The sequence below is a fragment of the Erythrolamprus reginae genome, unplaced genomic scaffold (genome assembly GCF_031021105.1).
Source record: "Erythrolamprus reginae isolate rEryReg1 unplaced genomic scaffold, rEryReg1.hap1 scaffold_198, whole genome shotgun sequence".
Taxonomy (NCBI): Eukaryota; Metazoa; Chordata; class Lepidosauria; order Squamata; family Dipsadidae; genus Erythrolamprus; species Erythrolamprus reginae.
In genome coordinates this window covers 538-72626 of record NW_027248575.1, presented here as the reverse complement: position 1 = coordinate 72626, position 72089 = coordinate 538, and the positions used below count along the sequence as shown (strand labels likewise).

The window sequence follows — 72089 nt, the reverse complement described above, 5'->3', positions numbered from 1 at the left end:
ATAGTATATTAAAGTCACTCATAGAGAACTCATTTACAAAAATTGCTCATGTTATTATTAGATCATCATGAATAGAAACAAGAAAATTCTTTTTTCTCCTCACTTTAATCTTCTTTGTCTCCACCAGCTGACTGAGTCTCAAGCCAACCCTGATCCAAAAACAGAGGCAAATGATAGTTACCCATCACCTTGACATTTTAATGAGTTATGAGAAAGTGTGATGGAGATAATTCTCCACTGGAGTTAAGAGTCACAAATGCACCATTATTTGTAAAAAGAGAAATTTTTATCTGGCTGCTAAAGAGGTTTCAAAATAATTCCATCATTTTAATAGAACTATCATAAAAGGAGGAAGATGTTTTTAATGTGAGAAACATTTACCAATTATTTTTTAAAAACTCATTTGTTTCCATAAGGATCAAGAATTGTGTATCAATCAGCAATTATAAAACATATGGAACTGGGCTGTGCAGGGGCCACTACAATCTTTTCAACCACTACTTTAGACAAAAGTTAGCATTCAAGTGATGAACTCAAGTTTGGATGGAGAGAGGAAAATAATCTGGAGTTGTTACGGTTTTTATTCCGTCCCATCTTTGGATTTCAGTGACTTCCACCAAATAAGACAAAGAGAGAGAAGCTTTGTTAATCCGGACCACTCAGGAAATTAGACAATTCTCCCTCAATATAGGAGTAAGTGAAATAAAAAGAAAAGAAGGAAAGTGGGAGGATTGCAAACATTCATTTGAGTTGAAAGGGACCTTGCAGATCTTCTAGTCCAACCCCCTACTCAAGCAGGAGACCCTACACCCCCTGAGCCATATGGCAATCCAATCTCTTCTTGAATGTGTTGAGTGTTGGGGCGTTCCCAACCTCCACTGGCAGGCTGTTCCACTGGTTGATCGCTCTGACCGTCATATCCAGGTTCAATTTTTCTGCAAGTTCAAATCCCAGTGAGGGTATGGCTAATTGATGAGGCCACAACAAGGCTGAAATAGCTCTAGTCTCCCTTCATTTTCAAATTCAACAAAACTATGTTACACATACAGAATATAGTTTGTCGGCTATGAAAAAAAAATAATTAACTGCCTTGGAAATGGCCCTGGGTTGGGCCAAGAGGGAAAAAGAAACATTAAACTCCTTCCATATTTGGAAATACCAGGGTGATATTTTCTACAGGGAAAAAACCCATAAATGTGGGGTGGCGTTTGCTTTTTATTTTTCTTCTGTCAAAGTCTAAATTTTCTGGTTTTTTAAAATATATTTTTAACTATTCCTTCATTTTCTCGGATCCTTTTCTCCTCATTCTGGGCTGCATCTGAGTAGGGTTCCCTAATAAAAGCAGATTTTGCACTCAAATCCTCCAGCCTGATGGAGAAGAGGCTGAATGAGCCATGTCAAAGGGGGGGGGCAGTATCAAATAAAGGGCAAAATCCAGAGCTTTGGGGGTGATGAGAAAGAGGCAAAACCTCCCAGAATTGCAGAGGGAGGTCCAGGGGCTTAAGCCCCTTCCCCAGAAAAAGCTGCATTGAAGAGGGTCACCAGAGCTGGGCTCTCTGAGGGGGGGTCAAAGGGACCCCCATCCTCCTCAGGGTCACGGAGGGTCCCCTCCAGGGTGAGGCTGGCTGCCTTTTCCTCCAGGACAACCTCGGATCCCCCTTGGAAGATCCAGCCCTGCATGGCTTCTCCCCAACAGGAGCCTCTCCTGGAAAGACATGGAGCCCAAAGGAAGCAGGAGAAACCCCAATTTTTGCGTTCCCCCAACACTCAACCCTGGGACCCATAAACCAGGTTAGACTCTTCCCAGGAATGCCCCGGATTCCCTCCTCCTTCCTGGCCCTCCTGGTCCTTCTCTATGGGTCTGGGCTTGGCTTTCCCCTGATTGCCCCATGCGTGGATAGAAAGGGCCCTGCAACATAAGATCAGCTTTCTATCTCCACCAAAATGCTCCTGAGCTCCCTTTCTCCCATCCCTTCCTCACATGGGGGGAGAGGCAGCCAGGATTTCTCCACCTATTTTCACCTGGTGTTCTCCCTCCCCCAACTTTTCACTGTGTTTGTCTGTATGTTTGTGTGAAAGAGAGAAAGAAATATTTTTTTCTAAACTCTACAAAGTTCTGTTAACTAGTTTTTCACTAAAGTTGCATCAGCCCTTTTACGTAGAGCCTTTGAGCTTTAATTTTCAAAATAAAGTTAAATACATGTTGGCTTTAACTCAGCAGGCAGCTATTTCAGATCTGTGAGATGCTCTGGAATTAACTGGCCCCTGGGATTTTGTCTTCATGCCCACAAATCTCAGATTTATTTTTTTCTTCAGCCGCAGTTGCCCTGTATTCTCTCCAGAGTCAGTTTCAAGCATGGAGCTCCCAAACCTCTCAATTCTAGATGACCGATTTAATTCCATCTCTGCCCCAGCCATTATGAGCCATACTGGGATTATTTCCCTTTCACTTCTCTCCAGAGAATTCCCCAAAGTTGAATTATCCAGGGATCTCTCCTGAGAGGGAGAATTATTATCAAAGTTTCAGCTCTGCTCTTGGGCTGAATCCTCCAGGGGAGACTTTGAGCAGAGAAATATGGAGTTTGGGGACTGGCAGAGTCTGTGCTCTTGCATGTACGTCTCTCTCCTTTCCAGGTGAAGCTGTGTTTCAATCAGGAAAGCAACTGGATCATATCCCACCTTTTGAAAATCCTCTGAATTCTTCTTTAGGAACAGGAAGGAGATTGATTGAATCACCCCATGGATGATGGACCTCCTGCTTCAGGTTGTGGTGCTGCTTTTGTCCCATCCAGTCTCTGGGAAGATGAGAAGGAAATGCCTGATGAGTTTGGAGCACCAGGATGGAAAACAACCACAGACCCTTTACAGCCCAGGAGACCATCTCATTGGTGTAGTCCTCTCTGGAAGTGAAATATTGCATGTAAAGTTGCTTTTCAACCTGGCTCCTTCTCTTCCTGATCAGTAAGTCATTCAGGGTGATGGAGCTGTACTCCCTCTGTTCTAACACTCTCATTATTTTATGTTTTTTCCTCATTTATTCCTATATTGTGAATATGTCTAATTTCCTGAATGATTTTGATTTCCAAGGCTTCTCATTTTTGTCTGATTTTGTGAAAGAGACTCAAAAAGTCATTGGAGAAAAAGCTGAAAGGGCTGCAGATTATTTTCTTCTCTCTGTTCAATCATTAATTTATCATTTGATTTGAAGTAATTGGGGAATCAGTTGTAGTTGCTGTACCTCAGCCGATTTCCATATTTGTGTAACTGATCATTGCTTTTGGTTCACTAGGCATGTGAAAGATTATACACTGCTCAAAATAAATAAATAAAGAGGACACTTAAACAACAGAATAAAGCTCCAAGTCAATTAAACTTCTGTGAAATCAAACTGTCCACTTAGGAAGCAACACTGATTGTGTTGCTTTTCACATGCTGTTGTCAGCACATTCAACTTTGTACAGAACAAAGTGTTCAATGAGGATATTTCATTCATTCAGATCTAGAATGTGTTCTTTGACTGTTCCCTTTATTTTTTGAGTAGTATATATTAAAAGAAGTATTTGTTGTTGCTGTTGATTATAATAACATATTTTTTACAATAGGGATATTTATGGTTTTTTATATGGCTTAAAATTAATTTTCAACATTCAACTGATCAACAAGAATTCCCAGTTAATGCACAATCTCACACTTGGCTACAATATCCATGATGACTATATGAGCACTTTCCACACTTCAGATGCCTTGCTGGACATTCTCTCCACTGGAGAAGCCAATGTCCCCAACTACGGCTGTGGAAGGAAGGACAACCTTCTGGCTCTTCTTGATATAGCTGACAAGGAAATCTCCATCCAGATGTCAACAATAGGAGGTACCTACAAAGTCCCACAGGTTTGTTTGTGCTTTTCTCCATCTGGTAAAAGTAAGTGGTGGGTGATGGTGGGTGAGCTATAGATGCAATCATGTCTTCTCCATCGAATTCAAGAGCTGCTTTTCTCCATATTAGCAAAATGTCAATGTTCTACCCCATTATGTTCATGTTGAGATTAATCATAAAAGGCCTGAGATGCAGGCAATACCTTCGCTGGAGAAGACATTCTACCAACTATTTAACTGTTCAAAAAATATCCCTAGTTATTGGGACCTCTCTTGGCATCTTCATTTTAGAAGACAAGACCTGCCCCTATCCACTCAGATTGAAGTTGGCAATACTGTAGTTTATTTTATTATTTATTTATTATTTGGATTTGTATGCCGCCCCTCTCCGAAGACTCTGGGCGGCCTCACAACAAGTGAAACAAATCATAAATAATGCAATTAATTAAAATATTTACAGATTTAAAAAAACCCATAAACTAACAGACACACACACAAGCATACCATGTATAAATTAAACATGCCCAGGGGGAGATGTTTCAATTCCCCCATGCCTGACGGCAAAGGTGGGTTTTAAGGAGTTTACGGAAGGCAAGGAGAGTAGGGGCAGTTCTAATCTCCGGGGGGAGTTGGTTCCAGAGAGCCGGTGCCGCCACAGAGAAGGCTCTTCCCCTGGGGCCCGCCAACCGACATTGTTTAGTTGACGGGACCTGGAGAAGGCCCACTCTGTGGGACCTAATCGGTCGCTGGGATTCGTGCGGCAGGAGGCGGTCTTGGAGATATTCTTGCATTTTATGTAACTAAAATATGGAATAAAAAGGACTCTAGCAATTATAGACCAAATGGACTAGCAGATATTGTGGCTAAAATTTATGCCATGATCCTCTTAGTTAAACTTGAGAAAAATGCATTCCTTGTAGAAGAACCAGAAGGTTTTAAGTAGAGTTAAAAGCTAAGTTTATTTTGATAAGAAACAATGCATAAGTTAATGATCATATATTGGCTCAACTTGGTCGTGAAATATCTAATCTATATCAGTGAGGAAAAACAAGGTTTACAGGCTTTCTAGATGTTAATGCAACATTTGACTCAATGAACAGAGAAATAGGATGGAGGAAATGGATTGCCCTCCAAATGGAGCTCAGCCTGTTGGCCCTGATTGAAGCCCTTGTTTGAGAGGGAGGTTTGGGCTCAATGGGGCCACGAGAAGAAAGATCTATGCTTACCAAGCAGGGAAAGGAAAGATACATATTTGAACCCTTGTTATTCAGTATAGATATGAATGACTTACTAGGACTAATGCAGGATAAAAAAACAGATAATAAATAAATGTTATTTCATTTACTAAATTAGTGGACCAGTGAAAGGCAGTGCACATAGTATACAACATTTGGATTTCAGAAAGGCTTTGACAAGGTAAACCACAACCTATTTCTCGGTAAGCTAAAACTATGTGAGATATGCAGCCTGATGCCCAGGTGGAGTCAGCCTGTGGTCCTCAATGGAACTACGTCTACATGGAGGGAAACCAGCAGTGGGGGACCCCCAGGTTCCATTTTAGGCCCAGGACTCTTAACATCTTCATGAATGATTTGGATTAGAGGAGAAATGGGGAAATCATCAAATCTGAAGACAACACTAAAGTGGCAGGAATAGCCGGCACCCCAGAAGATAAGGTGAAGATCCAGATGGATCTAGATAGACCTGAACCCTAACAAGATGAAATTCAATGTAGGGAAATGTAAGGTTTTACACTTAGGCTGGAGAAACCAAATGTACACTTACATATTAGGTGAAATCTGCCTCAATTGTAGTAACTGTGAGAGGGATCTTGGAGTCTTAGTGGACAATCACTTAAAAATGGACCGACAATGTTTGGCACCAGTCAAAAAAGCCAAAAACATTTGCATCAACAGATGGATAAAATCATGTGAAGTAATAGTATAGCTTTATAATGCCTTGGCAAGACCACACTTGGAATACTGCATCCAATTTTGATCACAATATTATTTTAAAAATGTAGAGACTAAGATGATTAAAAATCTAGAGACTAAAACATATGAAGAACAGTTGGAGGAATTGGGTATGTCTAGTTGAATGAAAAGGACTGAGGGGGTGACTGAGAGGAAAATGTAAAGACGGTTTCTTTTGCGTAAAATAGGGAACCAAAGTGTCTTTTATACTCAAATGACCTTCCCTCTGTACCATTATAAAACCATGCATGTGAAGCAGTATTATGAACACATATTGTATTTTTAGCTCATTGTGTGAAAAACAGGATATGAAACTGGGGCTAGTCCCTAAGTAAGAGGAAAAAACACATTAAGAACATATGTCATTGCTCACGTCATGAGTTATGGGAGTGTTTGGTATACTGGGAGTCATGTATGAATTGTCAATTTGGTATAAAAATGGAGGTGTGAAGATGTCAATTGCCTTCTTTAGAGGTGATTCTCTACCTGAGTTGGCCTCTCCTTCATTAATGAGATAGTAAACGTCTGTTCCTGTTCACCTGGCTCCTGTGTCATTATTTTTCCTTTTCTCACAGTGACCTAATAACTGTGCAATTTTTCAGGGGCTGCCACAAAGAAGAGGGGATATGAGTTAACCTATTTTCCAAAAAAAGGGAAAACAAGACAAGAAACAATGGATTGAACCTAATCATGGAGAGAAACAACCTAGAACTAACGAGAACTTTCCTGACACAATTAATCAGTGGAATAACTTGTCCCCAGAAGTTGTGCATGCTCCAACACTGGAGATTTTTAAAAAGAGACCAAACAGCTACTTATCTGGAAGAGTATACGGTCCCCTGATTGAGGAGGAGGTTAGACTAGAAGATCTCCAAGGTCCCTTCCAATTCTTTTATTCTGTTTTAAGTTCTGTTGTACGTACACATGTTTAGCATGCTAAATACCTATTGGAACTCACTAATTTACACTAACAAAATGATATTACCATAATTACACATTGGACTGTATACTCTGTGAACAAGACTTGGATTCTTTTGTCATAATAATTATCTGATAATTAATCAATCCAGTTCAAAAGTTACGGTCATAGTTCCATCTAAGATGCGCAGTGGGCTGGAGCGCACTAATGATGCCTGGCGCATGCTTTTCTATGGCTGCTCAGAGAGGAGGATGATGGAGGCCCCCCCTTGCCCCCGCCTGCCCGCCACCACCACCACCACCACCAGGTCTTTGCCGGGACCGGCAAAGTGGCGTTTCACTCTTCCTCCTCCGCCTCCTGCTCAGCAGCAGGTCTTTGAAATAACATCAAGCCTGCGCCAAGGGAAACGGCGCATTTTTCAAATGCGCTACTTTCCCGGGCAGCCAGCTTCACCTCCTCCCCTGCCGCCGCACTGGGGGCTGCCCCCTGCCACCAGGTCCCCTCGCTGCAGGGGGGCGGGGTTGACGGTAATGTTACCTTTAAGCTGCCGAAGAGGAAGAAGATCCGGATTGAGCGTGAGGGGGGAAATGACGGAGGGGAGAGGGGGTGGGGAGACCTGCGATGGCCAGCAAAGCTGCTGACAGCAACCACCTGATCACTGTGAAGGAGTTTCAAAAGCCTCCTGAGGGGGTTTAAAGCAGGGCCTGGAAGATTGAAATGGAGAATCCGGCAGTCAAAAGAGATGCGAGCTGTCCACTGTCAGTGCTGAGACAATGGGAGGAGTTGTGAAACTTCGGAGAGAGGGGTGGGGGTTGGAGAGGGAGGACGAAGCTTCGGAGAGGGAGGATGAAAAGGCGGGAGGGGCTGGAGCCGAATGCCTGGCAGCATGTCTCCTCCCCACTCCGTTTCCCGGGTCCCCCCCCCCCGTTTTGGAGCAAATGGAGTTTGCTCTGGGATGATCCTTCCTGCAAGGAGAGAATGAGAGAGAGGGAAAAGAGAGAAGTGGAGAGGGAGGGAGGGAGGGAGGGAGGAAGGAAGGAGAAATGGAGGGAGGAAGGAGGAAGAATGAAATGAATGGAGGGAAAGAGGGTGGAAGGACCTTTGGGGAGGGGGGGTAATTTTTTTCTCTCTCAACATACATTCAAACAATACAATGTACCATCTAATTTTCCATGAATAAAATGCAGTATTTTCTTAGTAACTAATATCAATCATCCCAAAAGTTGCAAAATTTTCTTTTTCTAATTTTGTCATTCAGTTACATACATTTTCTTTTAGTTAAAGTCCCTCCTTAATGTTCTTTCAAAAAGCACAATATCAATTATATTTCTAACTTATTAACCAGTATGCCAAAGTGCTAAATTCAATTCCATTTATGCATTAATCCAAATCAGTATCACCTACTGCATATCTTATTATAATCAATACTTCTAACTTTGTTAAAACAGATCAGCAATTCCTAAATTTATATATCTAAATAGAAAAATAGAAGTTAAAAAAAGAGCAAACAAAACAATACTCCAAGCTTAATCAACCCTTCTCAAACTTCAATTTCTTCAATCTGAGCAGAACTTTGAACCAAACCCTTTTCCTTTTTATTTTTTTGTATCCCCTTTTACTCCCCTTTTCCATTTTATTCTTTCTATTCTTCCTTCTAGAAAGAAAGGATTTTGTTAGAAAAATAAAGGGGTTATTGGATCAAACTTTGGACACTTGACAAGTTAGTTATGATGGTGGCCATGTCCCAGGGTTATGTGAACATCTTTTGGGATGTTCAAGCAGCTGCATGGATTCACTTAACGACTGTGGCAGGAAAGGTGGTAAAGTGAGGCAGAACTCACTTAATAACCGTCTTACTCAGGAGATAGAAACATTGGCCTCATTGGTTCATTTACTGATGGTTCAAAGTTGCAACGGCCCTGAAAAAAGTGACTTATGGCCCTTTTTAACACTTAGGACCTTCGCAGCAACCCGATGATCAGAGGATCAAAACTTTGCTGCTGTTTCATTTTTATGACCGTTGCTGTGTGTTCTGAGGTCACGTGACCCCCTTTTGTTTCTAACCGATCCACGCCCAGGCATGGAAATGTGCCGCTCAGACGTTATACTATTCTGCTCACACCGAAAACAAATTACAGGGAACACTGGTTACGGCCTTTGGGAAATGACATGGTAGCCACAGTTTGTCAGCCAATGGAGCGTGTAACACCTTTCCTTACCTGGGGTTGTTTTCTCTGAGACTGAATCTGGGACCCTCATCATCAAAGGAGCTCAGTTAGAGAAAAGGGTCTCCAGCTTCCTCTGCCCCAATTATCAAAGTATCAGAGGCCAAGATTTCCTCCCTGTTCTTACATCCATCTGATGTTTGGGGCTTCAGAGAGAAATCACTAGCAGAACCAACCCAATCACAGCCTCTGAGGAGCATCTTGGGGTGGGTAAAAGGACTCCAACTGCTGCCTTCACAGTTGTATTGGGATTTAAAGAGAAATCTTGGATTATACAACTGACAAATCATATTAGGAGCTGAGGTCTCCCAGTTTCTTGTATAACTGGAGAAGCTAAAAGGATTCCTCCAGAAAATATCTGGGATACAGAAACAGAAAGAGATGCACCGATCCTCAAAAATTATAATAGTCCCTTTATTGGAATATAATACTTCAGTCAGCATTTCAAAATGTTAATCTAATTGTGGTAAATTGTAAAGGTGGTACAGTAATATTATTCACAATGTTTATAGTTTTTTAAATTTATTCTTTTTCATTTTTATAATACAATCTTGCTAATATGTTGTCTTTAATATTTCAAACAATGTCTAACTACAAATTGGTCTAATACATTTATGAGAAGCAGGTTGGATTTATTAAAATCTAATACTTTGGATTTGATCTGACCCCAAATATGACACAGCATTTTCATTGCTTTTTCAGATCAAACATGAAATTGCTTCAGAGGCTCTGAGTGATAAAAGCAAATTCCCCTTTTTCCACCAGACACAACAGAAAGAAGGGATCCAGTACCCAGTCATTGTCCAATTGCTCCTCCATTTCAGATGGACCTTGATTGGCCTCTTTGCTTCAGACACAGAGAAGGGAGAGAATTTCATGAGGACTTTCCCTCCTGTGCTTGTCAGGAATGGAATTTGTGTGGTTCTATCACAACAATTCTCCACAACTGAACCTACAGCCTCCCTCAGGGATGCCCTCTCTAAGTGGAGACAAGTCAATGTCTTTGTTCACTTCATAGAAGAGGATTCCCTTTGGGACAGAATTCTTCTTTTCCATGAAACATTTCTGCACTTGCCGGGACTCATTGAAGAGAAAGTCTGGATCATCACAAATTTTATAGGGTATCCAAAGGACAATCGCAGGTTTCTCAAATACGTCCACAGTATTTTGAACTTTGCTTATCTGCCCAAAGAAAGGCCAAAAGATGAAGCCTTTGAACCCCTTTTCTTTCTGGAACCAAAGTTTCAAGATCTTTATTTTCTCTGTTCTCTTTCAAAGAAAGTCTTTTCTGTCAAAGGTCGTAGAAGATGCACCCAGAAAGCCCCACTGGAGGCCCGATGGAAAAGGAACAGAAGACAGATAAGAAATTACAATGAATATTACAGCCTCATGAAGACTCTGGCCCATGTCTTGAATGCCGCCTATTCCCCCAGATGGAGGAGGAGAAGGAAGGAGGGAGAAAAGAGGTCGGGGTCTCCAAGGCTGCAGCCATGACAGGTAGGGGGTCCTGATAGGGATCCATGAATCTTAGATCCTTTGGAGAAGGAATCCCGAGGAGAAGGAGGGGAACCAACTCAACAGATCTGCCCCATTGAATTACTCAGGGAATAATGGTTCCAAAGTAGTGTGTGTGTGTGTGTGTGTGTGTGTGTGTGTGTTTCCCAAGTATTTTACTACCACTCTGTGGCTGTGGCTTATTTTGTGGCTGTGGATTGATGGTCATGTGATTGGGTGGGAGTGGCTTACTAGTCATGTGACCAGGTGGCGGGGGTGGCTTTATGGTCATGTGATTCAGCAGGCGATGCTTGGTGATCATGTCATGGAACAATTAAAAATAATAGGATTTTTCTCTTTATCTCTTTCTTTTTCTTTCTTTCTTGTCTCTTTCTTCCTTGTTTCCTTCCTTCCTTTCTTCCTCCCTCCTTTCTTTCTTTACCTCCCTACCTCCCACCTATCCACCCAACCAACCTTCGTCTTCACTCCTTCCTCCCTCCCTCCTTCCTTTTTCTCTCTTTCTTTTCCTTTTTCTTACTTTCCATTCCTCCCACCCACCCACCCATCCAACTTCCTCCATCCATCCATCCTTCCTTCCTCCCTCCCTCTTGCTTCCCTCCTTCCTTCCATCCTTCCTCTCTCTCTCTCTCTTCTTTCTTTCTTTCCCTCACTCCCACATACCCCCCCAACTTTCCTGTTCCTTCCCTCCTTCCTTCCTTCCACCATCCCTCACTTCTTTCTTTCTTTCATTCCTTTTCTTTCTTTCTCTCTCTCTCCCTCCTTTCTTTTTTCTTTCTTTCTCCCCTCTCACTCCCACCCACCCAAACTTCCTCCTCAGTCCTTCCTCCCTCCATTCCTTTTATTATTATTATTATTTATTGGATTTGTATGCCGCCCCTCTCCCTCCCTCTTTCTTTCTTTCTTTCTTTCTTTCTTTCCCTCCTTCTTTCCCACCCACCCACCCACCCACCCAAACTTCCTCCTCAGTCCTTCCTTCCTCCTCTCTCTCTCTACCTCTCTTTCTTTCTTTCCCTCCCACACTCCCACCAACCGAACCACCCAAACCTCAATTCTTCCTCCCTCCCTCCTTTCTTTTTTCTTTCTTTTCCCCATCCCTCCCACTCAATCTTCCTTCTCACTTTCTTTCCTTGCTTCCTCCCTCCCTCTTCCTTCCTTCCTTCCTTCCTTTCATTCTTTCTCTTTCTCTTCCCCTCTCTTTCTTTCTCGCCATTCCTTCCACCCACCACGCAACTTCTCCTTCCATCCTTCCTTCCTCCCTCCCTCCTTCCCCCCTCCCTCCCTCCATCTCTCTTTCTCTCCCTCTGTTCCTTCCTTTCTTTCTCTTTCTCTCCCCCTCTCTTTATTTCTTTCCCTTCCTCCCACCCACCCACTCAACTTCTTCCTCCTTTCCTCCCTCCCTCCCTCTTTCCATTTTTTCTTTCTCTCCCCTCCTCTCTTTTTCTTTCTTCCAAACATGCACCTTCCCCCACCCCGGCCACTTTCTTTCCTTTGTTTGTTTGTTTTTGTTTGTTTGACTTTTATGCCGCCCCCCTCCAAGGACTCGTGGTGGCTGACAACATATAATAAAACAATACATAAAATTTCAGGACCAATTAATTAAACATATATAATCTAAAACTAAAAAGCCTAAAAAACCCAGTCATTCCCATTCAATCAGTTTCTCTCAGTCCATTCATCAGCCAGGGTGCAAGAATCGAATGGCCCCAGGCCTGGCGACATAGGTGAGTCTTGAGACTCTTGTGGAAGGCGAGGAGGGTGGGGACAGTACGAATCTCCAGGGGGAGCTGGTTCCAGAGGGCCGGGGCCCCCACAGAGAAGGCTCTTCCCCCAAGCCATGCCAACCGGCATTGTCTGGCTGACAGGACCCTGATATGACCAACTCTGTGGGACCTGACCGGTCGCTGGGATTCATGCCGGAGAAGGCGGTCGTGGGGGTATTCTGGCCCGATGCCATGTGGAGATATTGATATTTATCTGAAAGATATTGACAAACTGGAAGCATAGGGAGACACGGGGGGTGGGAGAGATCTGCTAAAATGACGGAAGAGGCTGGTGGGAATGTGTTACGAAAGCAGATCTATGTCGCGTGTCCAGGGCTTCTACCGTTCAGCGGGGGAGGCGGGGGATGAACAGGGGGCAGCAGCTCTCTCTGGTCCCCTCCCATTTTGTCAGAACCATGTGCCAGCCAGAGATGCTCCGAACGAGCTTCAGGAGGTGCTGGCCAGCCAGAAACGGCTTCCCAAACTGCTCCCCATCTTCCCCGCCATGCCTGCAACTTTTATCAGCCTGGAAAACTTTGTAGCTGTGTACAAAGATTGCCGGAGTGGTTCCCTCTCTCCCTTACTGGCCAGCAACTTCCGAAGCATCTCCGAGGTCAGCAGAGGCACCGCAAGCCCCCTGTGCCCTGTTTTGGGCCTAGCAAGTTTAAGTTTAAGTTTAAGTTTAATCAGATTTGTATGCCGCCCCTCTCCGCAGACTCGGGGCGGCTCACAGCAACAGCAATACAAGACAAATCCAATATTAAATTAATTTTAAGAACACCACAAGTTAAAAACCAATCATACACACTAGCATACCATACACAAATTTTATAAGCCTAGGGGGAAGGAACATGTCAATTCCCCCATGCCTGACGACAGAGGTGGGTTTTAAGGAGCTTACGAAAGGCTAGGAGGGTGGGGGCAACTCTGATATCTGGGGGGAGTTGATTCCAAAGGGTCGGGGCCGCCACAGAGAAGGCTCTTCCCCTGGGTCCCGCCAAACGACATTGTTTAGTTGACGGGACCCGGAGAAGGCCAACTCTGTGGGACCTAACTGGTCGCTGGGATTTGTGCGGCAGAAGGCGGTCCCGGAGATATTCTGGTCCGGTGCCATGAAGGGCTTTATAGGTCATAACCAACACTTTGAATTGTGACCGGAAACTGATCGGCAACCAATGCAGGCTGCGGAGTGTTGGTGTGACATGGGCAAATTTAGGAAAGCCCATGATAGCTCTCGCAGCTGCATTCTGCACGATCTGAAGTTTCCGAACACTCTTCAAAGGTAGCCCCATGTAGAGAGCGTTACAGTAGTCGAGCCTTGAGGTGATGAGGGCATGAGTGACTGTGAGCAGTGACTCCCGGTCCAAATAGGGCCGCAACTGGTGCACCAGACGAACCTGGGCAAACGCCCCCCTCGCCACAGCTGAAAGATGTTTCTCTAATGTGAGCTGTGGATCGAGGAGGACGCCCAAGTTGCGGACCCTCTCTGAGGGGGTTAGTGACTCCCCCCCCAGGGTGATGGATGGACAGATGGAATTGTCCTTGGGAGGCAAAACCCACAGCCACTCCGTCTTATCCGGGTTGAGTTTGAGTCTGTTGACACCCATCCAGACCCCAACAGCCTCCAAGCACCGGCACATCACTTCCACTGCTTCGCCGACTGGACAAGGGGTGGAGATGTAAAGCTGGGTATCATCTGCATACTGATGATACCTCACCCCATGCCCTTGGATGATCTCACCCAGCGGTTTCATGTAGATATTAAATAGTAGGGGGGAGAGGACCGACCCCTGAGGCACCCCACAAGGGAGTAACCTAGAGGTCGACCTCTGACCCCCCACTAACACCGACTGCGACCGGCCAGAGAGGTAGGAAGAGAACCACTGAAGGACAGTGCCTCCCACTCCCAACCCCTCCAGCCGGTGCAGAAGGATACCATGGTCGATGGTATCGAAAGCCGCTGAGAGGTCAAGAAGCACCAGGACAGAGGATAAACCCCTGTCCCGGGCCCGCCAGAGATCATCCATCAGCGCGACCAAAGCAGTTTCCGTGCTGTAGCCGGGCCTGAATCCTGACTGCTGAGGACCTAGATAATCGGCTTCTTCCAAGGACCGCTGGAGCTGGAGCGCCACCACCTTCTCAACAACCTTCCCCATAAAGGGAAGGTTGGAGACTGGTCGATAGTTGTTGAGAATGGCTGGGTCCAGGGAAGGCTTCTTGAGGAGGGGGCGCACAAGTGCCTCCTTGTAGGGATCCGGGAAGGACCCCCTCCCCAAAGAAGCGTTGACAATCTCCTGGACCCAGCTCCGTGTCACCTCCCTGCTGGCCGAAACCAGCCAGGAGGGACACGGATCCAGTAAACAGGTGGCGGAACTCACAGCTCCAATGGCCTTGTCCACTTCATCAGGTGTCACCAGATCAAACTCTTCCCAGACAGGTGGACAAGTACGTGCCCCAGTCACCTCAACTGACTCGTTGTCAGTCGACTCTGTATTCCAATTGGAGTAGAGGTCCGCTCGGATCCGAGCGATTTTATCAGCGAAAAACGTGTTAAAATCCTCGGCGCTACTCTGCAAGGGCTCCCCAACTCCCCCCTGATTAAGAAGGGAGCAGGTCACCCTAAACAGAGCGGCCGGGCGGGATTCCGCTGATGCAATCAAGGCGGAATGATACGCGCATCTTGCCGCCTTGAGCGCCACTTTGTAAGTCTTAACATGTGCTCTTACAAGTGTTCGATCGCATTCGGACTTACTCTTCCTCCATCGCTTCTCTAGACGTCTCTTCTGGCGTTTCAACTCCCGGAGCTCCTCGTTGAACCATGGAGCTCTACGGGGTCTAGTGCCGCGGAGAGGTCGCAACGGCGCAATTCGGTCAAGAGCCTCCGCTGCAGCCTTGTTCCAGGCCTCAGCCAGAGACTCTGCCGAACTGTGTACGAGTGTATCTGGAATAACCCCAAGCGCCTTCTGAAAGCCCTCTGGATCCATCAGGCGTCTGGGGCGGAACAGCTTAATCGGTTCCGCCTCCCTGCGGGGAAGGATTGGAGCCAGGAAGTCAAGCCGCAGTAGAAAATGGTCTGACCATGACACAGGCAACACTTCTAAGCCTCTTAGTCTCAGACCATTACTCAGTTGCTCAGAGAGGAATAACATGTCGGGTGCATGCCCCCCCTCATGAGTCGGACCCTGTACTACTTGGGTCAGGTCCATGGCTGTCATGGTGGCCATGAACTCCTGTGCCAGTCCAGAGGTTTCACCGAGCGACGGCAGGTTAAAGTCCCCCAAGACAATAAGTCTGGGGAACCCCACCGCCAACCCGGCTACCTCCTCGAGTAGCACAGGCAGGGCTTGTGACACGCAGCTGGGAGGCAGGTACGTGAGAAACAAGCCCACCTGGACCCCTAAGTCCAACTTCACCAGGAGGGACTCGCAGCCCGCAATCTCTGGAGCAACGAGTCTACGCAAGCCAAGGCTCTCCCTGGCTATAATAGCCACTCCTCCCCCCCTTCCCTGGGGTCGAGGCTGATGCCATATCTGAAACCCAGCTGGGCAAATTTCAGAGAGAGGGACTCCTCCCTCTGGGCCCAGCCAGGTTTCAGTAACACATGCCAGGTCGGCCTCCTCATCCAGGATCAGATCCCGGATGAGGAGAGCTTTATTTACCACCGACCTGGCATTGAGTAGCAGCAGCTTGAGCCCAGGGCCAGAATTACACTCATCACCAGCACCCAGGATTGGGTTCACAGAGCCGGAACAAGGGATCGTTATTACGCAACGATCTCTTGTTCCCCTGGAACGGCTAGCTCTGTGTCCCCCGCCATATCTGCCTCTCCCCAGCAGGACTGGAATATTCCGACCCTCTACCACCTCAGACATCGGTGCCTCCTCCCTTCCTGCCTCTCCTGTGTCAGGTAGGCTAATCAAATCATTCATACCATTTATTTCATCCATACCAAAGTTCCACCCAGCCCACCCATAACAATCATTCATTTCATACATGTCATCATACCCACCCCAATAATTCATTAGTTTAAAACCCCTTCTAAAAAATTAGCTAAAATATTAATTATTAAAAATTCAATATAGATTCAATTAAAAACAATATAAAAATCAATTACACTAAAATAGGATACTAATTAACACTACGTTATTCTCAAGATCTTAATAGAATAACATATAATTATTAAAAATCGTTAAAGTTATAAAGTGCTAAGTTGTAGAGTGCAAAAAATATAGGAAATAATTAAGATGATATTCCATCAGGTCAACAACACAGCACCAGTTCTAAAGAGTGAGTTCTGGAGAGAAAAGTTCAATGACCAAGGAGAAGTCCAAGTATATTGTTTTCTAGGATCTTGGGATCTTTGGTGCCAGCCACTGCCACTGGCTGGCACTCTCAGTTCTTTCTGTGGGTCCACAATCACTTTTCCTCCTCTGCTCCCAGTCTCCAGTCCCTCTACAGTCTTACATGGTTTTAGTACAGACTCCATGTGGGCTCAGTAAGATGAGTTTCAATCTCTGGCTCCGACTCGGTCTCCTCCTTCCTTGTAAGTCCACCTATTCCGATGGCCCCTCCGATGCCGGGCGCCCCCACCATCTGGCGCCACGGCTTCTCAGGACCATCCAGTTCAATGGGGAGGATCCGGCTGGCTTGCTCAGTTCCGATAATATTACAACCACTTAAAGTAGCAGCAGCAGCAAGCAGATGACTCAGCAAAAGAAACAGCGAACAACAGCCGATGGTAAGCAGGAAGTAGACAGGCAAAGCGGCAGCCGGCTCCAGTTCTCATCAGGGGGCCGCCATTATCCGAGCCCCAGCTGATTGCCTGGTGATATCTCCCTTGCGAAAAGAAAGCAGCCTGCAAAATGCTGCGGAGCAAGGGGGGGCATCAGAATCTCCCCAGATTATATAAGGGAGTGTCTTCCTCTGGGGCTCTGTCTTCTCACTGCTCTCTGTCCCTCCGAAATGAATAAGCAGCAAACAGAGGCAACAGACTGTGTGTCTCGAAGCCGCAGATGACAGGCGGCTCAGTCACGTCACAACGCCGCAGTCGCCATTTTCGGAGCCCAGCTGATCAAACTGCCAGGTCTGGGGTAAAAGAGGGGCGGAAAACAGCGCGGGGGGAGCAGGGGGCGAGCGTCCTCCTCGGCAGCAAATGCTCACCTCTCCAAAACTGCAAGTCCTGTATAGCATTAACCAGGGGTTCCTATATTATTTGATGTTATCTACCGTAGCCAGCGGAGCAGCAGTCCCACCCCTCCTCTCTGCTCCCCAACCGGACTGTGATGTGGCTCGGAAGATGTTGGGAGAGGCAAGCCTCCCTACATCCCCCCAGGGGCCAAAAGGGGTGCGGGAGACTCTGGGAGCAGGGGTGGGTGGTGACTTACCTTGCTACCAGTTTGCTTCCTCCTACAGAGTGTGGCAAAAAAAATAACAAAGCAAAAAACAGATGGCAGAGACATGTACAGTGGTACCTCATGATACGAACCCCTTGTCATACGAACCTGGGGTTCAGAAATTATTTCCTCTTATGAACTTTTTTCACCTTACAAACCTGCTGCCGCCGCTGGGATGCCCCACCTCCGGACTTCCGTTGCAAGTGAAGCACCCATTTTTGCGATCCTGGGATTCCCCTGAGGCTCCCCTCCATGGGAAATCCCACCTCCTGACTTCCGTGTTTTTGCGAAGCTGTAGGGAAATCCCGGGAGGGGAATCCCAAGATCGCAAAAGTGGGCGCTTCGCTGGCAACAGAAGTCCGGAGGTGGGGTTTCCCAGTGAGGGAAGCCTCAACGAAATCGCACCATTGCAAAAACACAGAAGTCCAGAGGTGGGGTTTCGAGGACTGGTTGGTCTTCCATGCCAGTTGGTGTCCTCTAATGGAGGTTCTTCAACAGACAGGACTTAAATGGAGCAGCTTTGCCATGTTTTATGGAACTCTTTCATGTATCCACACACATGAAAGCTACAAATATTGTTCAGCAACCAATTTGGTGGATGTACTTTATATATGGCAAGAACCAAAGCCGTGGGTGAATTCTCCTTCAGGCCTTACACTGTGGTTGCACTTGAAGTAGTGTTAGCCAACTTCAGCTGATTTTGAAAAAGCTAGGAGACATGGAGACATGTCCCCTACCCGCCCACCCACATTTAAAGGGCTACTTTTAAAAGCAGCCCCTCCCCTACTCACCCACCGGCAGCAACTGTGTCATCAGAAGGGCAGCTCAACCAGTGACAGAAGCACCACTGGAGTAGATACTGGCGGGAAGATAAGAATACCTCTGAGATGACCTTCTGCTGCACGAATCCCAGCCGCCGATTAGGTCCCAGAGTTGGCCTTCTCCGGGTCCTGTCGACTAAACAATGCCATTTGGCGGGACCCAGGGGGAGAGCCTTCTCTGTGGCGGCCCTGGCCCTCTGGAACCAACTTCCCCCAGAGATTAGGACTGCCCCCACTATCCTCGCCTTTCGTAAGTTATTAAAAACTCAGCTTTGCCGCCAGGCATGGGGAAACTAACACACACCCCAATTGTCAAGGCTGGTGTATGGTTTGATTGGTTGTGTGATTATTTTATTTTATTATAAGAATTTTAAATTGGATTTTAAAATTGGATTTGTACACTGTTTATGTTGTTGTGAGCCACCCCGAGTCCTCGGAGAGGGGCGGCATACAAATCTAATAAATTATTATAATTAATTATTATTATTATAAGGCCAATGGTGAGGGGTAGGGCAAGGGGCAGGGTTTCATTCCACCTCTCCTGCATGGAATACTTTGCATTGGTGGGCCATAACCAGCCCACGGGCCGTACTTTGAGGATCCCTCTATTGGAACATAGAAGTTGGAAGGGGCGTTGAAGGTCTTCTAGTCCAACCCCCTGCCTAGGCAGGATACCCTACACCATAGTTCCCTCTAAGCTGAGCAGTGAGCAATCGCTCACTTAAAAATCATCATCAACTCAGAGTTTTCCAAACCTGCCCAGAAGCCGAGAGGGAAAGAGTGAGAGGGAGAGAGAGAGGAAGACAGGAAGAGAGAGAAAGAGATAGAAAAAAGAGAGGAAGGAAAAGAGAAAGAAAAAGAATGGGAGTAAGGAATAGAGAAAGAAAATAAAAATCTAGTTTGAAACTAGCTCAACTATTTAAGTGGCATTTTGATATTGATAGAGTTGCCCTATTATGAGCTCACTGTTATAGACACACAGTACAGTATTTTATTTTGAAATTCTCTGAGGCAAAACAGGGTGGGTTTTTTGTTTGTATGTTTGTTTGTTTGTTTATTTGTTTATTTATTTTTTCTGTGCCGCCCAGTCCCGAAGCGACTGCCGCTCAGACACTATACTTTTCCGCCCACCCCCCACCCCCCAAAAAATTAGAGGGAACACTGGCCCTACACCAGACAGATGGTTATCCAACATCTTTAGAACTTCCAGTATAGACTATAAGATGCACCTGTGCATAAGACACACCAGGATTTCCAAGACGTAAATTTTTTAAAAAGTTTTTGCCCTCCCCCAGCTCCCAAGATCACTTTGAAGCCCTTCCAAACCCTTTACACAGCTGTTTTCACATGGAGCTGGCCTTAGGGAGGCCAAAAATGTACGGGACCGTCTCCTGCCACATACCTCCCAGAACCCAATTACAGCACACGGTCAGTCTCCTCCAGGTCCCATCAGCTAAACAATGAGGTTGGCGGGACCACAGGGCAGGGCCTTTTCTGTTGTGACCCTGACTTTATGGAATCAACTCCCCCCCCAAAAAAGGCTGTACGGTCCCCACCCTGCTGGCTTTTCATAAGGCCACAAACACCTGGCTATGCTGGCAGGCCTGGGGGCCCTAAGCCAACCACCAGCTTGTCCGTATATTTGAATTTGGTATGAATGACAAATACGTTTGTTATTGAAATGATAAATTTTTAAAGATAGTGGCAGTATTATTTAACCATATTTGGAGATCAGACAATTGTAGAAGAAAGACTCAATGTGGGATAAGAAACAATGTTTTCTGTATTTCAAATTCCTGGATGTTCCCATTCTAGTTTCATCCCTTTCTGGAGAAGAATCAATATTGGAATATTTCAGAGAGAATACTGTACTTGGACCAAAATGGAGAGATAAACGCAGATCTGGGCATTAAGCAGTACTTGGTTCTCCTAAAGAGGGATATCAAGTTGGAGATTCTGGCGTATTTTGAAAGGCAGAGACTTTCTATCAACCAAGATGCTCTTTCACGAATAAAGTTGCTTAATAAGGTAGGAGAAATGTTGCTGTCTTTTCTCCAATGCACTGCTAGGCCTGATTGGCTAGGGACTGAGACCAGGGGCGCATGTGTTTCACACACCCTCTTCAGCCTGATTGGCTAGGGACTGAGTTAGATTAGAATAATTATAGTTAGCTCCACCACATTGCTACCCCAATGTGATCCCTCGAGTTTCGCGATCTCGATCTTCGCGAAACGCTATATTGCGATTTAAAAAAAAATATTAATTTTTAAAAAAACCACTTCCGCGTTTGGTTTTGGGAGTCAGCTGGGAAGCGGCGCGGCTGTTTTAAAAGGTCACAGCCGGCCTGAGGGGCTTCCCAGCACCCCCCGAACCCCCAACCCGGGTTCGGGGGGGTGCTGGGAAGCCCCCCATGCCGGCTGCGCCCTTTTAAAACAGCCGCGCCGCTTCCCAGCTGAGTCCTGAAGCCAAACGCGGAAGTTCGAGAATGGGGCAGGAAAGAGTGCAGAAAAACGGAGGAAACCCATGGAGATCCAGGGGGGAGAATGGGGTAGGAAAGAGTGCAGAAAAACGGAGGAAACCCATGGAGATCCAGGGGAGGGAATGGGGCAGGAAAGAATGCAGAAAAACAGAGGAAATCCAGGGGGGAGAATGGGGTAGGAAAGAGTGCAGAAAAATGGAGGAAACCCATGGAGATCCAGAGGGGAGAACGGGGCAGGAAAGAGTGCAGAAAAACGGAGGAAACCCATGGAGATCCAGAGGGGAGAACGGGGCAGGAAAGAGTGCAGAAAAACGGAGGAAACCCATGGAGATCCAGGGGGGAGAACGGGACAGGAAAGAGTGCAGAAAAACGGAGGAAACCCATGGAGATTCAGAGGGGAGAACGGGGCAGGAAAGAGTGCAGAAAAACGGAGGAAACCCATGGAGATCCAGAGGGGAGAATGGGGCAGGAAAGAGTGCAGAAAAACGGAGGAAACCCATGGAGATCCAGAGGGGAGAATGGGGCAGGAAAGAGTGCAGAAAAACGGAGAAAACCCATGGAGATCCAGGGGGGAGAACGGGGCAGGACAGGGTGGAGAAAAACGGAGGAAACCCATGGAGATCCAGAGGGGAGAACGGGGCAGGAAAGAGTGCAGAAAAATGGGGGGAACCCATGGAGATCCAGGGGGAAAACGGGGCAGGAAAGAGTGCAGAAAAACAGAGGAAACCCATGGAGATCCAGGGGGGAGAATGGGACAGGAAAGAGTGCAGAAAAATGGAGGAAACCCATGGAGATCCAGGGGGGAGAATGGGGCAGGAAAGAGTGCAGAAAAACGGAGGAAAACCAAGGAGATCCAGAGGGGAGAATGGGGCAGGAAAGAGTGCAGAAAAACGGAGGAAACCCATGGAGATCCAGGGGGGAGAACGGGGCAGGAAAGAGTGCAGAAAAATGGAGGAAACCCATGGAGATCCAGAGGGGAGAACGGGGCAGGAAAGAGTGCAGAAAAACGGAGGAAACCCATGGAGATCCAGGGGGGAGAACGGGGCAGGAAAGAGTGCAGAAAAACGGAGGAAACCCATGGAGATCCAGAGGGGAAAACGGGGCAGGAAAGAGTGCAGAAAAACGGAGGAAACCCATGGAGATCCAGGGGGGAGAATGGGGTAGGAAAGAGTGCAGAAAAACGGAGGAAACCCCTGGAGATCCAGGGGGAAAACGGGGCAGGAAAGAGTGCAGAAAAATGGAGGAAACCCATGGAGATCCAGGGGGGAGAATGGGGCAGGAAAGAGTGCAGAAAAACGGAGGAAACCCATGGAGATCCAGGGGGGAGAATGGGGCAGGAAAGAGTGCAGAAAAACCGAGGAAACCCATGGAGATCCAGAGGGGAGAAAGGGGCAGGAAAGAGTGCAGAAAAACCGAGGAAACCCATGGAGATCCAGAGGGGAGAACGGGGCAGGAAAGAGTGCAGAAAAACGGAGGAAACCCATGGAGATCCAGGGGGGAGAATGGGGCAGGAAAGAGAGCAGAAAAACGGGGGAAACCCATGGCGAACTTTCGCGTTTGGCTTCAGGAGTCAGCTGGGAAGCCGCGCGGCTGTTTTAAAAGGTCGCCGCCGGCATGGGGGGCTTGCCAGCACCCCCCCGAACCCCCAACCCGGGTTTGGGGGGTGCTAGGAAGCCCCCCATGCCGGCGGCGACCTTTTAAAACAGCTGCGCGGCTTCCCAGTTGAGTCCTGAAGCCAAACGCGGAAGTTCGCCTTTGACGTTTGACTTCAGGACTCAGCTGGGAAGCCGCGCTGCTGTTTTAAAAGGTCGCCGCCGGTCTAGGGGGCTTGCCAGCACCCCCCCAAACCCCCAACCCGGGTTTGGGGGGTGCTAGGAAGCCCCCCATGCCGGCGGCGACCTTTTAAAACAGCCGCGCGGCTTCCCAGCTGAGTCCTGAAGCCAAACACGGAAGTGCGCCTTTGACGTTTGACTTCAGGACTCAGCTGGGAAGCCGCGCGGCTGTTTTAAAAGGTCGCCGCCGGCATGGGGGGCTTCCTAGCACCCCCCCCGAACCCGGGTGGCCGGGCGAGCAGCGAGCGAACGGCGGGTGGCCGGGCGAAGGGCGGGCGAGCGGCGAACGGTGGGCGAGCGGGTGCTGGGGGGGGCGGGGGCAGCCGACATCCAAAGCAATCTGTCGGCTTCCGCACTTTCGTCGCTCCCCACCTCCACCATCTGCGCATGCGCGGCCATTAAAAAAAAAAGTTCGCGCATGCGCAGATGGTGTTTTTACTTCCGGAACCCTACATCGCGAAAAATCGATTATCGCGAGGGGTCCTGGAACGGAACCCTCGCGATAATGGAGGGATCACTGTAGCTCAGTCTAAAAAACTCAGTCGTAGTGTAGGGACTAGAGTTTTTCTTCTCTCACTGTTACATGCTATATGTAATAAGTTAATACCTTTCTTTGTTTTTCTCTCTCTCCTTCCTATTATATCTGCAGGTTGAGGAACAGAAGACAGAAGATTTCAGGCCCCTGCCCTCCGAGAGTATAGCCTGCATGCTTTTTACCTCCTCAGGGCCCCTGCTCCCAGTGAGCATTGCCCAGAGGTTCAGGCCTTTCCCTGGCCAGGTCCCTGGCCTCCGTGGCCATATCCCTTTCAGCCGAGGTGAGAAACGGGGCCTACAACTCGTGGTGGGTCCCTGGCCTCCGTGGCCATACTGGCTCGCAGCACCACAAAGGGAGCTGGGCGCTTCAGCCCCCCCGACTGCACACCAGACCTCTTCAATGGTTCCTGCTACCCTTTCAGCGGAACCAAATCAGTCACTCCACATGTGCAGTGGGCATAACCAGGAATGTCAGGCTCTCCCTACCCTGGTGGCAATCGGCGGCATTGCTTCGAGGTACCCCCTTCCTGAATCAGAAGGAAGTTGTCATCACTATAGACGCGAGCCTTACAGGTTGGGGGGCACACATCCAGACACAGGTGGCCTAGGGACTATGGACATACCAGGACTTGACAAAGGTAAACATAAATTTTCTGGAGTTGAAGGCCGTGTTCCTAGCCCTTCAAGCCTTTCAATCACAGTGCCAGGGCAGGCATATTCTGATACTCACAGACAATGTGGCTACTCGATCCCACATAAACCATCAAGGTGGGACGAGATCGGACAGACTGATGAAGCAGGCAGAGACTCTAATGAACTGGGCGGAGAGAAACCTCCTCTCACTTCGAGCCGAGCACATCTCTGGAGTGGACAATATACAGGCAGACTGGTTCAGCAGATCAACCATTCATCCAGTGGAATGGCGCCTGAGTACGGAGACCTTCCAGCTCATTGTCAACAGATATGGAATGCCACTAGTAGACCTGTTTGCCACACCTCAAAACACGCAGCTGCCTCACTTTTACTCCCACTTCCCCTCACAGGGAGCCAAAGGGGTCAACACTCTGAGGTCACCATGGCCCACAGGTCTTCTGTACGCCTTCCCACCAATATCCCTCATCCCCAGGGTTATTGCCAAACTCATTTGGGAATAGGCAGAAGTTTTCTTCATTGCTCCGTATTGGCCTTGACAACCATGGTTCACAGTTCTTATGGACTTAGCAGTCTCTCCACCATGGCGCATCCTGAGTCAGCGAGTCTCTCTCAGCCAAAGGTCAGTGTTTCACCCAGACCCTCAATGGTGGAAACTAACCATCTGGCACTTGAGGGGGACTGAATGAGACAAGCATCACTACCAGAAAATGCAGTTCTAACCATCCAAGCGGCACGTAGACCATCAACTACGCGAATATATCAGGCCACTTGGGTGACCTTTTGTCAATTCTGTGCAGATATACAGGTAGATCGTCAATCCTCATCAGTAGGACCTCAGTTGCAATTTCTAGTCTGGACGCGACAAAGGTCTAGTGCCTAACACTTTGCATAGACAGGTGGCTACCATTTCCACCATTCTGAAGATAGACAACTGGAGGTCCATGTCCCACCATCCATGGGTTAGGGATTTCTTAAAAGGAGCTTCCAATTTATGACCGCCAGTAGTACACAGATTCCCAACATGGGATCTTCCATCGGTTTTAAAGGCATTGTCGGCACCACCATTTGAACCTTTACGACATGCCTCTTTAAGACTCTTATCGTTTAAAACAGCCTTTCTGGTAGTCGTAACATCAGCAGGAGGGTGTCAGAACTAGCAGCCCTCTCTGCCAGGTCAGATTTATGTGTATTTCACCCGAATAGGTTGGTATTAAGTGTTGACCCGACCTTTTTACCTAAAGTTAACACGCTACTTCATAGAGCGAAAGAACTTATCCTACCGGATTTTTGTTCACACGGCAAGCACCCTTTGGAACTGCGCTGGCATAAACTTGACGTGCGACGCACACTGAAGATATATATTCGACGGACGGCCTCGCACCATAAGAGGGAGGCCCTGTTTGTGTCATTTATGCCTTCTTCTATGGGCACTAAAGTGTCTCCAGCGACAATTAGCCATTGGGTGAGATCATGCATTGTGATTGCATACAAAACACAGTCTCTACAGGTGCCAGAGAACATTACCTCTCATTCTACAAGGAGCGCGGCAACATTGGCGGCGTGGTCATCACAGGCCCCCCCCAGAGGACATTTGTAGAGCGGCCACATGGACTACTCCAGATACGTTTATAAGACATTACAAACTGGACTCCTTTGGGTTCCCTGAAGCGGCCTTTGGCCGAAGAGTGCTGAAGAGGGTGTGTGAAACACATGCGCCCCTGGTCCAGCCTTTGCCCACCCTGTCATCATGATCTTGGGTATATCCCATGCTGGACTCTCTGTAGCAGTGCATTGGAGAAGGACCATTGAACTTACCTGAATGGTCTTCTCGAGGCACTGCGAGGAGTCCAAACCCAACCCGGCCTATAGGCCCAGGGGCTCAGTTGAAGTTTTTATTGTGGAGTTAATAAAGTTATATTGTTCGCACTACTCCTTCGTTTTTATTTACTGAGCTATTGGGGTAGCGATGGGGTGGAGCTAACTATAATTATTCTAATCTAACTCAGTCCCTAGCCAATCAGGCTGAAGTATTACCCATGTTGGACTCTCCTTGCAGTGCATCGAGAAGAGCGTTAGGTAAGTTCAATGGTCCTCTGTTTTCCAAAGCCTGTGGTCCCATTTCAAGTGGGGAAAGCCTAGTGTCACGTGGGTGGGTGGCCTTCCATGACAGTTAGTGTCATCTAATGGAGATTCTTCAACAGACAGGACCTAAGTGGAGCAGCTTTGCCATGTTTTATGGAAATCTTTCAAGATCTTACTGGTCAAAGGTTTCTTTCTTCATCACAGTTTTATTCTACATTTAAAAAACGTGAATGAAATAAGTTTCCTAAATCTTTTATAGTAAACTTTATTCTAAGTTTTAATATGAATATATCATCATACTTAAATCTATTTTCTACAATTCCATCCCTCCAGACTTTATTAAATAGAAAAGTACTTTATTGTAATGTTAAATTCCAAATGAAGAATCTGCCTGTTGTTATACCTCCTGCATCTGTTCAGAACAAGTCAGAGATTTTATATTCACCTCAGTGAAGACCAGAGGCTACTTGTCTCCATCCATTTCTACCTCCTTTTTTCCATGGATGGAGAGTCCTAACATATTCCCTAACACATTCTCTTTTTTCTGCTTAGTCCCTGCCTGAGTCCAAATGTGTGGAAAGTTGTCGTCCTGGATTTGTCAAGAGGGCTCGAGAAGGAGAGCCAGTTTGCTGCTACGACTGCGTCCCTTGTCCGGAGGGGACCTTCTCCACTCAGGAAGGTGGGTGACCCTGAGGAAAATGGGAGGCTTGGTGGAACTGGATCCATACAGAACCTTTTCATGAAAGTACAAGTTAAAAGGCAGATTGAAGGAAACCTCATTTTTATTTTTAACGTGCACAATTTCTTATTTAAAAAGAAGTAAAATCAAAAAGTGTTTGAAGGAGGGTTGGGGTAACTTTACTAACAGGAGAGTAAATATCTCTTACACTTTTTAGTTTAGATGTATGCTGCTAAGTTTACCTTTCTAGGAACATCTGAGATCTTTGAAACTTGATGAATTCTTTCAGGTCCACCTTCTGAAAGACCTGGGAATTCAGTGGATATTGGCCTCCCCTTGAAGATCACTGAGAAGGTTCACAATATGGTGTTGTGGAGAGTAATGGGAGGAATTCATTACACAAATATTCTGCCAGTCATATTGATCAATTGATCAATCAAATAGAGCTGGAAGGGACCTAGGAAGTCTTCTAGTCCAGCCCCCTGCTCAAACAGGAGAACCTATACCAGTGATGGTGAACTTTTTCAGCACCAAGTCTCCAAATCAGAACATACAGATGTACATGCTAGAGCATCGGAAACTCAAAGGCCAGCTGGCCAGCCTGCACATGCCTGTTTTGGCCATTTGGAGGGGTCATTTTCTGGCTGTTTTTATGGTCATTTTTGGTCTGGAAAATGGCCTGAAAACTGTCTTTCTTCTGGCTGTTTCCTGGACCATTTTTCAGGCCAATTTCAGTCTGTTTCCCAGTGCTCCAGTGCCTGGAAATCAGAAGATCAGCTGGCAATGGCACATGTCCCCACAGTGAGGGATTTGAGTGCCACCTCTGGCACCCATGCCATAGTTTACCATCATGGACCCAGGGATGGGCCACTGCCTGGACAGGGAGGAACGCAGTGTGGTAGCAAAAATGGAGCTCCATCCTTGAGCACCCAATTTGCACTGAAAAATGTTGAAAGAAAATGCAAGATAAGCCACACCCACAGTGTGGTAGTAAAATTTTGGTAGCCCTTCACTGCATGGACCTATACCATTTCATTCCAGTCTCTTCTTAAAAACCTCCAATAATGAAGAACCCCAAATCTCTGGAGGCCAGCTGTTCCACTGGTTAATTGTTCTCACTGTTCTCACCAAATCCTCATGGGGACTCAGGACTCAGGATATTTGCCGAAAAAGATGTTCGGATTCATTATTAACCTCTATTAAGGAAGGTTCATGTTGTGGTTGGCTCTGGGCCAGCTTCTGCAGCAGGGAATTTAGGTGTTGATTTAGGGGAATCCTTATTGGAGACCTGATTTCTTGCCAGCAGAATCAGACAGTGAAGTTGATTCACAGCAAGGGACAGACGGTGGGGGAGAGTAGTCAGACGGAGAGATGGGTGCACCCAGCCCACCAGTTAGTGCTCCAATTAGTGAGTCATCAGAATTAGAGGAAAGACCCCCTTGGGGATGCCCGTGTGCACAGGTTTATGACAAGAAGAGACCAGCTGCACAGACGTCTCAGAAGATAAGTGAGTACACCTGTTCAAGGGGCAATTATGTTAATGTGTTTTGTGATAAATTACGGGCATTGGGGTGTGTGTGTGTGGGCATTTATCCATTGGAGAAAGACCATTGCTACTGTCCGTATAATTCCAGGACTTCTACTGAACTTTGGACACTTCATAGTTAAATAACTCTTGAGGACTCATTGGCGTGGGTGGCTGTGGAGATTTACAGCTGCCTTAACTGCTCTTTTGTTTTGTCTTTTGCCGCATTCAAGGATTTTTTTCTGGGTAGGAGAAATTTGGCTCTTTCTAGAGTGTGTGCTCACAAAACTGTTTGATAAACTTACTTTCATTTCCTCTGTGTCTGTGCATGTTTTTGAATTTCATTCCAAACTCACTGGAGGCTAATTGCTAAGGGTATGGCATAACACTTCCTATGAAGATTCTACACATTACATAGAAAATAATTAACATCCTATGACTCCCCTCAACTTCATATACCTAGCTACATTTTTAAAAATATCATTCTTAGCTCTTTTGAATTGAATTGTTTAGAAAAATATCTTGGAAAAGGTTCCTGGAATTAGGTGTTGTCGAAAAACGGTATTTCTTGTAATGTTAAAAAAACAAAATATTAAGAAAATATTGCTTTTTATTTTTCAGATACTGAAAAATGCACCAAGTGTCCAGATGATAAATATCCTAATGAGCACAGAGTCCAATGTATCTCCAAAGTTATAACCTTCCTGTCTTATGAAGAATTTCTGGGCATCATCCTGGTCTCTTTTGCCCTACTGTTGTTCTTAATCACAGGTCTTGTTTTAATAATCTTCATTAAATATCGTGAAACTCCCATTGTCAAAGCCAACAATCAAGACCTCTCCTACATTCTCCTGGTCTCCCTCCTGCTTTGCTTTTTGTCTTCTTCTCTCTTCATTGGTCAACCAAGGAAAGCCACCTGCCTTCTCCGACAAACGGTTTTCAGCATCATCTTCTCAGTTGCCGTTTCTTCTCTCTTGGCCAAAACCATCACAGTGGTGCTGGCTTTTCTGGCCACAAAACCAGGAAACCAAATGAAGAGATGGTTGGGGAAGAGCTTGGCCAACTCCATCATCCTGTCTTGCTCCGCTGTCCAAATTATCATCTGTTCCATCTGGCTGGGAGTTTCTCCCCCCTTCCCTGACTCTGACCTCCACTCCCAGCATGGGGAGATCATCCTGCAATGCAATGAAGGGGCTGTTGTCATGTTCTACATCACCCTCAGCTACATGGGCTTCCTGGCTGCCGTCTGCTTCACGGTGGCTTTCCTGGCCAGAAATCTGCCTGGGGCCTTCAACGAAGCCAAGCTGATCACTTTCAGCATGCTGGTCTTCTGCAGTGTCTGGGTGACTTTTGTGCCCACCTACCTGAGCACCAAAGGGAAATACATGGTGGCTGTTCAGGTCTTCTCCATCCTGGCCTCCAGTGCTGGTCTGCTAGGCTGCATCTTCATCCCCAAGTGCTACATTATCCTTCTGAGGCCAGACCTGAACACAAAGGAGCATCTCACAGCCAAAACAAATGTAAAACCATGATATATTACACCACTGTCATATTGGAAAAATTGTTAATATGACTTTTGTTTGACTTCCATTTAGATAGTATGCAGAAAAGGAAATTGTTGCAGCTCCATCCCCTTTCAATAAATCTTGCTAAAGAGAGCTCTGTAAAATTCTGAGGAATTCAGCTGTTCAACAACAGCTACTGAATGTGAAAGCTCATACAAAATACTGTGGGCACTCTTTCCTACTGACAGCAGCTAAATGTGTTTGTGAGAGAGAATGAGTAGGAAGAGAGGTCAGGATGAAACTGATGGAATCAAGTACTGGCCTGATTGCCTGATCCTCTCCGTGAGAATGCCAGAATGATGTGAAATGCCATGTTTGATCGGTTCTCAACTTGGAAGGGAAATCTTCATCCCTCTTATATAATTCTTTCTTTTTAAAAAAGTTTTTTATTTTTATATAATCCTTTCTTGATTTCCTGATAAAACCTCCTTTGCAGAAAGTGTTCAGCAGAACCGCTGTTTGGGATTTCAATTTGGGATTATTATTTTTTGTTTCTGTACTTCGCAACAAAATAGAAAAAAATAAAGTAAATTTAACAAATAAAGTTTCTAATGAAATTTCCAGTGTGTTTTTTTCTTTCAAGCAGAGAAATAGCAACTTTCAGCCCCTTTAATTTTCCACTCTACAATTTCTGACTAAAGCATTTTATCTGCTCCTCTTCCAAGTTTGTCTTGTCTGTGAAGGGCTAGAGAAGATTTCCAGAGAAAAGGGACCTGGAGACTCTCCCCAGGAAGAGTTTGAATGGGTCCTGTCTAAAGGCAAAAGTTCAATGCTGCATAATATTCATCCAGGTCCAAGAAGGGGATGAATAAGGATGGGAACCAGTGTTGGGATTCAGGTAATTCAACAAACTGTTCTCTGCCCTAATAATTTCTTCCAACAACTGTTGTGAGTGGTCCACAACTGCAGAACAACCAGTTTGTCAAACTTTTTAGGGTGTCTCGTTTTCTTCTTAATGTGGAGGGAATGGAGGAGCCCATGCAAGGTAGAGCTGAGGAATTTGTTCAGTTTCTGGTGGATAAAGTCACCCAGATTCAGAGGGACCTGGACTCTGATGGGGCAATTCATAGAAGCCATGTACTCCTGAGCCGCACCCGAGGATTCACCGAGTGACAGTAAGTTGATGTCCTGCAGAACCATATGCCTGGGAAACTCCACTGCCAACCCAACTACCGCCTCTAGCAGCACAGTCAGGGTTGTTGTAACACAGCTGGGAGGCAAATACGTTAACAACAAACCCAACTGAAACCCTGAGTCCAACCTCAGGAGGAGAGATTCACACCCAACAATCTCTGGGGCAGAGATCCTGTGAGGGCTAAGATTCTTCTGGACAATAATTGCCACTCCTCCACCCCTTCCCTGGAGTCGCAGTTGATGCAATGCCTGAAACCCATCTGGGCACATCTCCAAGAGGGGAACAGCCTCCTCATGGCCCAGCTAGATCTCGGTTATACATGCCATGTCAGCTGCTTTCTCTAAGAGTAAATCTCGAACAAGAAGGGCCTTGTTGACCACAGACCTGGCACAGCAGCAACCTGAGGCCAGGGCCCTGACATCCTGTGTCACCAGCTATACAAGGCGAGTTTGATGAAAAACCAAAATCAGAGGGGCTGGAACAAGTAATTGCTCTAAGACAATGAGTCATAGTTCCCCGAGAGTAACCTACGCACTGGCTCTCACTGGCTCCTACCTCCTACCACTGGCTCCTACCTTTCCCAGTCATTATCATGATACTCCAGCTCTCCAGCATCCCAGAGATCTTCTCCCCACCTCAGTGACCCTCCTCTTCCCCAGCAGGCAAGGTATCCCATTCATATCAAGCTGGGGGTTGAACCTACGCCCCCACCTGCTTCTGTTTTCACACTCAGAAGGGGGGACTCCATTTGTTGCCCCCGACTCACCCAACCACTCCAGACCCACTCTCTCCATCCCCAATCCTCCACCCACAACACACCCCAATATAAAATCCTAACAATAAATTACAGAAAATAGAGATAGTAAAATTATCAGTTAAAAATTAATCAGTTATTGTGAGGTAATTAATTTATATTGTAAATGGTAGCAATGGGTAGAAAAAGGAGAACAGGGGTTGACAACAGCAACACTGGAGTCCCCCCTGGGGCCTGCCCTCCTCCCTCCTCCAGCTCTTCTTGCTTCCCCAAAGTTTGCCCCAGCAGTTTACTAGAGATCAGAGGTGTCCCCCCCCATGTCCTGGTCAAACGTAAGATGGCGATGAGGAAAAGCCACTTCGAGAGCCAAAATCACCAATGTCGAATTTGGTTGGGGGGGAGAAGAATGCAGACAGGGTCTGCCAGCAGCATAAAGTTCAACTCACCAAATATTTCTCCTCTTGTAATAGAATACCATACGAAACTAGACTTACAATCCTGGGCCTAGAAAGCTTAGAACTAAGACGCCTTAAACATGATCTAAGTATTGCCCACAAGATTATATGCTGCAATGTCCTGCCTGTCAACGACTGCTTCAGCTTCAACCACAACAACACAAGAGTACATAACAGATTCAAGCTCAATATTAACCGCTCCAAACTTGACTGTAAAAAATACGACTTTAGTAATAGAGTTGTTGAAGTGTGGACTCATTACCAGACTCCATAGTATCATCCCCTAACCCCCAAAATTTTACCCTTAGACTGTCCACGGTTGACCTCTCCAGATTCCTAAGAGGTCAGTAAGGTGCGTGCATAAGTGCCCAAAGTGCCTTCCAACCCCTGTCCTATAGTCTCTCCTATATCCCATATATCTTCTCTTCTATCCCTATATCTTTCTTCTATTCTCTCATTATTATATCCTACACTCTCTCTTCTATTCTTTCTCTAATTCTATTTCCTCGAAGATGTCCTCTGTTACCTTCATTATGTATTATTGTGTATTGGACAAAATAAATAAATAAAATAAATAAATAAATAAATAACACATTCCCAATATGTTCGATCTCAGTTCACTTCCCCCCAGAATGAACTGTTTGTAATTATCCCAAGCAAAATTCATCATCTCCTGGATCTTCAGCCAGTGGCCATAGGTGTTGGGCTCCTTGGTGCTGCCTCTCCTACCCCCCTAGCACCAGATGGTGGAGGTGCTGCTGGGACACCACGTAGGTAAAGCGAAAAGGGGAGTGCACCTGCTGCAAGGGGGGAGCCAAGGTGCCCTGCTCGGCGGGCAGGGGGCATGGTGGCTGGGTCTATCTGGAGGTTGGCTCTGAGTGCATGGCAGGCAGGAGGGGTTGGCAGGGTCTGGGAGGTGGTGAGACAGCAGTGGCAATGGGGCTGGCAGGCTGCCGCCGGTGGCGGTAACAGGCAGGTGGCAGGGCAGGCTGAATCCTGGGGCTGGGCTGCGGGGAGCTTCCAACTCGGCTCCGGCATCTGTTATTAGAGTTGAAACGGACCTTGCAGGTCATCAAGTCCAAACCCCTGCTCAAGTAGGAGACCCTACACCACCCCAGCCAGATGGCAGTCCAATTTCTTTTTGAATGTGTCAAGTGATGGGGCATTCACAACCTCCGCTGGCAGGCCATTCAACTGGTCGATTGCTCTCACTGTCAGAAAGGTCTTCCTTATTTCCAAGTTAAATCTCTCCTTAGTCAGTTTCCATCCATTGCTCCTGATCTGGTCCTCTGATAGCCCCTCCTCTGTGTAGCAACCATTCATATATCAGTGCACTGCTATCATGTCCCTCTGGCCCTCCTTTTTTGCTAGACTATCCATGCCCAGTTCCATCAACCTCTCTTTGTATGTCTTGGTTTCCAGTCCCCTTATCATTCTGGTTGCTCTTTTCTGTACTTTCTCTAGAGTTTCAATGTCCTTTTTGTAGTGGGGTGACCAAAATTGAATGCAGTGCTCTAGATGTGGTCTGACTAGGACATTATAGAGTGGTGTTAACACCTCCTTAGTCTTGGAGTGTATCCCCCTGTTGATGCAGCTTAAGACTGTGTTGGCTCTTTTAGTCGCCGCTGCACATTGCTGGATGATATTTTGTTGGTTATCCATCAAGACTCTGAGATCTCTCTCACGATCACTGCTATTAAGTCTGTTTTCTCCCAATTTGTATGTGTGTCTTAGGTTTTTCTTACCTGCTTTTTTCAACATTAAATTTCATTTTGTTCATTTGAGCCCACAGTACTAGTCTATCTTTATTAAATATATATGTTAAAAATGAAACAAAGATAAATATAAATATAATACATGACATATCAATCATATATGTTGTATTATGACAGAGATCTTTCTGTATTTTGAGCCTATCCTCTGGGGCACTGGCTATTCCTTTGGAGATGGGCGGCATACAAATCTAATAAATTATAATAATTATTATTATAATTATAATTATAATTATTATAATTATTATAATAATAATAATAATAATAATTATTATTATTATTATTATATAACATAATTATTATTATCCCTGCCAACCTGGTGTTATCTGCAAATTTGATTAATTCCCCCTCATGTAGGTCATTGATGAATATGTTGAACAGCACTAGGTCCAGGACTGAACCTTGAGATACTCTGCTGCCAACCACCTTCCATGTGGATACTGATCTGTTGAGGATATCTCGTTGGGTGTGGTTGGTCAGCCAACTGTTAATCCATCTACATGTGTTGTAGTCTCTCCCCCTTTTTTCCTATTTGTAGAGTAGTCTACTTTATCAAAAACTTTACTAAAGGCCAAGTATATTAGGTCTACTGCATTACACTGGTCTATTTAGTTGGTTATATTTAGTTGGTTATCCACCAAGACTCTGAGATCTCTCCCACATTCGCTGCTGTTAAGTGTGGTAACCTCCAGGAGCCTAGTATTACCATCCTTAATAATAATCAAAAATTAAATAAGTATGCCAAACAAAAAACCTAAAAACTCTACATACAAATGCTCCAAAATGGATGATACTAAAGATGATACATGCTATAAATATAACAAACCCACCAACGATACAGATGAACGCAATAAATGCCAACTATCCCTTAATTTTGCCCACAACATCTGCCTTGAAATTAATAAAAATGTAACCAAATTCCTTCCAAAAACTCCCACTTTTCTTCATTTCTGTACCTAAACAAAATGATTAAATTACCATGTCTTCTAAATTCCATAACCTCAAAACTACAATAACAACACAAAAAGAATACTTAGAAACAATCATATCATCTCAAAAAGAATAAATTAATTCTATGGAAGCATGTATTGAAGCACGCATACAAGCATGCTTTAAATCTTTGGACAATAAAATTTCAACACAATCAAATGGTAACTCAAACAATCATAATCTTATTCCAACTAATCAACAACCAATCATCTGCTCTACAATCACCACCCCCACGATATACTCAACTTCAACAATCACTACTTCATCAAAATACAAGCAATCCAAACAATATATTCTTACTTATCAAAGGAATCTTCGAATGAGAGAAGAAACGCAACAATGCCATTCTATTTGGTCTCGATGTCACAAATGGACCAGATATAGATAAGATTCGTAAGATTATTGCACCAAAATTACCAGCTGAGGACATCATTGAAGTATCTAGAGATGGCCTTGAATTTAAATACAGAGATGGCTCGATAGCACCTAAATTTTGTAGAGTCATCTGCAAAACTGAACTTAGCAAATGAATATTCATCAACACTATAAACTCTATTAACAGAAATGACTCCAATTCAAAAAACCTACGCTCAAGGCCCGACTCAATATTACAACGTATCAGATCTGGTAAACTCAGAGTTGATCTTAAAAAAACGCCAAGACCAAGGACAAACCGACCTTTACATCTATTACCGTGCTGGTTGCATCAAAACAAAGACCTTTATCCCACCAACCAACCCTGTAACAATCATCAACCAAAATCATCCAAACCTCCAATCCACCACCAACCAAGATCAACCAACCTTAAACCATATCCTCCAAACCAACATCACCCAAAACTATCCTAACATTCAATCCTCCTCAAACCTAAACCAACTCTCAACGAACCAAACTAGGTATGCACACACACCCTTACTTCCTCTATATCCTCCACTAATAATCTTAAATGCAAACTCATTAATTCAAGAAGCATAGTCAACAAAATAACTGAACTACTTCTGCTGAAAACTGCTAATCTCGACATCATATTTTTCTGTGAAACATAGCTAAACACATCCTTTGCTGACTGCATTATTTCAATCAGAGACTATCACATCTACAGATCTGATCGAGAAACCTGTAAAGGAGGTGGAGTTGCAATCTTCTATAAGAAATGTCTGAACCTAAAAAAAGTGCAAATTAAACATGAACTTTCAACTTCCTGAAACTATCATCTGTGAATTGACTTTAGATACCACAGTTCGCCTCCTTCTATGTTACAGAGCCCCTGATTATGGCATCTCACATGCAAACAAGCTAACCTCATTACTAACTTGGGCAGCCTCCTACCCACATCCTCTTATATTTCTTGGTGACCTAAACCTACCACATATAAATTGGACCCTAAACGAATGTACAGCTGAATCCATACATTCAACCCTTTATAATTCTATGACTGAGGTTAATATGAAATCTCTGACTCCTTTTAAGCAGGTGCAGGAGGTATAACAACCAGCAGATTCTTCATTTACTTCCTTCCTTTTGCTTTTGGAATTCAACATTACAAGAAACATAGATTAAATTAAAAAATAAACACAGATTTAAACTCTGTATAGGGACTTTTTTTAAAAGCCTGGGATGCTTCTGTGCAGAAGTGGTAGTAAAGGGTTTTAGAACCCGCTACTGAAATGGTTGCAAGCCTTAATTTATTAATTTTCTTACCCAAAAATCACTTGCACACATACAGACACACAATTAATTACAGAATAAACACAGAACACACACATACACAACTTACTGTGTCTGTATGAAGCAGCATGCAGGCTTCATCAAATTCTGCCAAATCCCAAGAAACCGGCCACCAAGAGTCCCTGCAACTCAAGGATGACTTCAGCAGGGAGAATAAAAGAAAGAAAAAACTTTTTTAAACAATACATAAGGAAAAGGCATTCAGGGAATAGATTTGATTATTGTGAAGCAGTGAAAAACTCTCAACCACCAATTCAGAGCATAGGTAAGATTTCAGAGAGGTAAATCTCTTCTTAACAGGCTAATCATTATTGGCATGAATGGGGCATTTTTAACAGGAAGATCTTCTTTAGGGCCTCCCAGGCCAGGGAGGAAGTCTTAGAATCCAGACAACGGTTTAAGCAGTATAGGACTGAGATGAGGGTTTACTGGCCGGATGCCTTTCCTGTCGCCAATGTGGAGTTATATTCAGCAGACATATTCTCATCATGCTCAGAGGGAGAAATATTTGTCTCTACCTAGGATCAAACGTACAGCCACTGTATCACTCACCCAGTCTCCATTCAACCATCCCTAGTCCAAATCCATCACTTTCCACAAGTTGATGCCATGGTAACAATTTGGACCTACTTTTTGACAAGGATTTTTGTGTATCACAATACACAGTTTGGATAGGTAATTCTTCATTTAACAGCAGGAAAGCTTTACACATCCCGAAAGCCATTATTATTATTATTATTATTATTATTATTATTATTATTAATTAAATTTGTATGCTGCCCCTCTCCGTAGACTCGGGGCAGCTCACAGCAATAGTAAAAAATAATGTACAATACAAATCTAATATTTAAAAATCTAAAACCCATAATTTAAAAAGACATACACACAACATACCATACATAAACTATAATATCTACGCACCAGCACTGAGATAATTTGAGAAGTCAGGCATAGATTTAGCAATGTTAAGCAATGGTTAACCTACACTATTGTTTACTAGCTATTGTTAACTAAGTTTCAGTTAACTAAAATGGAAGACTTACTTGAGGAGAAGAACAAGGTATAACCTACTGGAGATAAGAAGACTCACCGATTTTGCAGTAAATTATGCCTTTACATTAGAACTACCCCAACTCTAAGCACTTCACCTCCATTCAAATACTTGTGTATAAGATGCAGACAAAATCCAGCACCAGAAATCCCTAAGAAACAAACAGGCCCCCAAGGAGGATTTATTAGGGAAAGCTTGTGAGCTATTAGCAATTTGGCACAGCTGGAAAACAGCAGTTGTCCCCGTATCTGTGGCCAAGAAAGCAAATTCAGGTGGCAATCAACATCTGCCTCCACGCCATGTTTCAAATCATCGCAAGGCAACTGAAAGTCTGCTCCCATGGAATCGGAACTTTGAGTCATGTTCTGAATTGCAACTGCCATGCCACCAGCCCTGGCTGCAGTGGATTGAGCCCATAGAGCAGCTATCTGTACAACTGAAGCCCAGAAAATATTATTTATTTTCTTCTTTTTTTTATTAATCTTTATTAAATATTTGAATTAAAATAAAACAAACAAAATTTGACTAAGAAACCTATAAAGACACATTGCCTATTATAAGCACACATTTTATCATGAGATCATTTTTCTTTTGCACATACTGATCTCACTTCAAACTATCCTGACTTCCCATTTGATTCTGAGTTCAACTCAAGGCATATCATCCCTCAAAAACCTCCATGGGAGTCGGCATCATCTCTCATTGGTTGTGGCCACCTTCACATTTATTTGATGCTTCTGATAACAGGAAAAGGTGGCAACCAATTGAAATTAAGATGAGCACACAAACACCCCAAGAAGAGCCCTTCACTCCTCCACTCGAAACAGAATACCCTACGAAAATAGACTGACAATCCTGGGTCTAGAAAGCTTAGAACTACAGTGCCTAAAGCACGATTTAAGTATTGCCCACAAGATCATATGCTGCAACATCCTACCGGTCAATGACTACTTCAGCTTCAACCGCAACAACACAAGAGCACGCAACAGATTCAAACTTAATATTAACCGCTCCAAACTTGACTGTAAAAAATATGACTTTAACAATCGAGTTGTCGAAGCGTGGAACTCATTACTGGACTCAATAGTGTCAACCCCTAACCCCCAACATTTCTCCCTTAGACTATCCATGATTGACCTCTCCAGGTTCCTAAGAGGTCAGTAAGGGGCGTACATAAGTGCACTAGAGTGCCTTTCATCCCCTGTCCAATTGTCTTTCCTTTATTTCATATATCATATATATTTTCTTCCTTTCATATATCTTCTCCTTTATTTTTACATATTATCTTTACTTCATGTCTATTCTCTTCCATATGTATAGTGTATTGGACAAATGAATGAATAAATAAAATAAGTATTTATGAGTCCCATCTCAGCCATGAAAGCCAGGTGGGTGACCTCGAGCCAGTCCCTCTCTCAGCCTTCACAAGATTGTTCTTGTGGGGAAGAAGGAATCTTAGATACATTCACTGCCTATTGAGAGAAATAATAAAGGTGGTGTGAAAAATCCAAATATTAATCATTGAAAATAAATGAATACTCCAGTTGCCAGGCCAAGTGTGTTTGGCAAATAACTAACATATCTGGTCAATGGAATCGCAGTTTAGGCAAATTTCCCCAAATCTTTAAGCAGGTCAATCTCTAGCTTTGGGGTCAGAATATCCATCCAACTGGGAGAGCCCAAAGCCAATTTTTTGGCCCCTAAACCGTGCAGGTTTTTCCTAGCGCCCTTCACCGCCAGCCAGCCAGCCTCAGCCCCTTTCTGGAGACAAGAACCTTTGACATGTTGGATGAGGAGTTTGGTCTTGGATGGAGGCTGCAGATACAGCAGGCATATCAGCACCTCTGTCATCTCTGGCTGAACCCCCTTCTCTCCTTTCCCAGCCTTCCCTTAATTCTGCCTTAAAGGGAAGGTCTCTCCCTCCAGAGGAGCCCACACGAGGGAGACCATGCAATGCCCCCAGTACCATCCATCCAATCCAGCCACTTTCCAGGGATTTTGAGCAGAGCCTCCATGAGGTGGTCCAGACTCTCCCAGGATGCTGAGGTTGCCAGGGAGAGCTCCAGCCAATGAGCTCAGCAGGAGCCTCTGATGTCACAAGTGAAGGAAAAATCCATTGTTTATAAAATAATTTAAGTTTTATTTTAAGAATATCAGTATTTGCTATCTGTAGCTTCTGTCTTTAACAAGATAAGGATTTCCTGTTTTTCCTTATCTTGTGACTGTCATTTTGGGATCTGTTTTTAACAAGATAAATGTTTGCTGTTTAATAAGATAAATGTTTGCTGTTTAATAAGATAAATGTTTGCTGTTGACCCAATAAACCATATAAGGTACTATTCATCTCCAGGAGAAACAGGATGTAGTCCATATTTAGGCAAGGAATTCTGTGTACTCCTGTGATGGGTTGGAGAATTCTATGTACCTTTGTGACTTGTAAAAACTATATACTGTAACCTGCTCTTTAGCTTCTGTACAAATGTCTGTTCCCTTATGAAGAGTACCCGCTTTGCAAATCGTTTTTGGTATACCCAGAGAGAATAAACATTTCTGTTCTCTTTGTCCAAACGTCTCGTGTGAACTTTTTCATAAAATTTCAGCGCACAACAAGCAAAGGCTCTCATTGGCCTGGACTGGAGATTTGAACAATATCCACCAATTAGCTGCCTTCCCATGGAGGGGCATGGCTTATCCATGAATGATCCCCCAATTCACTTCAGCCAGAGCAGCCCCCTCTCAAGAGGGAACCGTCGGTCGCCTGGAGAGTCTGGGAAGCCCCAGATTCTGCCCCTCCCTTCTCTGGAGGTGAAATTGGAATGTTGTCCCTTAGATCTGGAATCTGGTATTAGAGATCCAGTGAATCTGGATTTTCCTCTCCAAGGGAGATGAAAGGGAAACAGGCATAAAAGATCATAAATGATTCATGTTCAAAAGGCCTAAAAAAAAATCCCACATGGGTCTTTGGAAGCTTTAGTTCTCCAACTCACTGCCTGATGAGGATAGTTAGGATTTAAAGGCCAGAGCACAGATGGGGGGGGGGCTGCAGGCAATGAGAAAGACAGCTAAAGCATGGAAAGGCCCAGGGGAGGGTCTCTGACTGTGGAATTCTGAGACTTGAAGTCCATTCATCTTCAGGTTCCTAAGGTTGGGAAACATGCTCTAATAAATTCCCCAATGGGCAGTTGGAGGGATCATCATTGAAGTGTCTTCCATCTCCATTTGTCCATTATTCTAACTACTTCCCTGTTTATGGAGGGCAAAAGAATCCTCTCCAAAAAGGGACTTTGGCAACAAAATGGATGACGCTGCGGGGTCTTTGCAAGCTTTAGCTGTCATCTCATTGCCACCATCTTCTCCTACATGCAGTGAAAAGGACAGCTAAAGCTAGCCAGTTATTTCTAACGTCTGGGGAGGGGTATTTGTGTGTATGTGTGAGAGAGAGAGAGAGAGAAAGTTTTTTTAAAACTCTGCAAAGTTCTGGCAACTAGTTTTTTCCTAAAATTGCATCAGCTCTTTTGTGTGGAGCCTTTGAGCTTTAGCATTCAAAATAAAGTTAAATACATGTTGGCTTTAACTCAGCAGGCAGCTATTTCAGATCTGTGAGATGCTCTGGCATTAACTGGCCCCTGGTATTTTGTCTTCAGGCCAACAAATCTCAGATTTATTTGTTTCTTCAGCCACAGTTGCCTTGCCATGTATTCTCTTCGGGGTCAGTTTCAAGCATGGAGCTCCCAAACCTCTCAATTCTAGATGACCGATTTAATTCCATCTCTGCCCCTGCCATTATATGCCATATAGGGATTATTTCCCTTTCATTTCTCTCCAGAGAATTCCCCAAAATTGAATTATCCATGGATCTCTCCTGAGATGGAGAATTATGATCAAAGTTTCAGCTCTGCTCTTTGGCTGAATCCTCCAGGGGAGACTTTGGGCAGAGAAATAGGGAGTTTGGGTACAGGCAGAGTCTGTGCTCTTGCATGTACATTTCTCTCCTTTCCAGGTGAAGCTGTGTTTGAATCAGGAAAGCAACTGGATCATATTCTACCTTGTGAGAATCTTTTGAATTCTTCTAATTCTTCTTTAGGAAAAGGAAGGAGATTGATTGATTCACCCATGAATTATGGACCTCCTGCTTCTGTTTCTGATGCTGCTTTTGTCCCATCCACTCTCTGGGAAGCTGAGAAGGAAATGCCCATTGAGTTTGGACCACCAGGATGGAAAACAACCACAGAGTTTTTACAGCCCAGGAGACCATCTCATTGGTATAGTCACCACTGGAAAGGAAACATTGCATACAATGTTACTTTTCAACGTGGCTCCTTCTCTTCTGTTTGTTTTCCATGATCCGTAAGTCATTCAGGGTGATGGAGTTGCACTGCTTCCGTTCTAACACTCTTCTTTTCTTGTTCCCCCCCCCCATTTATTGCTATATTGGGGGATGTGTCTAATTTCCTGAATGATTTTGATTTTCTTTCTTTTGTCTGATTTTGTGAAAGAGACTCAAATCCAAAAAGGTTAAAAAAACATGAAAGGGCTGCAGATTATTTTCTTCTCTCTGTTCAATCTTTAATGTATCACTTGAATAATGAATGTTATTTAAAGTAGTGGAATCAGTTGTAGTTGCCGTACCTCAGCCAATTTCCATATTTGTGTAACTGATCATTGTTTTTGGTTCAATGCTGGATTAAGTCTCAGTACCCTTGTGGAGGATTATATCTTAAAATAATATTTGTAATTGCTATTGATTATAATCACATTTTTTTACAATAGGGTTGTTGTTACTTTTTACTATCCCTTGCTATTAATTTTCAACATTCAACTGATCAACAAGAATTCCCAGCTCCTGCAGAACCTCACACTTGGCTACACTATCCATAACAACTATATGAGCACTTTCCGCACTTCAGATGTCCTGCTGGACATTCTCTCCACTGGAGAAGCCAATGTCCCCAACTACAGCTGTGGAAGGAAGGACAACCTTCTGGTTCTTCTTGATGCAGCTAAAAGGGATATCTCCACCCAGGCATCAACATTAGGAGGCACCTACAAAGTCCCACAGGTTTGTGTGTGTTTTTCTCCATCTGGTAAAAGTCAGTGGTGGGTGAGAAACAGATGCAATCATGTCTTCTTCATGGGATTCAAAAGCTGCTTTTCTCTATATTAGCAAAAATGTCAATGTTTTACTCCATTATGTTCATATTGAGATCAATCATAAAAGGCCTGACATGCAAGCAATACATTCCCTGCAGAAGACAATCTACCAACTATTTAACTGATCAAAAAAATATCGCTAGTTGTTGGGGCCACTCTTGGCTTCTTCACTTGGATTGAAGTTGCCAATAGTAGTATTTTATATATCTAAAATATGAAATAAAATTATAGTAATTATAGACAAAATGAATGAGCAGATATTGTGGCTAATATCTATGCTGCGATCCTCTTAGTTAAACTTGACAAAAATGCATTTCTTGCAGAAGAACCATAAAGTTTTACCTAAAGTTAAAAGCTATATAGATTTTATAAGAAATAATGCATAAGTTAATAATCATATATTGTCTCAAATTGATCTTGAAATATCTAATCAATATCAGTGAGGTAAAACAAGATCTGTTGGCTTTCTAGATGTTACTGCAGAATTTGATTCAATGAACAGAGAAATATGATGGAGAATATGGATTGCCCTCAAAGTGGAGCTCAGCCTGTTGGCCCTGATTCAAGACCTTGTTTGAGAGGGAGGTTTGGGCTTAATAGAGCCATGAAAAGAAGGATCTATGCTTACCAAGGGGGAAAGGAAAGATGCATATATGAACTCTTGTTATTCAATATTGATACGAATGACTTACTGGACCTAATGCAGGATTAAAAAACAGATCATGAATAAATAAATATTTCATTTTTTGAAAAAAATTACTAAATTAGTGTACCGGTGAAATGTAGTGCACATAGTATAAAGCATTTGGATTTCAGAATGTCTTTCCAAAGTAAACCAGAACCTACTTCTTGGTAAGCTAAAATTATGTAAGATAGACAGCATCATGCCCAGATGATGTAGGGAAATGTAAGGTTTTACACTTAGGTTAGAGAAACCAAATGTACAATTACAGATTAGATGAAACCTGCCTCAAAACCAGTAACTGTGAGAAGGATCTTGGAGTCTTACTAGACAATCACTTAAAAATGGACCCACAATGTGTGGCACCAGCCCAAAAACCCGAAAACATTTGCATTAACAGATGGATAAAATCAAGATCGTGTGAAGTATTAGTACCTCTTTAAAATGCCTTGGCAAGACCGCACTTGGAATACTGCATCCAAATTTGATGACCATATTATAAAAAAGATGTAGAGACTAAGATGTTTAAGGGTCTGGAGACTAAAACATACCTCAATAGCAGTAACTGTGAGAGCCTTAGTGGACAATAACTTAAAAATGGACCAGCAATGTGTGGCACCAGCCAAAAAAAGCCAAAAGCGTTTGCCTTGAGATGGATAAAATCAAGATCATGTGAAGGATTAGCACCACTTTCTAATGGCAAGACCGCACTTGGAATCCAATTTTTATCACCATATTATGAAAAAGATGTAGAGACTAAGATGATTAAGGGTCTGGAGACTGAAATATATGGAGAACAGTTGCAGGAATTGGGTGTGTCTAGTCTGGTGAAAAGGACTGGAGATGATTGAGAAAAATGTAAAGATGGATTATTTTGTGTAAAGAAGGGGGGGAAAGTGCAGCCATATTGTGACATCAAGTTGTCTTTTATACTCAAATGACCTTCCCTCTGTACCATTAGATAACCATGCGTGTGTGAAGCAGTATTATGAAAAAATATTGTATTTTTAGCCCACTATGTGAAAAACAGGATATAAAACTGGGGTTAGTCCCTAAGTAAGAGGAAAAACCACATTAAGAACATATGACTCCCATGACTTATGGGAGTGAGCAGTAAACTGGGAGTCATGTATGTATTGTTCATTTGGTATAAAAATGAATGCATGAAGATGTCAATTGCCTTCTTCAGGTGTGATTCTCTAGCTGAGTTGGCCTCTCCTTGATTAACCAGATAGTAAACATCTGTTCCTGTTTACCTGGCTCCTGTGTCATTATTTTTCCTTTTCTTACAGTGACATAACCGTGTGCAATATTTCAGGGGCTGCCACAAAGAATAGTTGGGATGGGTTAACCTATTTTCCAAAAACCGAAAAGCAAGAGAAGAAACAATGGATTGAAACTAATCAAGGAGAGAAATAACCTAAAACTAAGGAGACCTTTCCTGGCACTTAGAACAATTCATCAATGGAATAACTTGTCTCCAGAAGTTGTGGGTGCCCCAATGCTGGAGGTTTTTAAAAGAAACTAGACAGCTACTTGTCTGGAATAGTATATGGTCCCCTGATTGAGGACGAGGTTAGACTAGAAGACCTCCAAGGTCCCTTACAAGTCTTTTATTCTGTTTTAAGTTCTTTTATAGGTACACATGTTTAGCATGCTAAATACCTATTGGAACACACTAGTTTACACCAGAGGTCCCCAACCTTTTTTGCACCAGGGACCGGCTTTAAGCTAGACCAGTTTTCCATGGCCCGGTGGGGGGGGAGCTAGCTGTCAGCAGCGCCGTAAAAGGGGCGATCAAGAGAGGAATGGGTGAATGAATGGACGGAGGGTGGGAAGGAAGGAAGGAAAGAGGGAAGGGACAGGAACAGAAGAAGGGTGCAAAGGAAGCAAGGAAAGGTGTGAAAGGGGAGAGTAAGAGAGGAAGGAATGAAAGAAGGGAATGAGGGAGGAAAGAAGGGAGGAAGGAAAAGGAAAGCAAGAAATGGAGGGAGGAAAGGAAGGAAGGAAAGAAAGAAAGAAGGGGGGAAGGGACAGGAACAGAGGAAGGAAGCAAGGAAACTTATGAAAGGGGAGAGTAAGGGAAGAAGGTAGGAAGGAGAAAGAAAAGAAGAAATAGAGGAAGGGAAGGTAAAAGAGAGAAAGAAAAAGAGCAAGAAAGAAAGAAAGAAAGAGAAAGAAAGGCAACTTCAAAGAAAGGCTCACTGAGCATCTCTCACTCTCTCTCTCTCTTTCTATCCCTCTTTCTTTCTTTCTCTTCCTTTCTCTCTCTCCTCTTCCTTTATCTCCTCTCTCTCTCCCTCTCTCTTTCTCTCCCCCCTCTCTCCCCTTTCCCTCTCTCTTTCTCTCTCTCCCTCTCTTGCTATCTCTCCCCCCTCTCCCTCTCTCTTTCTCCCTCTCCCTCTCTTTCTCTCTCTCCCCCCTCTCTCTTTCTCTCTCTCTCCCCCTTTCTCTCTCTTCTTCTCACTTTCTCTCTCTTGTTTTCTTTCTGTCTCTTTTGCTTTCTCTCTCTCTCACTCTTTCTTGTTTTCTTTCTCACGCTCTTTCTCTCTCTTGTTCTCTCTCTTGCTATCTCTTTCTCTCCCCCCTTTCTCTCACTCTCTCTTTCTCACTTTCTCTCTATCTTGCTGTCTGTTGCTCTCACTCACTCTCGTTCTCTCTCCGTTCTTCTCAGCGGTGACGCGCGCACGCCCTGCCCGCCTCACCTTTGCGAGAGCACTTTCGTCCCGGGCTCTCAGCAAGGGGGTTTGCATGAGAGGCGGGGCTGGCGAAGGTGATATTCAATGTCGGGGGCGCACGGGCGGTTGCGCGCACTCCCTATCTCCCTGCTAGCCCACTCGGAATATTCAAAATAAGAAAAGCCTTCGCCGGCAAAGGTTTTTCTTATTTTGAATACTCCGAGTGGGCTAGCAGGGAGATAGGGAGCGCGCGCAACCGCCCGTGCGCCCCCGACATTGAAGACCTCCGCTGAGAAAAACCTTTGCGGGCATTTCCTCTCGGCGTCAAGGAGGCGCAGCGGCGGGCGGAGAGAGGGAAGGGGGGGCAGCGGCATCCCTCCTGGCCTTGGCGGGCCGCCCGACCCTCCCCACCTCCTGCAAACGCGGCGGGCGGCGGGGGGAGAGCGAGGAGCCGGTTCCGGCAGGCGCGGGGCTTGGCTGGCTGGCGGGGGGAGCACCGCTGGTGGTGCGGAAAGGCCGAGGGGGCCCTGGCGCCGCGGACCGGCTGAAAAACCCCAACGGCCCGGTCCTGGTCCACGGACCGGCGCTTGGGGACCTCTGGTTTACACTAACAAAATGATATCACACTTACACATTGGATTGTATACCCTGTGAACAAAACTTGGATTCTTTTTTTGTGCCATAGAGTTTTTTTATTTTTCTCTCCAATCACAAATACAATTTAAAATACTATCAACATCAAATTGCATTATAATAAGTCATTTTTGAGATTACAGTATAGAAATCTAATGCTACCTCCTTTACTTTTGACATCTGGACAAAAATGACTGCTCAAGTTTTTTATATGATATTAATAAGCTGTTAGCTAATACACTTTTTGAGCTGTTCCTAATTTTAATCACATCTAATTAATTAATATATAGTTTTTCAAATTTTCTCCATATCTCCTCCATGTCAATTTTCACGTATATTTCATAACCTTTTAAAATAGTAAATGCCCTTTAAAATAAAAGAAGCAGTGAGTAAACAAAGAAACAAAACTTCTAATAACAAATTGAAGGGAGGGGAAAGCAATCTCACCAAATTAAAAAACGCAATTAATAAACCAAATTAGTTATAATTCCTTTTAATAGATAATATAAAAAATAAAAATATAGAAATATAGAAATATTAGAAAAAGAATAAAGGAGAAGGAAAGATGGAAAAAGAAAGCACAATAGGAAAGAAAAGAAAGAAAAAGAAAAAAAATAAGAAAAGAGGAAGAAAAGAATATCTTTCTCCTTTTTCTTACCTACATCTGATGTAAATCCAAATAAAGCCATCGTAACCTGCAGAATTTTATGGTTCGCAGATAAACCAATAAAATCCTCCAACCCACTCTAATCCATATCACTCATCATACCCTACTCTAATTATGTCACTGCATACCCAGCGGAATCCTTGTGCCCTACTCTAACTATATCGCTGCAAACCTAGCGGAATCATCATAACCTACTCTAATTGTATCACTGTAAATCTAGTGGAATCATCATGCCCTATTCTAAAAAAAGAAAGAAAGAAAAAAAAGGAAAAAAAAGAATCACTGAACCCAGTGGAATCAACCTCTAATTATATCGCTGCATACCCAGCAGAATCATCATTCCCTACTCTAAGTATATTACTGTAAGACAATTAGAAATTTCCTGCCCCATTGTAAAAAAAACCGCTAATACCCCAGTAGCATAATCTGTTTTGATTCTATTCTGATTTAATCCACTGCAATTTCAATAGGGGGGGAAAAAACTTCTCTTTCTTTAAAATAAATTAACTTGTAGTCTTTTATAAGTTTACCTTTTCTAATTATATTCTGTTCTTCTATAATTCCATAAATTCTATACTCCATAATTATCACTATCATTATTTCCTTTTCTTTAACAAATACAAATCATCAAATATAATCCTCCTTATTTGCTATTTCCATAATTTTTATAATCCTGTTTCTATAATTCATATATCATAATTCAATTCATTAATCACCCACCTATATAAATTCCATAATCTTTGCTTACTCATAATACAATCCTCTTAGCTATAACATTCATTCTATTGTTTTTCTTTTCTCTACCCCTCGCTACCCCTCTCCTCCCAATAATTAAAACAATATCATTATAATAGTCATTAATATTAATAATCCCTAACACAAAAAACCCAAACATAACCATTTTTAATTTTAAATATTTCATTATTTCACTATTCCAAAGTTTTAGTCAGAAAAGTAAAATTATCAATCCACGAATATACTGATTAAACATCATATGTGTAACTTAATTAACTTCTTTCAATTTAATTATTTTCTCCTCCATCAAACCATTCTATCGTTTAGCCAATATTCATTCCCTTTGTCAATATAATTTCCTTATAATATAAATCAATTAAAATTGAAGTTCCTTAATTAATATCCTTACATCCTTACATCATTTTACATTATTAATTCTTATAACATCTTTCTGGGATGGTTTAATGAATGCTGCATTGAGCAGGGGGTTGGACCTGATGATCCTGGAGGTCCCTTCCAACTCTATGATTCTATAAATATATAGCATTATCATAGATTTAGTCTTTTTCTTTAAAATTACTGTTATCAGTCATATTTCCATTCTGTATTCCTTAATCCACTTTTCTCAAAATGTAGCTCCAATCTATCTCTTTTAGAAAATGTCCAATATATCCTTCAGGCTTTTCAGATGAAAATTTTGTTCTATTACCAATTATGTAACCATGTCCCAGCCAGTCAGCCAGTCAATTCCCATATGTCTTCTCTTCAGAGTTCCTTTGTTCCAAAGCAATGCTGATAATGCCCTTTCTTCATAAAAGTAAATACAGAACAATCACATTCCATCCTTCTGACCAAACTATCTGTTACCATCCTTTACGAGTGTAAATCACGAATCACCTTGCAGTAACTCCTTGGAATCAACAGTTGGCAGACTTAACCAAGCTGATAACTCTCTTCAAATAATGCAAAGGGAAATAACTTCATCAAAAAAATAGTCCAAATAGAGTCCAATTAAAGTCCAAATTCAAATTTAGTATCATTAAAGCCTTTAAATCTCAAAAGAGAAAACAAAATATTGGGCAATTTGCTGTAGTTTAAAGCTTCCGCTGTTCGCCTCAATGCCGAGGAGCCGCTACAGTCCCAAATTCCGGTATCTCTGTTTCCATTAGTGAATAAAAATTTTAAAAATCAGTTTCGAATCTTTATTCAGCACTCCAAACTCACCAGCACATCACTTACTCATTCTTCACCTTGCCTGTGCTTAAAATGGTCCTCTTCCCAGATGTTACCACTCTTCTTCAAACTCCTGCATTGCATTGTCTCCCACGGCTAGTGTTGGCACAGACATGGCAGCCTGGCCAACCTCGTGCCACCGCCAGCGTGAGACAAAGCTGGTTTGTCTGGTGGGGTATGCGGACCTCATACCAGACACCTGATGGCGTCCCCTACGTCAGTGTTTTTCAACCAGTGTGCCGTGGCACACTAGTGTGCCGTGAGACATGGTCAGGTGTGCCGCGAAGCTCAGGGAGAGAAAGAAAACAAGAGAGAGAGAAACAAAGAAAGAAAGAGAGAAAGAAAGAGAGAGAAAGAGAGAGAAAGAAAGAAAGAGACAGAGAGAGAAAGCAAGAAAGCAAGAGAGCAAGAGAGAGAGAGAAAGAAAGAGAGAGAAGGAGAAGGAGGGAAGGTGGGAGAGAGAAAGACATAGAGGGAGGTAAGGAGAAAGAGAGCAAAAAAGAGAGGAAGGAAGAAATAGAGAAAGAAAGAGGGATGGAGAGAGAGAAAAAAGAAGAAGGGAGAGAAAGAGGGAGGGAAAGAGAAATAGAGCGAAAGGGAGGAAGAGAGAGAGAAAAAAGTTGTCCAAAATTTTTTGAGCCAAACCCCCCCCCCTCCACTCAATGTGCCCCAGGGTTTTGTAAATGTAAAAAATGTGCCGTGGCTCAAAAAAGGTTGAAAATCACTGCCCTACGTCACCTCCCCTCTGGGGAGGATTGGGCCAGTTCAGAAGAACCAGAACCCCCGGACAGTGGGAATTCAGGGCTTCCCTCAAGAGTGCGAGGGAACCCCATGCTGCCTCAGCCATTGACCCTGCCCCTCTGCCTAAACTTGGATTCTTTTGCCATAATTATCTGATAATTAATCAATCAAGTTCAAACTTTATGGTCTTTGGGAAATGACATTGTAATCACAGTTGGTCAGCCAATAGAGCATGTAACACCTTTCCTTACCTGGGGTTGTTTTCTCTGAGACTGAATCTGGGACCCTCATTATCAAAGGGGCTCAGTGAGAGAAAGGGCAGGAGTGAAAGTGGTGCTTAAATGAAAACCTCATAGTTCTGCAGCTTCCTCAGCTCCAATTATCAAAGTATCAGAGGCCAAGGTTTCCCCCATGTTCTTACATCCATCTGATGTTTGGGGCTTCAGAGAGAAATCAACAGCAGAACCAACCCAATTACAGTCTCTGGGGAGTATCTTGGGGTGGGTAAAAGGACTCCAACTGCTGCCCTCACAGTTGTATTGGGAATTTACACAATTTCTGCTTTGTCTAAATTCAGAAAATATGGATATCGGCATAACATTTAATGTATGGAAACTGACAGACTCCGAAAATAGACAAAATTTCAATTAAAGAGAAATCTTGGATTATCCAACTGACAAATCGTATTAGGAACTGAGGTCTCTCTGTTTCTTGTATAATTGGAGATGAAGCAAGAAGGATTGCTCCAGAATAAATCTGGGACACAGAAACAGAAAAAGATGCATCAATCCTCAAAAAGTATAATAGGCCCTTTATTGGAATATAATACTTCAGTCAGCATTTCATTGCATTAATCTAATTGTGGTAAATTGTAGAAGTGATACAGTAATATGATTTACATTGTCTATCGTTTTTAAATTTTATTATTTTTCATTTTTATTATACAATCTTGTTAATATTTTGTCCTTAGTATTTCAAACAATGTCTAACTACAAATTGTTCTAATACATTCATGACAACCAAGTTGGATTTATTAAAATCTAATATTTTGGATTTGATCTGACCCCAAATATAACACAGCATTTTCATTGATTTTTCAGATCAATTATTTAAGTGCTTCAGAGGCTCTGAGTGATAAAAGCAAATTCCCCTTTTTCCATCAGATCAAGCCCAAAGAAGGGTTCCACTACCCAGGCATTGTCCAACTGCTCCTCCATTTCAGATGGACCCTGATTGGCCTCTTTGCTTCAGATACAGAGAAGGGAGAGAATTTCATGAAGACTTTCCTTCCTGTGCTTGTCAGGAATGGAATTTGTGTGGTTATATCACAATTCTCAGCAACAGGATATACAGCCTATCTCAGGGATGCCCTCTCTAAGTGGAGACAAGTCAATGTTTTTGTTCACTTCACGGAATATGATTCCCTTTGGGATAGAATTCTTCCTTTCCATTTAACACTTCTGCGCTTGCCGGGACTCATTGAAGGGAAAGTCTGGATCCTCACAACTTTTGCAGGACATAGAATAAAGAAGCGTAGACTTCTCAAATATGTCCATGGTATTTTGAGATTTGGTAATCTACTCAAAGGAATGCCAAAAGATGAAGCCTTTGAACTCCATTTCTTTGTGGAAGAAAAGTTTCAAGATGATTATTTTCTCTGTTCTCTTTCAAAGAAGGTCTTTTCTGTCAAAGGCCGCAGAAGATGCACCCAGAAAACCTCACTGGAAACCCAATGGACATTGAACAGAGGAAGGATGACAAATGCCTATGACTATTACAGCCTCATGAAGACTCTGGCCCAGGCCTTGAATGCTGCCTATTCCTTCAGATTGAGGAAGAGAAGGAAGGAGGGAGAAAAGAGTTTGGGGTCTCCAAGGATGCAACCGTGGCAGGTAGGGGGTCTCGATATGGATCCATTAATCTTAGATCCTTTGGAGAAGGAATCCAGAGAAGGAGGAGGGGAACCACCTCAACAGAGCTGCCCAATTTAATTAATCAGGGAATAATGGTTCCAAAGCGGGTTTTGGTGGTGTTTCCTAAATTTTTTACTACCACCCTGTGTGCGTGGCTTACTGTGTGTAGGTGGCCTGATGGTCATATGACTGAGTGGGAGTGGCTTTATGGTCATGTGATTCAGCAGGCGAGGCTGGGTGGTCATGTGATTGGGTGGTTGTGGCCAATTCAATATCACTCATATCAAGGGGTGCCTCACTTGGCCCCTCCCCTTCCAGACATTCCTTGTCAAACTGAGCCTCAATGAAGCATCCTTGTTTTAGTTATTTGGGATTTTACACCGGAAGGAGAATCCAATCTGATTTGCTTCTTGCCACACTTGTGCTTATGTATCCACACACATGAAAGCTACCAAAATTGTGCAGCAACTGGTTTGGTGGATGTACTTTATTTATGGCAAGAACCAAAGCAGTGGGTGAATTCTCCTTCAGGCATTATACTGCGGTTGCACTTGAATGAGTGTTAGCCAACTTCAGCTGGTTTTGAAAAAGCTTGTGGTGACATGTCCCACAACCACCTACCCACTTTTACAGAGCTACTTTTCAAAGCAGTCCCTCCCTTACTCACCCACCAGCAGCAGCTGTGTCATCAGGAGAGCAGCTCAACCAGTGACAGAAGTGCCGCTGGAGTAGATGCTCCCGGGAAGATAAGGCCAATGGTGAGGGGTGGGGCAAGGGGCAGGGCTTAATTCTATCACTCCATGGACCAAATACTTTGCATTGGTGGGCCATATCCAGCCCACAGGCCGTAGTTTAAGGATATCTGTATTAGAATAACAGAGTTGGAAGGGACCTTAGAGGTCTTCTAGTCCAACCCCCTGCCTAGGTAAGAAACCCTACACCACTTCAGAGAAATGGTTATGCAACATCTTTAGAACTCCCAGTGTGGGACTATAGGATGCACCTGTGCATAAGACACACCAAGATTTCAAAGAGGTAAATAAGAAAAAAAAAGGTTTTGCCCTCCCTCATCCCCCAGGATCAGTTTGCACATGGAGCTGACCTGATGGAGGTAAACAATGACTGTGTTCAGTGTATAAGATGCACCAACATTTCCACCCTCTTTTTGGGGGGAGAGGAAGTGCATTTTATACTCCAAAAAATATGTATTTAGGAAGTGTAATGTTATCTGGGAATGAATTTAGGGATGAGGAGAAGAGAGGCTGCCTAGGGAAGGATCGGATCAGAGGGGAGAATCCTGCAGCTGCATAATGGGAGAGAACAAAACTCAGAAAGGATCCTGGCTAACTTTTCAGTCTGAGAAAGAATTGGTGAGAGATTTGTTCTTTCAGATTTGCAACATTTGGTTAATGTCGCATTACCATCAAGTAGAATTAGCACATCTGGAGGTGTTTTCCATCAGGATGACCAGAGAGAAGATTAGCCTGACACCTTTCTTCTTGATAAATCCCCGTGCTTTCTGGGAATCTACCTGTTGTTTCTAAAGAGTTTATGAATAATCCTTTTTTTCTCTCTATTCATTTTATTTGTCATCTTCTCTAGAATGTTCCTATAATTGATCAATTGTGTCAATTATTTTTTCTCTATATTTTGTCAGTATATGATTGACAAATTTTTCTCAAATATTTACCCTCACTTTTGAAGATAATGGCAGTATTTTTTAACCATATTTGGAGATTAGACAATTGTAGAAGAAAGACTGAATGTGGCATTAAAAAAAAATGTTTTCTCTATTTCAAATTCCTGGATGTTTCCATTCTAGTTTCATCCCTTTCTGGAGAAGAATGAATTTTGGAATATTTCACAATGTAAACTGTATTTGGACCAAAATGGAAAGATAAAAGCAGATCTGGCCATTGTCTACGAATTGGTTCTCCCCGAGGAGGATATCAAGAAAGAGACTCTGGGGTATTTTGAAAGGGAGATACTTTCTATTAAACAAGATGTTCTTTCATGGCTAAAGTTGCTCAATAAGGTGGGAGAAATTTTGCTTTCTTTTTTCTGTTTTCCAAAGCCTGAGGTCCCATTTCAAGTGGGGAAAGCCTAGAGTCTCTAGGGTGGTTGGCCTTCCATGCCAGTTGGTGTCATCTACTGGACGTTCTTCCATAGACAGGACCAAAGTGGAGTAGCTTTGCCATGTTTTATGGAAATCTATTAAGATCTTATTAGTCAGAGGTTTCTTTCTTCATCCTAGTTTTATTCTACATTAAAATAACTTAATGAAGTTTCAGAAATCATTTACAGTAAACTTTATTCTCAGTTTTAATATGAATATATATATATCATACTTAAATCTTTTTCCTGCAATTCCATCCCTTCAGTCTTTATTGAATAAAAAAGTACTTTATTGTAATGTTAAATTCCAAAAGCAAAAGGGAGGAATTGAATGAAGAATCTGCCAGTTGTTATACCTCCTGCATCTGTTTAGAAGTCAGAGATTTCATATTAATCACAGTGAAGACCAGAGGCCTATTGTCTCCATCCATTTCTACCTCTATTTTCTATGGATGGAGAGACCTAACATATTTCCTAACACATTCTCTTTTTTCTGCTCAGTCCCTGCCTGAGTCCAAATGTGTGGAAAGTTGTCATCCTGGATTTGTCAAGAGGGCTCGAGAAGGAGAGCCAGGTTGCTGCTACGACTGCGTTCCTTGTCCGGAGGGGACCTTCTCCACTCAGGAAGGTGGGTGACACTGAGGAAAATGGGAGGCTTGGTGGAACTGGATCCATCCAGAATATTTTCATGACATGTGCAAGATGAAAGGCAGATTGAAGCAAACCTGTTTTTTTATTTGTAACCTACACAATCTCTTATCTAAAAGGAAGTAAATCAAAAAGAGTTTGAAGGAGGGCTGGGAAGAGACAGGAGGAGGGGGTGGCAGACTGGTCAATCTTTACTAACAGCAGAGGAAATATCTCTTCTGCTTTTGAGTTTGGAGAAGTGCTGCTAAGTTCACCTTTCTAGGAACATCTGAGATCTTTGAAACCTGATGAATTCTTTCAGGTCCACCTTCTGAAAGACCTTGCAATTCACTGTATATTGGCCTCCCCTTGAGGATCACCGAGAAGGTCCATCATGTGGTGCTGTGAATAGTTTTGGGGGGGGAAACTCATTATACAACTATTCTGTCCATCATATTGATCCATCGATCAATGAAAATAGAGCTGGAAGGGACCTTGCAAACAGGAGGACCCATGCCAGTGATGGCGAAACTTTTTGGCACCGAGTGCCCAAACCAGAACCTGCAGATACACATGCTGGAGCATTGGAAACTCAAAGACTAGCTGCCCAGTGAGCAGATGCCTGTTTTGGCCATTTTTGGGCCATTTTCTGGCTGTTTTTGGCTGTTTTCCAGGTCAATTTTGATCCGAAAAACGGCGTGAAACTGTCTTTCTTTTGGCTGTTTTCTGGCTGTTTCTCAGTGCTCCACTGCCTGCTAAGACTGACATGTGCACTGGAAATTAGAAGATCAGCTGGCAATATCATTTCAGACAAGTGATATTTTCCAATATCTTCTTAAAAGCCTGCAATATTGAAGAACTCTCTGGAGGCCAGCTGTTCCCCTGGTTAATTGTTCTCACTGTTAGGAAGTTTTTCCTTAATTGCATATTGCTTCCAGATGTTATAGGATACTCTAGGCATTCTCCAAGTCCCTTTAACTGGCATAGGGCAGGATTCAGGATGTTTGGCTAAAAGATTATATGATTCATTATTAACCCCCAATAATGTAGCTTCCTATGAAGATTCTACACATTACACAGAAAATAATTAACATCGTATGAGTCCCCTCAACTTCATATAGCCAGCTACATTTTTAAAAATATCCTTCTTAGCTCTTTTGAATGAAATTGTTTAAAAATATGTCTTGGAAAATGTTCCTGGAATTAGGTGTTGTCCAAAACAGATATTTCTTATAATGTAAAAAATATATAAAAGGATTCTGCTCTGCTGTTTGTTGACAGTGTATTTATGGCAGTCTTGTGAATATATATTTTCCTGTACATTTGGACACGTCTGTATGTTCATTAAAAATAGTTAGCATTAAAATATATATATATAAGTACTATTGCTTTTTATTTTTTAGATACTGAAAAATGCACCAAGTGTCCAGATGTTAAATATCCCAATGAGCACAGAGTCCAATGTATCCCCAAAGTTATAACCTTCCTGTCTTATGAAGACTTTCTGGGCATCATTCTGGTCTCTTTTGCCCTACTGTTGTTCTTAATCACAGACCTTGTTTTAATCATCTTCATTAAATACCGAGAAACCCCCATTGTCAAAGCCAACAACAGCGACCTCTCTTACATCCTCCTGGTCTCCCTCCTGCTTTGCTTCTTGTCTTCTTCTCTCTTCATTGGTCAACCAAGGAAAGCCACCTGCCTTCTCCGACAGACAGTTTTCAGCATCATCTTCTCAGTTGCCGTTTCTTCTCTCTTGGCCAAAACCATTATGGTGGTGCTAGCTTTCCTGGCAACAAAACCAGGAAATCAAATGAAGAGATGGTTGGGGAAGAGCTTGGCCAACTCCATCATCCTTTCTTCTTCTGCCATCCAAATTGTCATCTGCTCCATCTGGCTGGGAATTTCTCCCCCCTTCCCTGATTCTGACCTCCGCTCCCAGCCTGGAAAGATCATCCTGCAATGCAATGAAGGGGCTGTTGTCATGTTCTACGTCACCCTCAGCTACATGGGCTTCCTGGCTGCCATCTGCTTCACGGTAGCTTTCCTGGCCAGGAATCTGCCTGGGGCCTTCAATGAAGCCAAGCTGATTACCTTCAGCATGCTGGTCTTCTGCAGTGTCTGGGTGACTTTCGTGCCCACCTACCTGAGCACCAAAGGGAAATACATGGTGGCTGTTCAGATCTTCTCCATCCTGGCCTCCAGTGCTGGTCTGCTAGGTTGCATCTTCATCCCCAAGTGCTACATTATCATTCTGAGGCCAGACCTGAACACAAAGGAGCATCTCACAACCAGAACAAATGTAAAAACATGATATATAACACCATTGTGATATTGGGAAAATTGTTAATGTGACTTTCATTAGATTTCCATTTAGATAGTATGTAGGAATCAAAGAAAACCATATCTACATGTTTCAAAGTGGGAAATTGTTGAACGATGGGGATTCTTGCAGCTCCATCCCCTTTCAATAAATTTTCCCATGCTTTCAGAGTGAAACCACCTAGTAAAAACCCACTACTTAAGTTTAAAATCAAACTCTTGATTATGAAATTCAGTACAAAGCAGAAATCCATCTGAATAAAATGTCAGGGAGTATTTTTTTTCTCTGAGGGTAAAAGCAGATAAGGTTCCGGGAAAGGTGCCAATGCAATTAGAAAGGAAAATTCATCATAGAAGAGAGAAATCAGCTCACTAGGTTTTTATCAGTCAAGCAGTGTCTGGCAAAGAGTTTTTAGCAAAGCAGGAAACAGGCTTCAGGTGGGGCATTTTCAAACACCCCTGTCATAAGTGGCACTCCCCGGAGAAGCGTATTAGGTCCTACACTCTTCATTCCCTACATCAATGACCTCTGTGACCATATTGAAAGCAACTGTGTTCTTTTTGCCGACAATGTAAAACTTTTCAACACCACTGACAACACACTCACTCTCCAAAAAGACCTTGACTTTGTTTCAGACTGGTCTAACACCTGCCAACTTCAAATATCAACCAACAAATGCACTACCCTCCACATCGGCAAAAAGAATCCAAACCGCACATACGAACTGAATAAACAATCTCTCACTGCCAACCCACACTCAGTAAAAGACCTTGGAATACTAATATCGAATGACCTAAGTGCTAAAGCCCACTGCAACAATATCGCCAAAAAAGCTTCTAGAGTTGTTAACGTGATCCTACGCAGCTTCTGCTCAGGCAATCTCACACTACTCACAAGAGCCTACAAAACGTTTGCCAGACCCATCCTAGACTACTGCTCATCTGTCTGGAACCCATACCACATCTCAGACATCAACACCCTTGAAAATGTCCAAAGATATTTCACCAGAAGAGCCCTTCACTCCTCCACTGGAAACAGAATATCCTACGAAAATAGACTAACAATCCTGGGCCTAGAAAGCCTAGAACTACGGTGCCTAAAACACGATTTGAGTATTGCCCACAAGATCATATGCTGCAACGTCCTACCGGTCAATGACTACTTCAGCTTCAACCGCAACAACACAAGAGCACGCAACAGATTCAAACTTAATACGAACCGCTCCAAACTTGACTGTAAAAAATATGATTTCAACAATCGAGTTATCGAAGCGTGGAACTCATTGCCGGACTCAATTGTGTCAACCCCTAACCCCCAACATTTCTCCCTTAGACTCTCCACAATTGACCTCTCCAGGTTCCTAAGAGGCCAGTAAGGGATGTACATAAGTGCACTGGTGTGCCTTTCGTCCCCTGTCCAATTGTCTTTCCTTTCGCTCACTTATCATATATATTTTCTTTCTTTCATATATCCTCTCCTCTAAGTTCACTTTATCCATATATATTACTACATGTCTATTTTTCTTCCTATGTATTTGTGTATTGGACAAATGAATAAAATAAATAAATAAATAAACTATATCACAGCTTCCATGAAGCGACATTGAAAACCCACCCTGAATTTCCCAAAATCATTTGCTTTTATACTGGCTGGGATTGGCATCAAACTACTAAGAGGTAAAGCTGCAATCTTATTTCCTTTTACTATACAAATCCTGTTGTCTTCTCAGAAACCTCTGATATCTAGCATCTAAGAGTGAATTATCCCCTGTAATGTCTTCTTCACCCTCCAACTGAGACCACTCTTCCATTGGTATATCAGCCCCCTCTGGTGGTTCCTCGGGTTCATCCAGGGCACTTTCTCCCTCGCTTCTCACTCTCTACATCAGCTGGCAACCCCACTGTCTGAGGGTATTCAGAGGGGCCTGGCTCACCCTCCCCAGAATCTGTTATTACCAGAGGTGGACAAGGAGTGCTCACAACACTTGCTAAAGAGATCTCTGTAACATTCAGTGGTATTCAGCTGTTCAGCAACACTACTGAATGTGAAAGCTTATAGAAAATAATGTGGGCACTTGTTTTTAATGACAGCAGCTAAGTGTTTGTGAGAGAATGAGTAGGGAAAGAGGTCAGGACGAAGCTGTTGGGACCATGTACCAGCCTGGTTGCCTGATCCTCTCTGTGAGAATACCGGAATGATGTGAAATGCCAGGTTTGATCGGTTCTCTGCTTGGAAGGGAAATCTTCATCCCTCTTATAGAATTCTTTCTTTTTAAAAAAAAGTTTTTCATTTTTATATAATTCTTTCTTGATTTTCTGATAAAACCTCCTTTGCAGAATGTGTTCAGCAGAGCAGCTGTTAGGGATTTCAATTTGGGATTATTATATTTTTCTTTCGATACATTGCACAGAAATAAAAAATAAGTAAACTTAAACAATAAAGTTTGTAATGAAATTTCCAATGTTTTTTTTCTTTCAAGCAGAGAAATAAAATAGCCTTTAATTTTCCACTCAACAGTTTCTGCCTAAAGCCCTTTCTCTGCTCCTCTTCCAAGCTTGTCTTGTCTGTGAAGGGCTGGAGAAGATGTCCAGAGAAAAAGGACCTGGAGACTCTTCCCAGGAGGAGGTTGAAGGGATCCTGTCTAAAGGCAGGTCACAAAAGTTCAATACTGCATAATATTCATCCAGGTCCAAGAAGTGGGTGAATAAGGGTGGGAACCAATGGTGGGATTCAAGTAATTTAACAACCGGTTCTCTTCCCTAATGATTTCTTCCAACGACCAGTTTGTCAAACTGCTCAGAAAGTTAACAACCGGTTCTCTTGAAGTGGTGCAAATTGGCTGAATCTCACCACTGGTGGGAACATATAGATTTCTGGAAGAGGCACCCATGGAAATTGTTCTGCGTTCCAATCACACAGATTGCTGATCAATTGGGAATCAATGCTTAGGTATCAAAATGGCTCCTAACAGCGAACGGAATCCCGTTGCAACTTCCATTTTAAGGAGATAAGAAAAGCTCTGATGGATCAGATGAAGATGCACAGTAACCACACAAATAACTCTGGTTCTCCCAAAAGCAGAAGGTGGAGACTAATGGCTTTGCTCAACATGAAACAGGCATTTCCCCTCGATTTAACTTTCCTCCATCTCACCACACAGGAGTGGACACTCAGTCATCTTAAATTTTATTTATTTATTTTATTTATTTATTTTGTCCAATACACAATATATATTGAAGAGAATAGACATGAAGTATTATATATAAAGAGAAGTTATAAAAATAGAGGAGAAGGTATATGAGGGAAGAAAAGATATATGAGATATGAGATAAGGAAAGACAATTGGACAGGGGATGAAAGGCAGGCTAGTGCACTTATGTACGCCCCTTACTGACCTCTTAGGAACCTGGAGAGGTCAATCATGGATAGTCTAAGGGAGAAATGTTGGGGGTTAGGGGTTGACACTACTGAGTCCGGTAATGAGTTCCACGCTTCGACAACTCGATTGCTAAAGTCATATTTTTTACAGTCAAGCTTGGAGAGATTAACGTTAAGTTTGAATTTGTTACGTGCTCTTGTGTTGTTGCGGTTGAAGCTGAAGTAGTCATTGACCGGCAGGACGTTGCAACATATGATTTTGTGGGCAATACTTAGATCGTGTTTTAGGCGTCGTAGTTCTAAGCTTTCTAGACCTAGGATTGATAGACTGCTTTCATAGGGCATTCTGTTTTGAGTGGAGGACTGAAGGGCTCTTCTGGTGAAGTATCTTTGGACATTTTCTAGGGTGTTGATGTCCAAGATGTGGTATGGGTTCCAGACAGATGAACTGTATTCAAGGATGGGTCTGGCAAAGGTTTTGTAGGCTCTGGTGAGTAGTGTGATATTGCAGGAGCAGAAGCTGCGTAGGATCAGGTTAACAACTCTAGAAGCCTTTTTGGCAATATTGTTGCAGTGGGCTTTAGCACTTAGATCATTTGATATTAGTATTCCAAGGTCTTTTACTGAGTGGGGGTTGGCTGTGAGATTTTGTTTATTCAGTTTATATATGAGGTTTGGATTCTAGGCAGTGAAGGGCTGCAAAATTTTTCACTAACACACTCACCTTTATTTTGTGACCAGGGGATAGCTTAAAGGTCATGTGACTGACTTAAAGGTGGTCAACCTGATGTTACTCAGATCAAGAGTTTGGGTTAGGATGCCTGGCCTCTCCTTGCCTCAAAGAAATACAATTTTCCTATCTATTTACTATTACTGAACATCTAAAATATACTATTTAATTCTACGTATATATGCCACATATGTATATATATATATTACACTCAGGCACACAAAAATATACATTATCTACTATATAAACTATGTGTATGTACACACAAACACACACACATGCACAACCCTTCTGAAATTATACATATTGAACCTCATTTACTGCAATAGGAAAAACAGTGCCCAGAAGGGAAAAAGGGGGGGGGGGATCCAAAAAAATTTCTACTGGTTCTGCATAACTGACCGTACCTGTAGGAGCCCATCACTGATTCTAGGAATCCCCAATTCTGGTATCCCACATTAATCTGATACTTTTTTTTGCAAGTTTCATACTCCCAATCAAAAAGCACTTAGGCGGGCCTGGAACTCAGGAATCCCCTGGTGATTGGCCCAAAGTCATCCAGGATGTTGATATGCTAAGGGAGGATTAGAACTCTGAGCCAGAAGATTTTCATGCCTAAATGAAGAATAGATGTCAAGGTGGACTTTGGTCAAACTGGAAAACAGACTGAAAAACACAAAAACCTTTGAATATGTACCACACTTTACACCCACGAAGTGACATCGGCAAGTTGTACCTGCCAAGAAAAATAGAAGGCCGAGGGCTCTTGTAAATCCAGAAGAAGAAAAATCAAATTTGAATGATTATGTGAACCAAAGTACAGAAAAATTGCTGCAAGCTGTGAAAACATGAACATTATAAAAATAACAGAAACAAAGGCAGAATAGAACAGAGTTCCAGGCAGAGAAGAAGCCCCAGTTGGTTCTTCAGGCCAAGATTGAAGAGGAGCTGGTCAAGGGGGAGAGAAAGCTCCAGGGAGGCTTCCATCTGCGGACACCTCTGGAAAAGCCAGGTGTTGGGTCCTCTCTTTCCCTCCAGCTGGAAGGACCTTGGAAGGAAGGAATTGGGGGGGGGGGTCAGTTTGAGAAACTAACAGGGGCTGCCAGATCCCCCCCTCCCCCATTGTCTCTGTCAACCACAAGGGAGGAGGGAGGAAGGAAAGAAGGAAGGAAGGAAGGAAGGAAACCCATCAGGAGAAGAGAGAAATCAGAGGATACTTTAGGCTGAGTTCATAGCTGGGTGGAGACAAAGATCAGACACCAGGACATGGCATGAAAAAAGCAGTTAGTGGGAGTCCTCGACTTACGAGCACAACTGAACGTAACATTTCTGTTGTTAGAAGAGATATTTGTTAAGTGAATTTTGCCCAACTTTACGAACTTTCTCACCAGAGGCGTTAAGCTTGTAACATGGTTGTTAAGTGAATCTGGCTTCCCCACTGAATTTGCTTGAGGGAAGGTTGCAAAAGGGGATCTCATGACCTTGGGACACAGAAGTGGTCATAAGTCCGAACCATTTGCCAAGTGTCTAAATTTTGATCAAAGGGTCATGGGATGCTACAAAGGTTGTAAGTGTGAAAAATGCTCATAAGTCACCTTTGTACAGTGATGCTGTCATAACTTTGAACGGTCACTAAATGAATTCCTGTAAGTCGAGGACTTGCCTGTACTATATTCCTTAGGGGAAACTAAGGAAGACCCCTGTATGAACCCCTCCCTGCCTGGTATTCAACCCAAGATTTCTAATTTCTAGGTCAAAGAGGAGGGGGGAATCCTTTGGATTCGGCGCAAGATCAGTGGGATCTTGCCAATCTCAGGGAAGAGATCGGTTGGAATTCTCAGATGGGAGAAACCGAAGAAGAAGAAGGAAGAGTGAAGCCAGCAGCCCGGAAAGAAAGTTGAATGGAGGCAGAAGCCACCACAGCCTTCAATTCTGGGACAGCCGACCAATCGGTTTGGTCAGGACGGGGATTTTGATGCAGTTTCTTCTACAGCATTTTGGAATTTAGAGGCTGGTTTTGTGTGTTTTGTCATTTGATTTTGATTAGTTTGTCTCGCAAAGAGTCAAAAAGTACTGCCTTCCTTGGGCTTTTCACTGGTTGAACCAAGGTCATTCACCCTGGATGCTGGCTTCCTTGGGGCTTTAATCCTAGTTAACAGATGGAAGGAATCCGATGACCCCTCTCTCTTTAGCGAGGCTGGTGTGGCTGGTGAGCTTTCTTTGGGAATCGACAGTCTGGATTCAAAGTTCCTTCCCTGACCATTTATTTCCCTGCCACCTTCATTTCCTATTTTATACCCTGTTAACCTTCATAAGAATAATAAAATAGGAGCCTTTGTTTTCGGGGTGCTTCTTGTTTCACAGCCCAAATATCCAAATTCCTGGGAGGGAACTCATCAGAGTCCACAATATATCTGCACTCTTATATGTCATTTTCCCCCCTCCAAAATGATTTTTGTCTATTTTTTCTCTGCTGAAAGAGAGGCTGCTTGGCGAGGAAAGGGGGATCCTGACCCACAGCAAGAAAGAGGGAGATTCCAACACAATCGGGGTTGGGGTGGGGGATCTGAAGGGGCTGTTTTGTACAGATGTTCTGAGCAAAAGAGATGCATGTTTGGAGGAAGGAAATCACCTTTCCCAGAGAGAGTCCAGTGGAGGATTTCCTCGGGAAGATTAGGATCTAGGGACAGGATCCGGCAGGATTAGATCCCTGCAGATCCTCCTCTCTTTCTGGTTCAACTGAGGGCTTTCCGTAGCTTCCCTTCGGATTGGGGTGTTTCTGTGACCCCCCCCCCCAAGTCTTCCCTGGCTGTGGGGCGCCTCTCCTCCCTTCTCCTCCAGCCCAGCGCCTCTTCCTATGGCAGAAATCTTCTCTGGGAAACGGAATCCACTGCAGCCCCACTGCATGATGGATGGGGAGAGGGCAGAAGGAAGTCCTCCCTCCCCTCCAAGGCTTCCCTGAACCCCCCTTGAGCTGCGGACGGTGCGTGTGCAGCCAGATGCTTCCAGCCCGAGGAAGAATCCACGGTTCTGCATGGGGCGGGGGGGGGGGCAGGGGCGGGTGTCGCGAGGAAGCGTTTCTCTCGGCCGTTGGAGGTGGGAGGGGACAGAACGAAGGACAGCACCAATGGGAATTCTGCCTGCTTGAGCGTCACCGGTTTCTGGGCAGAGTCCTTTGTGGCTTCACCTGAAGGAAGAGAGAGAGAAGCGGAGAGAGTGGGAGGGAGGGGGGGAGGGATCTTGGCCTGAAGAACCAACTGGGGCTTCTTCTCTGGGCGGAAGTCTCTCCTCCAGGGGGTGAAGTCAAGGGAAAGTCTGCCTGGAGACCGATGACACTTGGTCCTCCTCCTTGCTGACTGCTCCCAATTCCTACTTTCGAGGAAGCCCCATTCTGGACTCAGCAGCCTTTCGACGACCCCTTCGGTTGGCGCAGAGAGGGAACCGGCGGGGAATTCCATTGCCTGAGCCCAAGGGATCCATGGGATCTTGAGTCAGGTCGTTTTCTCTTCTGGGAGGGGAGGGGTGAGGCAGGGCGGGGCCAGATAGGGGAGGCCAGAAGGAGGGGCCAGGACCAGGCAATTCAGCCAGTTCAGATGAAAACACATCAACAGAATTGGAAGGGACCTTGCAGGTCATCTAGTCCAACCCTCCGCCCATGCAACGGAACTTACACCTGCCTTTACCTAGGATCAAACTCCCAATCTCCTGACAAAGGAAGAACCGATTAAATCCCACCACTCCTCCCTTCCCTGTACTTTCTCTTCCCTCCCTCCTTTCCTTACTCCTCCTCCTCCTCTCTCTCTCTCTCTTTCTTCTTCTCTCTCCCTCCCGAATTCATTTAGCTCAAGAGCTTTCCAAGGCCTTTTACTCTCCGTTTTTTCTATTGATTCCACATACTTAAAAAAAAAACATTTTTATTGAATAGTTTTAAAAACATATAAATACAAATATACATATGTACAAAACCAACTTTCAAAAGACACCACATGACATTACATAGCACAAGAAGACCTAAACAGTAAAAATCAATACCGGTAATGCATACATTTTAGCAGTAACATAGTTCAACCAAAGCTTACAAGGTTTGCTAAGACTTTTATCTTATGAATAATATTTCAAGACTCAAAGCTTTCCTGAGAACATGGTACCTGGATCTTGTCCATCACCTTAATGCACAACCATTCTTCAGCAGGAAGGCAGATGGTGGGGCTTCCATCAATTGCTATTATACCTGCCTAACAAAGCAGCTCAGTCAGTGGATAACCACACCATCCCCAATGCTATTGCTATATACTAAATAATAATTAATATATGAATTAAAATACAGTGGGTTATCCGTAAACTCTCATGAAGTTGCTGGCATCATTCTTAAATATGTATGGAGAACAAAAAGCACCTGCCATTACTGCCTTTTACTTTGCAAGAGTATCAGGGGTTCAGTTTTGATTTATTCTGATACCCTTCTTGGTTAAATCCATTTCAACAGCAGCAGTCTCTCCCTTTTTAACTCCTACATTATCCTTAAAGTGTGTAGACTTTTTAGTCTTTTGATATACAAGACAACTCAACTTGTTAGAAGCTTCCTACAATATGTGGTCATGTATGTTAGATGGCAGGTGACTCAGATGTGTTTTATTTTCCTTTCCTGTGGGATCTTTTGTGCTATGAAATGTACAGGAAAGAAGAGAAGGAAGCTTTACATTGTATTCCTTCTTTTGCTTACAGGAGAATACTGAGGGCGTATTCAACAAAACTTGCGCTATCAGCTACGGCTCCTATCGAAATGTCTTCCCCATCTGGACCCTGGGGTGCTTTTCATCCCTCTATCCTGCCAGCCCCCTTTCAGGCAAATGCTCAACAAAGGCAAGAAACAGGAGGAAAATACTGGCTGCAGAAATGACCAATGGACATAGTTCAGGATTTGCTGCTCTGTAAATGTGGGGTTTCTAACCAGTCTTAAAGGAACACCCCACCTGTTTGAGGTTCTTTTTGAGACAGGAACTTGAGGCCAATCAAAAGACTCTTTTCCAAGGAACCAGTGAAGAAAGAAATCAGTGAAACCCTGTTGCTGCTGCTGCCCTGTTGGTTATTGCTCCTTATAAGGTACAGTGATCCCTCGAGTTTCGCGTCCTCGAGCATCGCGAAAGAGCTATATCGCGAGTTTTCAACCCGGAAGTAAACAACACCATGTGTGCATGCGTGCCCTTTTTTTCTATGGCCACGCATGCGTAGATGGTGGAGTTTCCCCGCCGGGCAGAGGCTTCCCTGGGTCTTCCCCCTCTTGCCCCGGTAAGACCCCAGCGGCGGAAGCGGAGCTGGCAACGGCGGGCGGCGCGCGCGCGCTTGCGGACACCCCAGCTCCGCTTCCCAGCTGGGAAGCGGCCCCAGCAACGGCGTGGGCGGGCGGGCGGCGCGCGCACGGGGAAACCCCAGGCGCGAGCAACGGCGTGGGCGGGCGAAGGGCAGGCGGCTACTTCGCGAAAAATCGATCGTCGCGAGGGGTCCTGGAACGGAACCCTCGCAATGATCGAGGGATCACTGTATCTCTAAATTCAGCTACATTTAGAAGAAAAGAGCCCTAATCTGGCAAAGACAAAGACATCTGAGGAAGAATGCAAATATGGAGTCTTGAAGGCTTGTGGAACTTTGCTCTTCTGAGTAGTTGAAGCTCCCTTCTCTTAAGTAGCAATAAGAGGAAAAATATTAGCCACTTTTATTCTGTCCAGTCATTTTTATGCCCTATTTGGACAAAACCCTAACCCTAAGATTTTCCCCTCTTCTTTCTTCCGTTTAATATTTTTAAAGATATCCCTACTCCCTTTTGCGATTTTTCTTTATCTTTCTATATTTCATCCCTGTCCACTATTCCCCCCCCCGCCCCTTGAAGAATTTATTTTATTAAGATCCTTGTTAAATAGTTTTCAATTCCTCTGGATCTCTGCTTTTTAAATGCTTGACTTTTATATGTATGATCCAGGTTTTCTGACTTTTCATTCATCATAAGTTTGCTTTAATAAACAATTTTAAAAATATTTGTAATCTTTTATGTCCTTAATTTTTAGTTTTCAAGTTTTCCTTGGTTCTCTCACCTCATTATCAAAAAGATCATATTTGCATACAGCATGCAAAACGTAGTTTATTAACACTTTGTTTGCATAAACAGGAATTATCCAAATAACATTAGCTTTCAGACTAATCCTTAGCCTGATCTACTGCAAATAGTTGTGTAAGCTAAAAACCAAAAATTCCTATACTAGTACAGGCTATTTTATATTAAGGAATATAAATAACATTAGGGAAATATGACCTGGTTCATCCACAGTTTTCATAGGTAGTAATAAAAAGTATACGGAGTCTACGAGTCTACGGAGAGGGGCGACATACAAATCAATCAATCAATCAACAAACAAACAAACAAATAGGTTTTAGAAAAATTAAAAGATGATGGGTGAAAATATGTTTTTCTTCTTTTCTTAAATATGGATTTCTTTTCTTTCCCTTCATTTTTTAAATAGAATGCTTATTTTTCCCGAATCAAATGGGGTTCTCCAATAGATCAACATGCATGCATACATACATACATATTATATTTCCCTGAAAATAAGACCTTGTCTTACATTTTTTGAACCCTAAAATATGCACTTGGCCTTATTGCCGTGCACTCAAAAGCCCATTTGGCCTTATTATATCAGGAGATGTCTTATTTTGGGGAAAACATGTAGAAAAGGAGGGCAAATTGAAGGCTTAGAGAATTCTGAAAAAAGTCCATAAATATTGCACTTTCTTCTAATACTAGAAATTGAATCATTGTATAATGGTTATAATATTTTATTTATTCAGTTTGATTTGTGTGGCCATCCACTGGTTATACAACTTTGGTTAACTAACATCCAGTTAAAAAAACTGAAATGGATATGACGACAAGGTGGCTAAATAACCAAGAAGAATCAGATTTTTACAATATTTGGAATAAAGTTTATGCATGGTTAAACAAAAAAAAAGACCTGAAAATATATTAATGTATTATAATACTTTATTTTTCTATAATTATAGGTATTAATGGTTAAATTACATAAAAACAAAAATTCTTCTTTTCACTTAAATTACTATGTTGATTTTACAAACTACTGTATTAGTATATTTCTTTTCTGTATTAGAAAGACTTCTACAATAATTGTAGCCCCAAATGTATGTTAAATGTATGTATGTCCTGTTTGTCCTTTTTATGAAAATTAATAAAAATATTTAAAAAAAACAGATTAAAACCTATGAGCTCTAAAAATTTGGGCTTGTGTATTTTTATGACTTAATTATCCTGCCTCCAAGCATTTGAGGCCACATTGAAAAGATTATGCATTAAAAACTAAAATTACTGAAAAGCAGTTGTTTACGTTCTAAAATTAAAATTAAAAATAAAAAACCAAGCAAAAACCACCCACAGGTTTACTGCTGGCACAGTTGTATCTACAGTACATCTGAAAGAGTTTTGAGGGTGCTACCAAAATAGCTGTACAAAATAATTGTAGCCTTGATTGCTTTTGATTACTTTTGAACACATCACAAAAATTCACGTCACAAAGGAGGGACGGAGAAGAGAGGGCGCCTTCCCACGACCCCCCCTCCCTCCCCTGTGCTCCTGCGAGAGACCCCCCCCAAGGGAGTCCCCCCTCCTCAGATTTAAGCGGGGCCCCTCTCAGAGGTTTGAGCGGAGACCCCCCCAAGGCATGGGGAATGTAAAGCTTCCACGCCGGCCCTCCCCCCCATCTCCCGAAGCAAGCGGCGCTGCCTCTGAGTGCCAACAGAGTGCGCCATTCCACCCCCACCCACCCGCTCCCAACCGTCTCTTGGCCCAACTGACCTGGGAAGATGGCGGCTGATGGTAAACCGGAAGCCGGCAACGCCATGTCTGCCTCAGGGTCGCCCTCTCCAAACTCTCTTCCCGGCAGCGCTGTGGGAGGCCTGGCCAGCGGCGAAGAGCGTCTTAAAAGAGGCGCCGAGCTAGCGGGCAGGCCAATGGCACAACCTGAGGAAATACCTCCCTGAGGCGAGGGGGCCCGCTCAGGGGACGTACAGGGATCCCTCCCGCCTCATCGAGGAGGCCTCCATTGAGCTCCCTTATAAAAGGAGCAGTACCAGTGTTGGGACAGAGTGGATAAAGGCACTCCGATTAAAATGGCATCACCAGGATCTTGTTGGCCATGCTGGGGGGGAACGAAAGGCTTGAGCTGCGCGGGCCTCATGTTTCTCAAGCGACCGAAAGACTCCCCACCTGGTTTGCCCAAGGGGGGGAGGGCGCTTCGGTGTTAACCGGTGCGAATTTTCCATGTCATAGATACTTCCCCGAAACGCAAAAGTTTCTCCGAGCTTGTGTGAAGCGACACCGCTCCCACTCCCCTCTTGATATCCGACGGCCAAATCCCAGAGGAGAAGAACAAGAAGCGATAAAGTGTATTGTGGGTGGGGGCTTTAAAATCCTGCCCTGGGAAACGCCGATGCGTGCCGATTTCTCCGTCCAACACAATAGCCTCGTCTTCCAAAATCCAAGCCAGGTTTTGTCTCGGACCTTCTCTGCCCGCCTTCAGCCCAACGGAGCCCGCCCCTCCTCCCGGGAGGTTTCTCTGCTGGTCTCACGCCTTCGTTGTTTTGGTTCCCGCCGCCGGCCAGGCGCCCTTCGAAGCCTTCCAGGCGGGCCACAGCGCCTCCTCCCGGCCCGCCGCTGCAGTGCAGCCAACGGCAGAGACCTGGCAAGCGGCCGGCTTTGCCAAAAAAAAAAAAAAGCTTCGGACACCCCTCCCAGTTTGTTTTTGTCGTTGCGAGGGTGGGTGGGGGCTCTCTCTCCTTTGGGGGCTCTCTCTCCTTTGCAAGGGCTGTTTCCCGGCTGCCCCCCCCCCACAAACAACCTGACAGGAATTTTTTTCTGCCCCCCCCATTTTTTCCCCGTCAAGCGCGTAATAGCGGCGGCTGCACCTTTGAGAGAACGGAGGGGGCCCTGCTTCTTTCGCCCAGAGAGTTCACGGCATCATACGGGGTTTTGCATCCACTGTGACAGGCAGGGCAGGCAAGTGAAGGCCCAGCCGGCCCAGCCAGAGCAAGCCGCCCATCCACCCCTTTCCCCCTTCCGTGACCCTCCGTCTCCATCTCCGAGACCCAGTCATGGGCTGCTGCCCACACGGGGGTGGGGAGCTATGGGCGTAATGAAAATTTTAGGTGACTGACACAGGACCACATCTTTTTAAGAAACATTTTAAAAGTTATTTATTTATTTTAATCATTTGCGCATGCGTTGCTGTGCTAGCCAGCAGATCTAACCGGGATGGGGAAAATTGAGGGCGAGGAGAAAGCTGTGTAGTTCAGAGACAATCAAACAGGCTCCTGTGGCCAAGCAGCACCGCCTTCCGGAGCTGCATAAAGCAAACGGCCAGCGAGCAGCTAAGGAGCTTTTTTACTTTGGAGGCAACCGAGAGCTTAGGATCCACTGCGCCTCTCAATTGTGCTCTCTTCCTGGACTGGGAGCAACCCTGCATGGGGGATGCAAGTTGCCTTCTCTTTCCTCACCAGCCCACCCCCACCCCTCCGTTTCTCTCTTTCTCTTTTTTTTAAACCGTCCCCCCCATCACCAGTTAGGGCACGCCAGCTAAAATAAGGCTTTTAAAGGAAACGCCCCTTTCCCCTCTCAACCCCCGAATCTATGCATTCTTCCCGCGGTGGGGCAAATTAATCGATTGATTGATTGATTAATTAATTCAATTTTTATGCCGCCCTTCTCCTTGGACTCAGATACTGTACTTCCAGCCCCAGGGGAAGAATCCGTGGTTCTGCACGGGGGCTCGTGGAGAAGCGTTTATCTCTGCCGTTGGAGGTGGGAGGGGCCAGATCGAGGGACAGCACCAATGGGAATTCTCCCTGCTTGAGCGTCATCGGTTTCTGGGCAGAGTCCTTTGTGGCTTCACATGGAGGAGGAGAGAGAGAAGCGGGGAGAGTAGGAGGGGGGAGGGAGGGAGGAGGCATCTCGGAGACCGATGGCGCTGCAGAAGGGAGAATTCCCAAGGACGAATCCTAAGGACGGTGCAGAGTTTCTCCCCGCCCGGCTTCTCTGGATCTGTCTGGGACTGCCCTCGCCTGCACCCACCTCCCCTGTGACCTCAGAAGAAGGCAGAAGATTGGGAGGGGGAGGCTGATGGAGGCCAGCCCCCTCGTGCCAATCAAGGCCGCCCTGCGGGCTTTCTCTAGCGCAGCGTTTCCCAACCTTGGCAACTTGAAAACAGTTGGACTTCAACTCCCAGAATTCCCCAGCCAGCATTTGCTGGCTGCGGAATTCTGGGAGTTGAAGTCCAAATATCTTCAAGTTGCCAAGGTTGGGAAACACTGCTCTAGCGTCTGGATATAGAGCGCCGAGGGACGCCCTTCCACTTCCCTTCAGTTGCCACCGCACGTGCCTTGTCACTTGCCCGGCGTTGGGCGCCTCCTGCGGGGTCCTTGCTGGCACCCCCCCCCCTCAGTTTGGATGGGGGCGGCTAGTCACAACAGGCATCCAAAATGGCGATGCTTCCGGCAGGTATCCCATGAGAAACGCCCGCCGCCGGACAAGTGACAGGGCGCCCGGTGGCAACTGAGGGGAAGCGGAAGGGCGTGTCCCTGGGGGCGCTCGGTATCCAGACGCTGGAGAAAGCCTGCGGGGGGCCTTGATCGGCGCAAGGGGGCTCACTCCATCAGCCCCACCCCCCAATCCTGCAGCCCGAGAGATGAAAGCGGGAGAAAAACAGAAA

General features: G+C 44.2%; 1 protein-coding gene across 1 annotated transcript; it reads left to right on the top strand.

Moving 5' to 3' along the window:
* Positions 1-41837: 41837 nt before the first annotated feature.
* On the top strand, positions 41838-57270 carry LOC139155986 (vomeronasal type-2 receptor 26-like). The gene is made up of 6 exons (XM_070731368.1): positions 41838-42064; positions 42488-42776; positions 51338-52129; positions 53973-54185; positions 54767-54893; positions 56296-57270. Exons 1-6 carry the CDS (start codon positions 41838-41840, stop codon positions 57204-57206), a joined length of 2559 nt encoding a protein of 852 aa, XP_070587469.1. The 3' UTR covers positions 57207-57270.
* The last annotated feature ends 14819 nt before the right edge of the window (positions 57271-72089 follow it).

Coding starts and splice junctions, on each gene's coding strand:
- LOC139155986 (XM_070731368.1), top strand. CDS start 41,838: ATGGACCTCCTGCTTCTGTTTCTGATGCTGCTTTTGTCCCATCCACTC. Junction 54,186..54,766: donor GGCTAAAGTTGCTCAATAAG/GTGGGAGAAATT, acceptor TTTTCTGCTCAG/TCCCTGCCTGAGTCCAAATG. Junction 54,894..56,295: donor GACCTTCTCCACTCAGGAAG/GTGGGTGACACT, acceptor TTTATTTTTTAG/ATACTGAAAAATGCACCAAG.